We start from the raw sequence: 72,089 nt of genomic DNA, 5'->3' as shown, positions 1-72,089 counted from the left end.
ATCTCACAGGCCAAGCAGAATTCCAAATGGAAGCCTTTCTGGTTGTTTCCATAAATCAGGGGTGTCGAATTGGGCAACTTTAAGACTTGTGGACTTCAACTCCCAGAATTCCCCAGCCAGGGCAAGTCCACAAGTCTCAAAGTTGCCAAAGTTCAACACCTCTGGTCTAAATACTCTCTATGAAAGAAAGGCTCTCATTCTCTCTTCCTCGGTTACTATACATTCAGGAAATGTATTATAACTTTCACCAGGGATCTGCCTTCCTATAACCAACAGAGACTAGGTCTTGACTGTCCTATAGATGATAGTAGTTCATTACTTAAAATTGTTATACAGGTAGTCCTCAACTTACGACCACAACGGAATCCAAAATTTCCATTTCTAAGCAAGACAGTTGTTAAATGAGTTTTGCCCCTTTTTACAACCTTTCTTGCCACAGTTGTTAAGTGACTCACGGCACTTGTTGAGTTAGTAATGCTGTTATTAAGTGAACCTGGCTTCCCCATTGACTTTGCTTGTCAGAAGGTCGCAAAAATGTGATTACAGCACTCTGGGGTGCTATAACCATCATAATTACATTCCAGTTACCAAGCGTCTTGAATTTTGGTCACATGACCACAGGGATGCTGCAACAGTCGTAAGTGTGAAAAATGGCCATAAGTCACTTTTTTCAGTGCCATTGTAACTTTGAACGGTCATTAAATGAACAGTTGCAAGTCGAGGACTACCTGTGGTGCCCTCTCTTCCCTTAGACATCTTTTCTCAAAACTAAAACATGTTCCTTTCTGCTCTCTTCTGCTCAGCTTTATTTCTAATCATTCTGGTTGCAATTTGTTGTGTCTGTTCCAAGGTGCTTCCTTCACAGCTGCTTTAGTGTGCTTTCCTCACATCCTTAAGGTCAGCAGGAAAAGATGTCAACATATACCGACTGCTTCCACTGCTTCAGCAGTGCATTAAGGCAGGGGTGTCAAACTGCCGGCCCGTGGGCCAGATGCATCATAGCAAAACCGTGCCCACCCCATTGCCGGCAATGGCAAAAAAGTCACGATACGTCATGACACGTCACCTGACGTTGCGAGTTTGACACCCATACATTAAGGCAATATTGCTGTCCTTGCAGTTTTGTTGTGGGAAGGTTTCACAGCATCCTAATCCTAACCCTCCCAACCAGAGTATCCAATCGGTGGGGGAAAACACCATCAATCCCTTATTTTTTTATTTTATTTATTTATAAAATGTATTGGCCGCCCACCTTACCATAAGGTAACTCTGGGTAGCTTACATATACAGTTAAGACATAAAAGGACATTAAAGCCAAGGACACATGGGGAGGGTGGGAGCAGAGTGGGGGGGGATATGGGATCTATCATTACTCAATCAACTATTGCACTGTTACCTCAAGATATGCTGGGGAACTGCTCGGGAATTCTAGGGGAAGCCTCCTACTTTAGGTTTTTATTTTTATAGATCTATTTATTTTATTTTATAGGTCTATTGATCTCTTTGGATATAACTGAGATAATAAAAATACCTCTCCAAAAGCTATTTTTTGGAAGCAGCAATTAGGTACAAAGATCAAATTTATAATAATAATAATAATAATAATAATAATAATAATAATAATAATAATAATAACAACAACAACAACAACAACAACAACAATAACAACAGAGTTGGAAGGGACTTTGGAGGTCTTCTAGTCCAACCCTCTGCTCAGGCAGGAAACCCTATACCAGTGGTGGTGAACCTATGGCACGGGTGCCAGAGGTGGCACTTAGAGCCCTCTCTGTGGGCACGTGCGCCATCGCCCCAGTCCTAGGCCTTCAGCTGGGTTTTATAAAACCTTTTTGCTTTAGGCCTCTGCTGCTGTGTGCAAAAAAAAAAAAAAAGGTTCAATCAATGAGTCAATTTCAACTTCTCGCAGGAAAAAAAAAGATCTTGCAAAGTTGGAATTGATTGATTGAACTTTTTAGTCCCACCCAGTCTGCCGTTACCACTGCAGCCACGCCCACCCAATGGGCCACACCCACCCAATGGGCCACACCTACCCAATGGGCCATACCCACCCGGCACCCGACAATGCATAAGTGGGTTTGGGGTTGCAGTTTGGACACTCGGTCTCTAAAAGGTTCACCATCACTGCCCTATACCAGACAAATGGTTGTCCACTCTCTTCTTAAAAACTTCCAGTGTTGGAGCATTCACAACTTCTGGAGGTAGGTTATCCCACTGTTTTCAAGGGAACAGTTTTTAATGTCCAAATCATGCAAATGTCAATCTCTCAAGAGATTGATATTCCCATGGCAAAACTACATCCGAGATTAGTGGTGTTAATGCTGGGCATCTGTCTACAATACTCAGGCAAAACTAGAGGACATATATTGGTTCCTGCACTGTAAGTCTATTCTGGCATTATTCTGGATAAATCTTTGAGATTACCAGGCCATTCAGTTCAGCCAATTTTTTATTACTTGATAGATTCACATAACCTAATTATATTTGTTGGAAAGAACATCAGTACCCAAGCCTTTTGCATCCTTAGATTCTCAAGAGTACTTTCAACTTCTGGAGGTATAGGATCATGACCAAAATGTCAACAGTCGCTGTTTAATCGTGCATTGATTCCAACGAAACACACTTAAAAACCCCACTGCTAAGCAAATACACTCGAGGCTGTTGCTTAGACATCAAGTCCTCCTGAAAGCAGTCAGGTGTGCAGCACAAATACAACGCAAGCTGCCTTCAGATGGAGCCTGCCATGCATGCAGATTTACCCAGAGCAAGTCAGGCTAAATTCAGGGAGGGATTTTTCTGAGAAAATGTTCACGGTCAAGCTGCCCAGTCTGTTTCTACTAGGCAAGGCAAGTGTAAACTAATCTTAATCAGAACTGGGGTCCCACTGAGTTCTCCTTTATTTGTGAGATTTATGACTGGATTTTTCATTATAAATACAACCATCCGGAAGACAGTTCTCAGCATTATCAGTTTTATCTTTTAAATGTTTCTCTTAATGATGAGGAATGATGCGCTCCAAAAGAAGAAAACCGCAATCAGGGCTTCTGTGGTGTAATTATTGTAAGCAGTTCATGTCTAAATTTTGTGAATAGCAGTCTCTTGACCCTCCTGGAAGAGATGAAAGATTAAGACATTCATATTCCTCTCACAGATGACACCCATCCTTGCCCTGCTGCTACTTTTCAACCCTCCTGTCCATGGCTGTTTCCTTCTGGGTTGCCTGGGACTAAGGGACATTATTTTGGGTGGTTCTGCTCCTCCCTAAGTGGATGAATTTAGTCTGTGGCTGCAGAGAAGAAGTGAATCCCTTGGACACATCATGTCAATGTGTTGCTACCCAATTATATATTCCCTCTCTCAACTGTGATTGGGAAGCTCAGCCGAAGTCGCAGGAGTAGGCAAACTTTGGCTCTTTTATGACTCATGGACTTCAACTCCCAGAATTCCTGAGCCAGCATGGCTCAGCTTGGAAACTCTCCCCTCAGCATGGCTGGCTCAGGAATTCTGGGAGTTGAAGTCCACAAGTCATAAAAGAGTTAAGGTTGCCTATCCCTGGCCTAGTGCCTGGAGGCTGTCAGCATCTGGATAAGAGGAATAAGCTCATGATCATTTTGAATGTTGTTTTGTCTCTTATAATATTTAGTTGTTCCAGTTTAATGTCACTAGTCAACAGATAGTCCTCAGCTTATGACCAATCACTTAGTGACCATTTGAAATTCCAACAGATCGACCTGGAGAATACTTGAATACCCAAATTCGAAGATCTGATGGTCAGGCCCTCCTCACTGCCACATGATCGCACTTTGAGCCCTTAGCAACCAGGCCACATTTACAGCTCGTTTGCAGCATCCCATAGTCCAATGATTGCATTTTACGACAGTTTTGCCGAAAACTGGCAAACCATATCCATAGGGTATCATTGGTTTGCTTAATAATTGCCACAAAAATGGTGGCAAAACACGATCAACCTGTTTTACGATTGTCACGAGTTGTGTCCATAATGGCCGATTCCATTATGGTTATAACTGAAAGACTACCTGTATAATAATAAGCATTCTCACTACCTCTTAATTAAAGTAACTTATTGTAATGTTGAAAAGTACTGGTCCTAGTACCATTACTGCTCACCTTGTGTGATATCTCACTTTAGCGCAGTGAAGATTTGTTGCCGTACATTCTCTGAATGTGAACTAAACTCATTTAAAATGCATACAATCTAGCCTATATTTAATTAGTTTGCTAATTAAAATGTCATGGGGCATTTTGTCAAATGCTTTGTTGAAGAGAAAATATATTATATCCGCCAGTTCCCATGCTCTGCTAAAGAAGATACTTGAACCCCCCCAAAAAATATTTCTAAATAATTCCACGCTGACTAGTAATCCTCCCAGATCAATCTTTTTAGGATCAACTTTGGAATCTTCCCAGATATCAGTATCAAACTGACCAGTCTATAATTCCCCAGCTCCTCTGAATTTCCTCTTTTTAAAGTTCAGAAGAGAGCCTTCTAGTACTTCACCTACTATCCTAGTAGTCCAAGATAATGGACTGAGGTCCAGCCAGATGCACACATATGAAAACAAACAAAAAAACCTTTGCTGCTGGAAACATCTGCTTCCTGAAGTCAGGAGAAAAAGACAGCTCCAAAAGTATGCAGATAACAAACATGTCAAAGAGTTTAGAGGACATTGTAAAGAAATTTGGACACCAGTATTAATTGGAGGCTGCCAAATTACATACATGGAATACAGTCTTTCTGTGTTTGCTGGCTTATATGTAGTGAATGTATTTGTTATGTCTTATTTTGTTTCTTGTGATCTTCTTTTGTTGGAATAATTTTATTTTGATCTTTCGATATTTCAATTTACCATCCTAACCACAGTTCGGCAGCTCAGTTCCACCTAGTCCAGGACACCAAAGAAAGAGAATACCCACAGAACGATCAACAACATTTTAAAAGGTATCCAGTTTACTAGAGAAGAAGAAAACAACAACTTGCTACCCTTCCTGGACATCCTGATCAGCAGAGACCACAATGGCAAACTAGAAATGCAAGTCTACAGAAAAATCACCCAGGACTTGGGTTTGGCTTCTAAAGAAAAGAAGAAATAGGGGTGACATGATAGCAGTATTCCAGTATTTGAGGGGCTGCCACAAAGAAGAGGGGGTCAAATTATTCTCCAATGCACCAGAGGGCAGGACAAGAAACAATGGTTTAAAACTGACCAAAGAGAGAAGCAACCTGGAATTAAGAAGAAGCTTCCTAACAGTGAGGACAATTAACCATTGGAACAGCTTGCCTTCAGAAATTGTGGGAGCTCCATCACTGGAAGTTTTTAGGAAGAGGCTAAACAGTCACTTATCTGAAATGGTATAGATTCTCCTGCTTGAGCAGGGGGCTGAACTAGAAGATCTCCATTCTAAAGCCTTTCAAAACATCCTAAGCAAACCAAAAGACCTAGAAGAAAAAATGGGAGTCATCTACAACATACAATGTAAGAAATGCAACAACCACTATGTAAGATAAGCAGGCAGAAGACTGGCAGAACGCATCCATGAATACCAACTGGCAGTCAAAAGGCATGATGAAAATTCTTTAATTTCACAACATATAGACAGATTTAAGCATAGTTTCAATTGGGAAAATGTGACAGTCCTAGACCAGGCCAACTCCAAAAATGCCAGGGAATTTCTAGAAGCCTGGCACTCTGATAAATCAGCTATCAATAGACACGTAGACATTAACAACATCTATACACTATGCAAAAGAGACAATCAGCCAGCCCAAAAGAGAAAAAGACTCCAGCACCTCTCCACCAGTAATCAGCACCCCAAGGTCAACTTCAGACCAACAATCAAGTAAACAATACCCCAATCAAGAAATTGCCACAAAGCAATTAGAAAACAGCCCAACCAAAGAATCCCTAAGTCCGCCCGCATCCACACAGACAGGCAAGACACCAGAATATAAACTGACAGCAAACAGCACTCCTTAACACTGATGATGTTACCTAGTTAGGGTAATGAAACATCTGCAAGAAAAAAAGCAAGCTCAGAGAACACCAAGGGCCTCGCAAAGAAAGGACAACCAGAATTTTCTGATAAATTATGCAGAAACTATCATGTCATAAGACCCTCATCCTTGTTTTGGCAAGAGTTAAGTCTTGAGGGATAAAGGAAGTGAATTAATTATTTCAAACATTTAAGTTAACCCTAGCCTTAGCCCTAGTCCTTAACCCAACATTTCATACAAAACTCTTTCCATTAAAATAGCCAGAGCACAGCAAGGAACATAGAACATAGAATAATAGGGCTGTAAGGGACCTTGGTGGTTTTCTAGTCCAACTCCCTGCTCAAGCAGGAAATCACTCTGGGCAAATGGCTGTCCAGTATTTTCTTGAAAACCTCCAGTGATGGAGCACTTATAACTTCCAGAGGCAAGCCATTCTACTGATTAATTGTTCTCACTGTCAGGAAATTACTCTTTAGTTCTAGGTTGGATCCCTCTTTAATGATCTTCCATCCATTACTTCTTGTCCTGCCCTCAGGTGCTTTAGAGAATAGGTTGACCCCTACTTATCTGTGGGAGCTCCTCAAGGACAGATCACACTTCTCTAAATGTCAGACATGCTTTAGTATTCTGTTGCCAGATCTGTTCTGGAGCTCTGAAATCGTCTATCTAAGAATATTCTCAGGGCCTTTCTATTAGAAATAATGGGAAAGGAAAGGAAGGGGGAGAAATCAAAGATTCTCACATTTTTCCAGCCAAAATGGAGAAGTCATAGCTAACATTCTCAGAGCATCTTAACAGGGAATAAATAAAACAAAATATGTTTGTTTTTCTCATGACATTTTGTATGGAAATGGGTGGGTGGCTCATCATGACTCTACTGTGAGTGTCTATTGTTAGGAATAATGGGAATCTTTTAGAGTGAACTGTCCAGAGATAGCTAATCAGGAATATTCTGGGGGGGGACTATTGCAAGTAATGGGGGAGCCCGGGGTGCAAAGAATGGTGAGCATTTAGCAGAAGCCAAAAAGATAAGAAAAGTTTCCCACTGCTATATATAGCAATTGTTGGTTTTGGCTTGCATTTCATTTTACTGGGTCAAATGCATACAGATATTCTTTTCCAGAATTTATAGCAAGACAAAAAAATATGGTTCCTTTCAAATATTTCTCTTCCCAGAGTGTTCAGATAAACAACAGATTAACCATCTTTTTGGCACATCCAGATACTTCTATGTTTCTCTATGTACCTTGAAGCCAACAAGAAGAGTCCTCCAGATAAGCGGTCATTTAGAGCAGAGGTCCCTAACCTTTTGGCTACCAGGGACCGGTTCCGTGGAGAAAGGTTTTTTCATGACCGGAGAGTGTGTGGTTTTGTGTGCTGCCTGCATCCCATGGATGGGGCTTTGCTTGTTTGTGCGGCCCGGTTGCTGGTATGCCACATCCCGGTACCGGTCCACGGCCCGGGGGTTGGGGACCCCTAATTTAGAGGGCATCAGATGAGAGAATGGTTGAGCTAAAGGGTGCATTCTTTGGAATGGCATCCCAAGGAACAAATGATTACCACAAACCTCAGAACAATGGCACATAGATACAGAGTGTTTTCAGATCAAAAGGAGTGCAGTTACTGCCTTGTAGACATCAATGGCTTACATAGCCTTTTTAAACAGAACATTATGACCACCCGGTGGAATGAATTGCTTCTCTAAATGATACTTGTGTTTGTCTTTGGACTTTTTTCAGATGCTCTTAGCACATAGCAGCATTATCCGTTGCTTACAGATGGATCCTGGTCTATATGGTTTATAGCCCGCAACGGATTTAACCCAATCCTCTGATCTCATCTTAATCTCTTGTACGTTTATCTGTCCAGTTCTGACGTGCTTGAAACTGTGTTTCAGTTCCAGAATTTTTTTTATCCCTTTTAGAAATGCATTCCTGTCTATTAGAGCAATCTCTCCCCCTTCCCCCATATATATGGATACACATCACATACACGCAGACCACACACTAAAAACATACATCAGATGGATCTTCCAACACTAACAAGTGTTGGCTAGCGAAGCAAAAGGCAGAGGAGGATGTAACAGAAGAAAACCAACCAGATTGATTAACTACCCATTGATATTATTATTATCCCTAGTGGTGGTGGCTAAGAGGGAAACCGACAAAGAGAACGCGCCAGTGATAGGAAGATTTAATCACCCCTGAGATGTTACTTAATCATGCATGTGGTTCATTTCTTGTTTGGTTAGTACCAATTTCACTGGGACGGTTTCAGGGACGGAGCTGATCTCATGTGAATTGTGGAGGATGTAAAAATGTTCTGCTTCATAAAATAGGAATTGCCTCTGAACAAGCACATGTATAATACAGTTTGGAATCCTGTGACTTCTAACCATTTTTCATAGATTTGGTTTATTTCCTCACCTGATACAGGGGTATTTGCATACACTGCGTACAAACCATGTGGTCTACCATTAGATTATCATCTTTCCTTGGCCTTAATCCCTCAGGTGATTGCCCTTAGTCTCACATTAACATATCTATTTGATGTCATGGTTCCGACAGATGAAACTCTTCAAAGAACTTTGAGGCATTGTTTACCTTAAAGAATCTTTATTCGAGCAGCATAGCATCAGCACATACACAAGCGAAGCCAAAATCTGGATTCCCCTCCCCTTAGCACATAGTATCAAACACAATTCCCTCCTCCAAGTAACAGTCATAAATCACATTCTCCAATTAGTTTGAAATGCAGGCTTTCCCTCCTGTACTCCAACTCGCCATTTCTTATCATCTCTTATTTCAAAAGCTCTAAATTCACACACTATTACAATATTGTTATGTCTAACTAACTCCCATCACATTCCTCCTCCTCCCCCAGTATCATCTAATTCTAAGAGTAAAGCATAAGAAAGAAAAAGGCAGCATCTCCATATGTTGTCAAAGCAAGAACATCCATGTTAGCAGTGTTGACATCTGATTTATACCGTATCTCACTTTTGGTACATTGTGGTCCCTTTACTTATTTTCTTGACAATAAAAACCCTGTAAGGTAGTTTGAACAAGAGAGAGCATCTAGCCCAAAACTACCCAGGAAGGTTCTGTGGGTTTATTTCTACAGGTAGTCCTCGACTTACAACCACAATTGAGCCCACTTTTTTTGTTGCTAAGTAAAATATTTGTTAAGTGAATTTGCTCTATTTTATGACCTTTCTTGCCACATCTTGTTAAGTGAATCATTGCAGTTGTTAAGTGAATCTGGCTTTCCCATTGACTTGGCTTGTCAGAAGGTTGCAAAAGGGGATCTCATGACCCTGGGACACTGTAACCGTCATAAAAATGAGTCAGTTACCAAGCATCTGAATTTGGATCACAGGACCGTGGAGATGCTACAACAGTCATAAGAGTGAAAACCTGTCATAAGTCTTTTTTCCCCCAGTACCACTGTAACTTTGAACAGCCACTAAACAAGCTATTGTAAGTCAAGGACTACCTGTATAGCTTATGATCCTAGGTATTATGTGGTCAAACCAACATGAACCAATATTAATTACCTCAGGAAATTTTATTTTAGAGTCCAGAAGCAGTGATGTGCCCCCCAAATTTTGGGGGTCAATGAGCATATTTGGAATTTTGAGGGCATGTGAGAATAATCATGTAAAATGTTAGCCAAATTAGCCATGGCAAGTGTGGACCTGTCACAAATACTCTTTTTATATAGGACAAATTTGTGGGGCTCCCAAACTCTTCTTTCCTTGTCATTCTCAGATTATCTTTTCTGTTTTTTGCTCCTTGGCAGGGAGGGCTGAAGAGAGCATGAGGTGATGTGTTGGTGTCACGGAGTGGCCAAGGTTAAAAATGTTTATTCTCTGTTCTCATTGTTTATTCTATATTCTCATTGAGAATTAGGCAGAGTTTAAAGGGTCAAAAAAAGGACACACCAAATGTTGACTTTGTTCCTTAATTTAACCAAAGAGTAACTACAATGTATATTTCTGCTTTTGAATTTCAGCAGTGTGCTCTGAGCTCACAGCCTACAGACTGTGTTTCCCCTAGTTTAGTGTGATGTGAATCCAGCAATAGATTGGATGCATCAATGTATTGCACTATGAACTATTCCTATCTGGAGGTATCCACAAAATCCCTGAGATATCTCATGTTTACTATGCTTTTTTTTCCTTGTGCCTTTGAATCAGTGTTGCCTCCCGGTGACTGCAGGTTTCTTGGCAAAGTTTTTGGGAAGTGGTTTGTTCTTGCCTGCTTCCTAGGGCTGAAAAAAATGACTGGCATAAGGTCACCCAGCTGGCGTTGTGCCAAAGGTGGGACTAGCACTCATGGTCCTCCAATTTCTAGTCTTGTACTTTAATCACTAAACCAAATGCACAGTGAAAGCAAAATAAAATTTCAAGCTCATCAATAAGTAGATGATCACTTGATGACCTTTCTGATAACTTCTATGCCCAGCTTGGCTCCAGGTTTACTAATAGGTGAACCAGTTCTATGAGGACAACATGGAAGTCAGTTCCCAGACAAATAAAATATTTTTTTGCAGTGGACACTGTGACAAAATAGTTCACCTAATAAATTGATCCCATGCTGAGAGGCTTGAATAGACCAAATAGACATATTTTGCTGTCTAAACATGAATCTTCAATAAAATCATTTTTATACAATGGCACAACTGATGAAAACTTGCCAGCTCCTTTAGCGTTCAGTCAGAGGATTGTTAAGAAGACGGGTTCAGCTGCTAATTTGTTTTTGGATGTATTGGCTAAACTCATGGCATTAGGGATGGAGCATTCTATTTGATGGGGCAAAACAACAGTGTTGCCAGAACTGACTTTGACTTATCATTTACCTCTTATATAATTGTCAGGTTATTGCTCCAGTAAGATGAAAGAACAGGAAGTAAGGAAGTCTGGCATATCAACATCCAAATAGAAGACCCAAATGATCTTCCCTCTCACCCCAATCATTTCATAACAACCAGAGACTAATTTAGTTAATTATGACTGTATCTTATTGAATTCAATCTCAATCAGTGCAATAAATGGGGCTTTAGACAGAAAATTTAACTACACTTGACCTTTTCTTTTCGTCCAAGGGTGCTTTCATCATCACTAATGTTTCCACTGTCAGGATTCAGGCAAAAATGTAGTTATATCGTATTTCACTTTGGAAATGGATTTGGAAATGCCACATAATTGAGACTTTAGTTCATTGAATGGGCAAAAAGCTCCACTAACCCATCAAGGCCTACTTCTTTATGCAAGTCATTGCTGTCTGGATATTGAGCTATTCTTACATATAAATGGAGGGAGCTAATTTTTTATTACAGTGGCTGGCAGTGGCTTTCCAAAGTTTCATTCAAGAATCTTTCTGAAGTCTGTTAGAACTTGATAGAGTCTCTGGGATCTTTTGAATGTCATCTGTGAATGAGACCTTCCAGACATTTGATTAGAAAGAGGTATACACCGGTATACATAGTTCTAATCAAAATGGAACTTGCCAATCTGCATTTTTTTTAGATATTATGAGAAAAGGCACATAATTTAGGTGATTCAGCCTGGATCAGACAGGAAATCTGTGGCAGAGCCAGGAAATGAGTGTATATCTCCTCTCAAGCCCCCATCCATGCTTTACCACAAGATTATGCTGCCTTTTTCCCCAACAATCTTTTCAGAAGTAGTGGCTACAGAGTGTTTTTCACATTAGCGATGAGACATGGAGCAAATGTTCTCTCTAATCTATGGAGTTTTAATTCTACCATAATCACGCTGGGTGGTGTCTTGTTGCCTCTTTAATTATCCATGTGTTTTAACTAGAAGTGAACTAACAAGAACCATCTTTCATTCTTGGAACTGAACAGAAGCCAAACTTTTGTGGAGGTTGGCGAGATGACTTTGAAGTTTTCTTTGGTTTGTTTACACAATAAAACTCTATGCTTTTGTTCTGTCTTCTGATTGGGACAAAAACCACACATCAAACACTCAGAGGGTGTAATAGGCTTAAATTGGAAGAGGTACTGTAGGGCTGGAATAGGAGAATCTCTTCCTGAGAATGGGAATCCAAAACTGATTCACGTGATGGCCTATTTACATTTCTGCTTGAAAAAAAGGATTACAAAGTTCACAATGGCTCTTACAACATGATAATACAATAATGATTTCTACAAGTCCAGGGTTCACTGGTAATTACGAAGCAATGCAACTATAAACCAGATCTCTGCCCCAAAACGATTCCAATTTAAATTTCAGTAAATGTGGAATTAACACAAATGGAAGATAAATGGACATGCACAATACTAACACTCCATTGCTATTGTCCAGTGCAACTATTAGATCATTATTTTACACACCTGTTGGGGAAGTGAGAGGGCTGAATATGGCTCAGAAATTAGCATATCAGCATCCAAAAATTATACAAGGAGATGACACTTTCTTAGAATGGATATTCTTGGTAGATTAGAAGATGTTCCAATTTCAGTTCATAATCAGTGACAGCATGAGCTGTGTATGTTTTTCTTCTTCACTGAGATTATTATTCTGTTTAGCATTTCTTAAAAGGGAGAGAGATTGAAGCGGAAGGCAGAGCTCTAGCAGTTTCCCAGCCTCAAGTGCTTACAATTAGCACTGCTGTCAAGTATTGGCAAAAGAATCTAGGTCACAGTTTGTATCAGCCCTAAATATTATCACACAAAATCTGGCACCCTTAACAAAAGCAGCAGAGCTTTCTTCCAATTGTCTAACATTTTATTTAGGAAATGCTTAGAAAATGCTTGAAATTATAAAATAGGTGGAAAGGAGATAAATGCCGAAAAATAAGCATTGCAAATATGAGGACTAGAATCTTGCTAGTGCTATAACATGGGCAACTTGAAGGCCACTCCCTGCTCTTATCTATGCCTCACAAACCTCACAAAAACAAATTCGTTTTTTGACGGAAGCCAAAGAATGTACTCTAGGTGTGTCATAAAAATCCCTTTCAACCCAAGATATTTATTATGTATATTTAAAATTATAGGGTGACCTCACTGGGAGCAGTGAGCAGCATTTAAATAGCAATAATATTGGAGTAGATACAACTTGGCAGCCAAGGTAGAAAGCCATTCCAACGATCAGCACTTACCATCCCATGGGCTCTCTCATATATTCTGGCCCCCATGCCCAGCAGCATAACCGGGTCTTCCAAGCCATCCAAAAGGCCACCAGGGACGAAGTTAATAATGTTTCAGAGAGCAATCACCATGACTGAACAGACTCCCTTCCCTAGTCATGCCAGACGGCACTCGTCAAGACACAGAATCTGTAGCATGCCACTCCTGGTGGATCTGATGGGACAGGTAGATACAATCAGAGAGAGCCAATCCCTCAAATAACCTGGCCCCACATCATGAAGAGTAATTGTCAGCATTTTGAATTGAACCCTGAAGTATATCAGCAACCAACGCAGCTTGTGGCACAGAGGTGGAAATCTACAGTGCCATAAATAGAATCTGTACACAGCTCAGAGGTCCTGCACTCACTATTACATTTTGTTACCTTTGGTGAGATGGGCATCCTTATAAATAGATATATAAAAAAACAAATCTGAAAAATAAATTTTGTACCAGCAGCAATTTCTAGATTGCACTCTTCAAGGGCAGTTCCCTGCAAAGTACATTGCAGTAGTCTATTCAGGAGGTGACTAAGGCATAAGTGACTGTGAGCACTAAAGCTAGGCAAAAGACCTCCTGACCATGGGCTGCAATTTGTTCCGTGAACAAGAGCTGTGAGTCCAGCAGGATTTATAAGCTGTGTACAGCTTCTATTTAAGGCAATGTAAATCCATCTAGAACTAACAATGGAAAATCCTTAAAACCCAAAAAGCCAGAGCCACTCAATCTTGCTAGGGTTGAGTTGAAACCCCACCTACCTACAGGGCATTGCTTGGCCAGCTAGGGGTGGATATATAAATCTGGATATCGTCAACATATTGATCATGCCTCACCCCCTGCCATCAAATGACCTCACCCAAGGGCTTCATATAGATACTGAAAATGAGCAGGAAGAACACCAAACCCTGCAAAACTCCACAAAGCTGGGGCCACAGACTAGACCTCTTTTCCCCATCAACACCAACTGCAATCAGCCCTGAGAGCCACCCACTGAAAGCCACACAGTGCCACCAATTCTCAACCCTGATCCAGGAGGATACCACAATCAATTGTATCAAAGAGGTCAAGAAGAGCGAGAATGGATGCACCGCCTCCATCCTGCTCTTGCTAGAGGTCATCCACACACAGCCAATACAGTCCCAGTCCTGTGCCCAGGCTTGGATCATGACATTTCAGTCTAGATAATCCATGCCAGGGTTTCCTGGAGATGCCTCCTGTGTGTGCTTCTCTAAAAAAGGGAAGGTTGGAGACTAGATGAAAATTGTTCAAGACTGTAGGAGCTAATAATGGTTTCTTTATAGGGAAAGAATGGGACAAAATCCCTTATCTCTGCTTTCTGCAGGAATGTCATTTCATCGCTGTTCTTTGTAGGTAGCCTTTGCCCATAAAATAAATAAAATGAGCAGATGTGATAAATATGGAAGTGTGTTTAAAAAACAACAACAACAGCCTTCGTCTGGTTTTAGAAATATTGTTAGTTCTCAAGATTTGTTTGGTTGTAGAAACCAAATTAGGTGGAATTGACCACAAATGAGGTTACCAGAGATTTATAACATTTCTAAAATCTGCTATTCATTTAAGCACATTACATATTAAAGACTGAAGAGCAAACAGGTGTCCCAAGCACATTCCATCCTCTTCCAGGTCCTGAGAAACAGCCAGTGGTGGGATTCCAATATGTGAACAACCGGTTCTTTCTGTGGATGCCGCTTTCGGAAGTCCATTCTGGGCCTGGGCAACAAAAAATTAGCTACCGGTTCTACCAAACTGGTGCGAACTGGCTGAATCCCACCATTGGAAACAGCCATCGCTCCAATACACCTGACTAAGCCGTGTTGGCTCTCTACAGGTTCTCAGTTTGCCTATCGCCCAGGTTGAATCTCTTTTTGTAGAATATAAGAACACCGAAGGACACTAAAGTTATTTTAACATCCCAGGCAGGAAATCCCCAAAGCACCTCTCTGTCTCCCTCCCTGGGTATAAAACTACAACAATAATAAATTAAATAACTAACAATTTGCTGCCTTTTCATTATATTTCATTATTTGAAAAAGCTGCTTTGCTCAGTCATCACTCAAAGTGTCATTTCTTTATGAACACAATAAGTTGTTGATCTCATCTCCAACCAATGGCCCATTTTCCACCCTTAAAATAGCTCTTCCTTCCTTCCTTCCTTCCTTCCTTCCTTCCTTCCTTCCTTCCTTCCTCCCTCCCTCCCTCCCTCCCTCCCTCCCTCCCTCCCTTTCTTTCTTTCTTTCTTTCTTTCTTTCTTTCTTTCTTACATTTCTTAACCATCCATCTCTCTCAGAGAGGCTCTTATCTTCTTGCCATTTTCTTAGTCTCAATTACAGCAAGATACTGGGAACCACTCAGATTAATATCAGTAACCCCTCCAAAAAATATTACTAAATCACATTGGAAAGGGGATTAAAGCCTCACTATTGGACCAGGTAAGGCAACTTAACCTGCTAGAAACTTCATTGACATGTATATTAATAGCTGAGCATTGTTTATATTGGAGGAAATTCTACATAGTACAGTATACCAATTCAACTAACTAATCCAATGAAAGCAGAGGAAGAAGGAGTACATGATAACAACGTGGGAAATAATTAAGAAATAGTGTTTAGAATGTAAGGGCTGTAGATAGACTCAGTCAATAAACAAAATAAAGAGTGATTATGCGTGGAATACAGGCAGATCTCGACTTACAACCCCAATTGAGCCCAAACTTTCTGTTGCTGAGACACTTGTTAGGTGAATTTTGCCCCAGTTTACAACCTTTCTAGCCACAATTGTTAAGGGAATCACTGCAGTTTTTAAATTAGTAACATGGTTATTAAGTGAATCTGGCTTGTCAGAAGATTGCAAATGCTGATCACGTGACTTCAGGACACTGCAACCATCACAAATATGAGCCAGTTGCCAAGCATCCAAATTTTGGTAACGTGATCAATGCTGGTTGTAACTTTGAATGGTCATTAAATGAATGGTTGTTGAGGACTATCTGTAGTGTCTGCAGGCTAAGCTGCACCCTTTTCAGAATTCCTTGCCACCTCCCTATACAACCCTAGCCCAGTTTGCACTCTTTCTTTTCCACATGTGCATGTATTCATAGACGCACATGAGAAGACTCTTTTTTTATTCTGGGAATGTACAACATGTGTTGTTAATGGAAACGGAGAAGAAACAGCAGGAGGAAAAGCGAACAAGGGGAAGCGAACTGTGTGTTCCTACTACAAAGCAACCCATATAAAAATTTATAGGATGCATTGCAATAATGTATTTTGGGAGGCTTATTCTCAAGGAAGTATATACACGGATTGCAGAATTAGATTCCTTACTGTGTGCAGAATTATAATGATCTGGTTATTTAGTCTTTGGAGGTCCTAATATATGTTACATGAGAAGATAAATTTTAAAAAAGGGTTTCCTCATAATCAACTTTAGAACAGTGAATATGGGCTAGACAAAAGCAGCACAGGGAGGTGTAATTGGTTTTCAGAATCACTGATTAATGTTCATCATCAACAGTGCAATTCAGATTAGGGCTGTCTATATTTAGAGGATTGGAATATGACAGGTCCCTAAGCATCAGCAGTTTAGAAAGAGAGAAGGGAAGGCCTGGCATCCGATAGGCTATTCAGGGTTTAAAGTTAAACTCTTCGTCCCTGTGTGATTGCCAAACCAGTGAGCGTGTGTTTAATAACCACTCGTTTAATTTGGTCCTTCCTCGGTCGCCAGTACAAATTCTGCTGTCAGTATACATTCATTGGAAAGCAGCGAAATCTCATAGACAACCAAATCCTACAGAGACATTACCACACAAGTAGGCTATCTATGGCATTCCAAACACTGTAGAGCTACTAATCACCACCTCCTCCTCTTTGTCGTCCATGCTTCCTAGGAAGGCTGGGGATTGTCAGGTCACAGGTTGCCTACTGACTCTAAACTATTCCCAAGTGGTAGAAACTCAGCACTAAACAGCACAGGGCAGAGCTAAGGAGTGTTTCTGTTCCTTTGAAGTGAACACTTACACCACCGATAGAAAAGGAAATCTTTAAAGAAAGACTGCGTGTTCCTTAAACCAAATAAGAAATCTCCATGAATTATCAAAGCAGAAGAAGAAGCACGGTATAATTAGCAAGCAGATACAAACAAATTTGTCACTGACAAGTATTCTGAGCATCGAGACACACGATCACAAGCCAAACTGGCTTCATGGGTAGGAAGGATGAGACACCCAGTTTTTGGCAGGCTATAAAAAGAAAATACAGGCTCCATGATTTTTTTTTCTTATTATATTTTTACTGCTGGAAAGGGTATCTTCTTCCAGAGAATATTTAGCTGACGGATTTTCTTCTTCTGCTTTGATTATAGTCTGTTTATGGGAGGGTTCTCAAGAGAGAAGTTTATTTCCACTTGTGAGGGTAGATAGGAGAGGTTTTAATGTCTCCAGTGAACTCTCTCTCTCTCTCTCTCTCTCTCTCTCTCTCTCTCTCTCTCTCTCTCTGTGTGTGTGTGTGTGTGTGTGTAATTGTGTGTACACATTGTATTCAGGATTGACCAAAGCACAGTGCTTCTGCTTACAGATGGTTTCTATTGTTACTATGGTTTAAAAAAGAAAAGAAAGCCACCTTTTTTCTTTTTTCTTTAAAAAAAACAAACAAAATTAAGGTCTATAGACTCTCCTGGCAGCTTGTTTTCATGCTACATTCTTCGCGTGCTTGGGAAGTCTTTGAAATTTGAATGCATTCACACCAAACTGCAATTTTTAAAGGGTTTTGAGCCAACCATAATGGACAAGATGATCCTTTTCTGAACAACTACAACATTCAGAATATTTGTGAAGGATAAATATGACCCATCCTCCTCTTTGCTCTTCTCCAAGTCATCTTTTTTTAACCTGACTCTCTCCCAGGTTAAGGCTTGGAGGATTGGGAGGTGTACTACCAACATTTTAGGAAAGCAAAAAAACGGGTTTTGGCTCTCATTGTGCTAGGCAGCCTGTTTTGTTGTAGTGGTTAAAGTACCAGGCTAAAAATCAGGAAATGGTGAGTTCTAGTCCTGTCTCAGGCATGAAGCCAGCTGGGCGACTTTGGGCCAGTTGTTCTCTCAGCCCTAGGAAGGAGGCAATGGCAAACCACTTCTGAAAAACATTGCTAAGGAAACTGGAAGGATTTGTTTAGACAGTCACCAGGAGACATGAGTGACTTTTAAACATGTCTCCCCTCAAAAACTATTTTGACACATTTAGTCTGGTCTGAACAGAATTGTGCTTTTGAATTCTGGTGTCTAGAGCTAACGCTTGAAGTCCAGAGAGCTTTGTTGAACATAGTGGTGTGACATTTCTATTATCTTGGGAAGTGTCAGAGTCTAGGCATAGTTTGTGCCATACTATACTCTGTTTTAATCATGATCTGTGGAATAAAGCCCCAGAGAAGGGTCCAGAAGCCAATACACATATATACAAAGCATAATGACACCCAAGCTAAAACCAGACAAATCATACCATCTACCCACAGTTCAAAATCAGAAAGAGACCTGTTTATGACACTGTGCCTCGGATAGCATAACATGTAGTTTTTGTTCCTCCTTCTGAAATATGTTTTGTCTTTCAATATTCAATCTAGTTTAAAAAAAAGACTTCTAAATAATGATCTTTATGTTTATTTGTTTACCTTGATTTTGCCCATTTCTAGAAAGTTTCCAAGGTCTATTTTCCAGTTTGATGGCTCCAACATTCAACTATATAAATTGAAAAAAATCAACTATAGAAATGGATAGATAGATGGATAGATGGATAGATGGATGGATGGATGGATGGATGGATAGATAGATGGATAGATGGATAGATAGATAGATAGATAGATAGATAGATAGATAGATAGATAGATAGATAGATAGATAGATAGATAGATAGATAGATAGATAGATAGATAGATAGATAGATAGATAGATAGATAGATAGATAGCTGAAGATAACTTCCTCCTCCATGTTCTCTCAGAAGCACTGAAGGGCATCAATTAAAAAGCTGCTCCTTTGCATGCCTGCTCAGGAATTAGCCTCATTAGATTTGGAGGGTTGTATTCCCAGGTCAGCATATTCAAGATTACAGCTCATCTTGCAAATAAAACAACAGCGGTTTCCTCTACCTCCTCCCCCCACCTTTTTGTTCCTAGCCAATACAAAGTCAGCTACAGAAGCAGTTGTTCCCTCTAGAAATGTTGGGATAAATTACTATTTGCACAGTGTGAGAGTTCCGTTGAGTTCAATTAGGCTTATTCCCAGTTGAGAGGCTAGAAGAGGAGCAGCCATCTTGAAGAGCAATTAGCACATTTGCAGGCACTGCAAAGAAAAAACAAATATCTCCTCAACTTTTCTCTGCTGCCTCCTGACCATTGATGATGAGATAGACAGACAGACAGATAGATAGATGATAGATAGAGATAGATATAATAGATACAGATATATGTATGTACGTATATATATATATGTATATGTTTGTGTGTATATATACACACACACACACACACACACACACACACACACACACACACAGATACAGATATACAGTATGTATATATAAATACAAATGGTTTTTTTAATAAGAAATGTTATTTAAAAGGCCTTTATAGTTAGTGTCAGGTATTGTCTTCCTCAGGACTTTTCTAAAACTAGCTAGACTCACTCACTAATCACTAATCTCACTGTTCTGCTCCTAGCCATTGCTCAAGCAAGTAAACCATCTCCTGAAGGGGCAGCAGGAGTAGCTAGGTTTCAACCGTGGGTGGGTAGCAAATGTCTGAGGCCCTTACTATATCCTTTTTTAAAAAAAAACCATTACCAGATTGTCATTAACTGCCTACAAAATGATCATGAACAAGGGAAAGATAAATCCTCCATTGATAAAATGGGTAGAAAAAGGCCCACGTGGAGAAAATAAAAATAAAACAAAACAAATGGCATGTAGGAGGAACAGAATGAAGCTGTTCAAAGTAAGAGTATTGATTTCAGCTGTTGGGGGCTGAGATGTTTTGCACAAAAGTGCTTTACTGTGGCACTATGCTTTGAAAAACACAGTAGCCTTAAGGAGTTTGTGTCGGTTTCTAAATTGATATTATTGTTTAGCCCTATGTTTTTGTACAGTTAATGAATATGTTTCCGCATATTCATGGGTGCTAAGCACAGGTAATGTCACACAAAAACTCTTGCCAGTCTCAGTTTGCCTTCGTGCCAGCTGGTATCCCAGTCACTTTTTCCATGGCTGGCTAGCTAACACTTCTCTTAGGGAACTGTTTTAGGTAAAAGCACAATGCCTGATCTGGATTAAACATCAGATGACAACAGGCTATGTCCCCCCCCCCATCCCTATGGTACCTATAAGATGTAAGAAAAAGAGGTGGAGACAGTGGTGGGATTCAAACATGTGAACAACCGGTTCTCTGTGTGGATGCCACTTCCTGAAGTCCATTCTGGGCCTGGGCAACAAAAAATTAGCTATCGGTTCTGATGAAGTGGTGCAAACTGGCTGAATCCCACCACTGGGTAGAGATTATAGTTGACACAACTGGCACAAATCCATTTTGTGGTATTTGTGTTTCTGTGTTTACTGCCCAGAGGAAAAAGCCACATCCCCCCATCTGGACTGGGGTAAGATGCCAATCATGAATAACTTAAGTAAATCAATTGCAATTTATGCATGCAAATATAAATTCAGTCACTATTTAAATTGTATTTTAAATTTGAACTTGGTACTGTAGATCTAACTATGTGTGAGTTTAGGACATTTTGTGAACCAAATCAATGGGTTGACTAATTCAATTTAAAGTGAAACTAAACATTTCAATAACAATGATTGTCTTTTTTGATGGACATTCTGCTTTTATCCTATTCCCCATCAAATAATTATTTTTATCCCATCAATTGAAATAATTGAGTTGTTAATCTGGGTACATGTAGTTCTCAACACTAAACAGTTCATTTAGTGACTGTTCAAAGTTACAATGGCACTGAAAAAAGTGACTTATGACTATTTTTCACACTTATGACCATTGCAGCATACCTGTGGTCATGTAATCAAAATTCAGATGCTTGGCAACTGGTTCATATTTATGACGGTGGCAGTGTCCTGAGGTAATGGGATAACCTTTTGTGGCCTCTGAGAAGCAAAGACCATGGGGAAGCCAATTCACTTAACAACCGTGTTACTAACTTAACGACTGCAGTGATTCACTTAAGAACTGTGGCAAGTCATTTAACAAATGTCTCATTTAGCAACGGGGCGAAAGTCATTTAACAAATGTCTCATTTAGCAACAGAAATTATGGGTTCAATTGTCATTGTAAAATGAGGATTACCTGTATGCTTGGATTGTATACATGAGACCTTATAATTGAAAAATAGTGGAGGAGAGGAGAGGAGAGGAGAGGAGAGGGGAAGAGAAGAGAAGAGAAGAGACGAGAAGAGAAGAGAAGAGAAGAGGAGAGAAGAGAAGAGAAGAGAAGAGAAGAGAAGAGAAGAGAAGAGAAGAGAAGAGAAGAGAAGAGAAGAGAAGAGAAGAGATTTAGAGAGGGGCTGGAAAAAGGAAACTCATTCACTATTTCTTAGTTATAAAGTTTTATAGCTACCTTCTCCTCTTTGATGCTTACTCCACTTCTGTAGAAGCAACCCCTGTAAAATCCAGGTCAATGAAAACAGCATGCGAAAGGTTATATTAATAGCAATTAAACTAGATAAAGAAAAGGAGGCCCACATTTCTCATTTCTCACTAGTGGGGTGGTTGTATTTCCTTCTTTTTTCACAGCCCCCCCCAATGGTTCTGATGCATCATGCTCTTATCATATTATACCATGAACAATCTGTAGTCAGCTCAGAAAAAGGCTGGTTTAGAGAGGAAGTATAGCAATGAAAAAATGATTATTATTATTTTTAAAAATGGTTTCTTCTATTGTTTTATATGAAGTTTAAACATATTCTATTAATCATTAAGTCATTTTTTGCTATTCCCCTTTTTAATTTTTTTTTTTACTATCTCCCTTTTCTCCCTTAGGTCTCATCTCCACATTTTTTCCCATTGGAGCTCATCTATCTGAAAATGTATCTGTTAAAATACTTGCTAGCCTCTTCTTTTGTCTTGTGCTAAGATATTATTAAATGCTCTAATTTCTCCCTTGCATATGCCTGGATGCTTTTGTTTATTTTAGGATCAGATCTGAGCTGAAAAGATTCAGAAAACCATTAGGTGGCAGCAAAGTCTTAGCATTTCTGTACCTCGCTGGGGCCCTCTTGTGGTCTTTTGCAGTTTAATATTTATTAGCTGTATATGTCCTCTGTATTAACTTTAAAACCCCATTTTCTTTTTTCACTGTCTCTAGCTTGTTTTCACTTTGTATTCAAGAATCCCTGCTCCTTTTGTTACACAGTGTGTTTAGATTGGGATCCTTTAGGATTTTTAAAAATTTTTAAACAATGCTAAGCATTAATTAGAAATTATATAAATAATGGAAAATGATATTATTTTGCACTTGTTTATTGGAGAAGGGGTGATAACTGGGTATCACAAAATCAGTAAGTTTGGGGTTTACTTTGGAAATGGCTTTTCCTTGGACCAAACACAGGATTCACCTGCCTCATATTCTCAAAGGGCTGATAGCTCTTGTCATCTGAATAAATATCATTGGGCTGGATGTTCCATTGGCTTGGACTGTTGCAAGTACAGATTGCTGCAGTACTACAATTGAGCCCAAAATTTCTGCTGCTAAAGCGAGACAGTTGTTAACTGAATTTTGCCCCATTTTACAACCTTTCTTGCCACATTTATTAAGTGAATCACTACAGTGAAGTTGGTAACACAGTTGTTAAATGAATCTGACTTCCCCATTGACTTTGCTTGTCAGAAGGTTGCAAAAGTTGATCACCTGAGCCCAGGACACTGCAACCGTCCTAAATATGAGTCAGTTGCCACGTGTCTGAATTTTGATCATGTGACTATGGGGATGCTACAACAGTTGTAAGTGTGAAAAACGGTCATAAGTCACTTTTCCCATTGCCGTTGTAACTTTGAACGGTCACTAAATGAGCTGTTGTAAGTCGAGGATTACCCGTACATAGCTCGGGAGGACCTGGGTCCTTTTGACTATATTGCTGTTCTAAGTCTGAAAGCATCCATAGACTGCAGTAACCATAGATCTTTCAGCCTTAGCTGCACATGTTTTGCGAAGACAGCTGCTTTGAGCATCTCAGTTGGAAAAAATGTTCTCACCCTCTTTTTTTTGACGAACAAGTATACTTTCTTGATTGTCTCCGTTGATACCCATCTGTTGAGATGGAACGGTGCCCAAGCAGACACTAGCCAAAGCTTTTGTTCTGGGCATTAGTCCTGAGCAACAATAGGCTTTAGATGAGCAGCCAGCATGACACTATGTGAAATGTGTTCTGCGTCCTGCCCATTGCCAGTACAGGAATACCAGCAGCTGGGAAACAAACAGACCAGTCTCTGCTTAATCACAGTTTGGTATGGATGGTGTTAGAAAAAGAGAGCTCTTTTGTTACTGAGATACCTGAAATAGCAAAAACTAAAACCCCAGGCTAGGATCATCGAGGTCTGTCAGGATGACAACCTGAATGGCGAAGAATGAATGGATAAGAAATTCAGGAAAACTACCAGGTTACTGGATATTGCGTAACAAGTAAGCTGTTGGCCATGGGCATCATTTGCCCGTGAAGCATGAGCTCAATGAATGCACAATGTAAATGAAGATTACAGGGACAGGAGTCTGAGCACATGTTTTTCATTTTCCAAAACAGTGGGCAAAGGCCCAAAGGAGTGCAGCCTTACATTTCGACAGCTGAGTTTCTCAATGGAACACATGGTGGAATAAACCCCAGGGGGGGGGGAAATGAAAGTCGCCTTTCTTTATTCTTAGGCTAAACATAAATGATGGTGCCAGCTGATCGTGTTCTGCAGGGAAATAATTAAGGGAGAGGAGTAGTTTGTACATGCAAAGTGTGCGGGGGATTTTAACCGACCACTTGGTTATATACTGGGTACAATTAAAATGTTGGTAATATAATAATAATAACAACAACAACAATAGTGATAAAGAAAGAATTGAAGAAAAATAAAAAAAAATCAAAGACCTGCAAATAGAAATAAAATGTCTATGGTAAAAAAAATGTCAATAGTGATAGGCATCTTGGGGACAATCTCAAAACAAACTGGAACCAGCTGAATCCTATTAGCATTGACAAAATCAGTCAATTGCAAAAGGCAGCTTTACTTGGAACAGCTTCCATCCTGTGACTATGCCTCTAACAGCATCAAACATCCGACCTGAGGGGCTCATCTTCCAGCGTCATATCTTTTTGCCTTTTAGTACTGTCCATGGGGTTTTCATGGCAAAGATACTGGAGTGGTTTGCCATTTCCTTCTCCAGTGGATCACATTTTGTCAGAACTCTCTGCTATGACCTGTCCATCTTGGGTAGCCCTTCACAGCATAGCTCATAGCTTCATTGAGTTACGCAAGCCCCTTCGCCACGACAAGGCAGTAATCTATAAAGGGGACAATTCACTTAGTCACTGTTTGAAGTTACAACAGCAATGAAAAAGTGACTTATGACCATTTTTCACACTTACAATGATTACAGCATCCCCATGGTCATTTGATCATAATTCAGACACTTGGCAACTGGTTCATATTTATGACAGTCAAAATGTCCCGGGGTCACATTTTGCAAACTTCTAACAAGCAAAGTCAAGGAGGAAGCCAGACTAATGTAACAACTGCAGTGATTCACTTAACAACCGTGGCAAGAAATGTCATTAAGTGAGGCAAATCTCACTTAGCAGCAGAAATTTTGAGCTCAGTTGTGGTCGTAAGTCGAGAACTGCCTGTACTCATTTGCAATTCATTTTTGGAAACATTCATGAAAACATACTAGTAAGTCGCAGTAAATTCTCTTGCAGATCTTAAAATATACACCCTGTGCTACTCACACAAATATATAAAAAATATTTCTGAACAAAATATCATGGATTATCATCCTCAGTTGAAGCACTGAGGTTGGGAAATCTACAAAAAGGATCAAAAAACTTATGTTAGTCTCTGTGGGTTAGAAGCATGTGTTAACACATCAGCCTCTGTAGTTTTTGTGAATGGATTAGGGCAGGGGTAGGCAACCATGGCTCTTTTATGACTCGTGGACTTCAACTCCCAGAATTCCTGAGCCAGCCATACTGGCTCAGGAATTCTGGGAGTTGAAGTCCACGAGTCATAAAAGAGCCAAGATTGCCTATCCTTGGATTAGGGAAATGAGGAAAGCAGGGGTGTCAAACTGCCGGCCTGCAGGCCGGATGCATCATACCAAAATGACACCCACCCCATTGCCGGCAATGGAAAAAAAGTTGTGATACATCACGACACGTCACGCGACGTTGCGAATTTGACACCCCTGCCTTACTGGATCCAACCCCCAGCCACTTAAAACCTATCTAGCTTTCCCCCATATCATCTGGGAATGCAAACAGTAGAATGACTCCCTGGTCAGCACTTTCTGCCTGTAGATCAGGTAATTTTTTGCAGTGAAAGCCATCGTAGTGGTAATCTCTACTCCCAACACTTCCATTGCTTCCAGTCACCTGATCCAGTAAGCACACAGCTGCTCTTTGAATCATTCATTTACCTCTTAATCTAGAAATAATTTAAGACCAGCATCTTATTTAAGGCAAGTTTCGATGTATCACATTCAATGGGACAGAATAAACTGAAATGAAAGTATGCCCCCGGCAGCTTTTTTTAAATTGCAACAATTTAATTCTGAGCTATAGATTTATTTATTGGAAAAAAATGGACAAGGATTAATTAACGCTGAATTTGAGAGGTGATTGTGGGACATCTCCATTTTCCTTGCTGATTTAGGCAGCCTTGCTTACGTAATTCCAGTTCTGATAAAAGCCTGCAAATACAAATAACGATTCCCAAGGTAAATGTATGAGACAATTATCATTATTATTATTAGCGAACAATGTGCTGTTACACTGATAGCAGTGCACCATTCATAGCACATAGTGTCAAAGTAACATAATTGTAGATTTAAAACCTAGGGATAGTGTTCTCATTCAAGAACCAATGCTCTTTTACTTTGTGTTTGCGTGTGCACTGATGATATTCTACCTCACCCAGGAGTGTCATTGTATAGTCCCCGTCATTAGGGTAATTATTTTAAATTGTTCTCACTACTGACCCCTAAGCAGATGGTTAGCATGAAGTCCATGTTTATCTGGACACTAGATCTGGTCAGGCAGTTCCCTGTTGAGTGTGATCAGGAAAATTGGCAACAGTTCTACCATATAGTCAGTCAGTGTTTTTGTTTTGCTATCACCAAGGCCTATAGATTGGATGCTTTGAATATGAATCTATGCAAAATAGGGGTCACTTTCCCAGCACATATTATTATTACAAACTGATACTGCAATTAAAAAACAAAAAAAAAAGGAAGTGCTTTGACTATTCTTTATTTTCTCTTTAAAAAAAAATTTCTCCTCCCACTTTCTTACTTCTCTCTCTCATCTCTTTTCTCTTTCCATTTATGGATATAGATGTATATAATGTAACTAGATGCATAACACACATACGCAGACATATGGAAAGTGCTAACACTAACTCCGCTGCAACTCGTCTCAGTTGATGGTGTAATAAACATAGGGCACAGGAACGGAGTAAAACACTGTAGTATACAATTACACACCCAAAGTGTTATGCAGAATGCCCAGATATCATCATGATCACAGCTAAGTTGTATACAGCTGATAAATACTTAATATGTCTGTAAAGCTTTCCATACACAGGAACTTGGTGGGGGTTGAAAAGGAATGCCTGCATGGGTTTGCTGAATGCTCTTAACAGTCTTCTCTTCCTTCTCCTTCTCCCTCCTCCTTCCTCCTTCCTCTTCTTCCTCTACTACTACTGCTGCTAACTAAACATCTGCAGCTTCAATCTTCTTAGCACATTTTAACACTTGGGAATCAGAGAGGTTAATATTTTTTATCCAGCATCAAATTAGCCCAGCATTAAAACACAAGCTAAAATATAACTATGAGCCTTTTCCTTTCCGGAAAAAAAAAAGCACACTTGTACAGCTGCTACACATATAGACAGTTGTGTATTCATCCTGACCCAATTATAGTGATAAGCATGCAGAAGATATTGCTGTACAATGTATAATGCATCCCAATTTGTCTCTCTAAATCAGTCCCACCTGAAGGAATCCAAATTCATCCTATTTTATAGCAGGGCTGTCTCTACTCTTTAAGCTAAAGATAATGATAAGATTAAATTGACAAAACAAGCTGGCAAACCAGCTCATATGAATCCCAGTCAATGAGCAGTTGAAGTCCCAGCTGTGGTCCTTTATTACAACTAACCTCCCGATCGTCTACTTAGTATCTGACAGTTGGACAAACTTAAAGGTGGGTAAGAGAGCCAGTTTGGTGTAGTGGTTGTTAGCAACTCGGTCTAGTCAGTGGTGGGATTCAAATATGTGAACAACTGGTTCTCTGTGTGGATGCCGCTCCCGGAAGTCCATTCTGGGCCTGGACAGCAAAAAATTAGCTACCGGTTCTGCTGAAGTGGTGCAAACCGGTTGAATCCCACCACTGGGTCTAGTCCTGCTTTGGGCCTGAAGCCTGACTTAGGTGACTTAGATTTGGACCAAGTCACTCTCTCTCAACCCTGGGAAGGAGACAATAGTAAAACTCTTCCAAATCTTGATAATAAGGTGACCAACTTTTTTACAATGAAAAGGAGGACACAAATAAATTGAAGAAAAAAATATCATAAAAGAAACATTTTATTCATTGCAACAATAATACAGAATACACTATAATATGATAAATGCATAATAAAAACATTTGTAACAATAATATTTTATATTGTAATTATGCTTACATGCCGCGCCCCCGCCCGCAGCGACCCTGCCAGCACTGCTTCCCCGCCGTGTAGAGCGGGCCCCGCAGCTCCCAAAGCACCAGCTGTGCCGGCTCCAGCCCCGGGGGGCAGCCTGCCGTCAACACACCCTGCCTGCAGCTGCCCCCGCCAGCACCACCGCCCACCCTGCACAGCCCCATGTAGAGCAGGCCCCGCGGCTCCCACAGCATGGGGGCAGCCGGCCACCGCTGCCCCTCACACCCCCGCCCACAGCAGCCCCGCTGCCCCTGCCTCTTGCGCCTGCAGCCATTATTGCTCTAGCAGGGCCGAAGATCAAAAGAAAGTTACTGTGGCATCGCCACTCCAGTCTCCTCCAGGTATCTTCGGGACTAACTAGGAGATAGTGTAGTTGGGTAGCAGGGAGGGGTGCAAAGTTCCTGCCAATTCGCCTTCGCTGCAGACAACTTACATGTGCAAAGTTTGCTGGCCGGGTGTTTTGGCACGCTCAGCAGCAATTCCTATTGGCTTTTGAAAGCCAATAAGGGGAGTAGCACAGCTCATGCAAAAGTTAAAAAAAAAACACATTAAAAAAAGGTGCCGGAACGCCGCTCTGAGTGTTCTATGAGAACAAAAAAAGCCCTGCAGATTAGTCTTCAAATATCGAAAAGGAGGACATATAGGAGGACACTTTTCGAGGGAGGACAGAACTCACAAAAGGAGGACTGTCCTCCCTAAAGGAGGACGATTGGTCACCTTATAAGAAAATTGCAGGGACCTGTCCAGGTCATCACCAAAAGTCACCCCTGACTGAAAGGCACTTGCACAAAAAGTGGGCAAACAAGGCAGCTCAAATAACAAGATATGAGTTGTCACAACATACCACAAATTGAATTCAAGAAGATAGAAAGATGCTAATGTATTTCTCTCTTAAGACAGGCAAAGGCATTGTTACATTGAGTTAGCAGGCAGGAGAAATTGAAGACAATAACAACAATTATTTATATCAACACTTATAAATATTCTTTCATGTGAACAATCTTTCCTTATTGCCCCGGAAATCTAACTATCTTCAAGAATATATTCTTTTATAATCTGTTTTTTTTAGCAACCTTTTAAGGTCCCTAACGTATACTTGCTTATTGATCGGTTGCTTAAGTGCTCTGCCTTTGCTTGCTTTGCACTTTGGGAAGCTGGGAGTAAGCAGGGGGCAAAAAGGATCCAGAATGGCTCTTATGCTGCAAATAGCATTAATTAACTTGGCTCAGCCCGTACCAGGAGATGTGAAAATATTCATGGAACCTTTTCCTTGGAGATTGATTCCCAGCAGTGTCATGGGGATAGTGCTATTTGTATCATACACTTTAGTGAGCTGACAAGCAGTTATTTCTAAGTCAAGTTGTATACAAGAGACCTCATTTCCTGATCTGGTTGCTCAGAGAACTCACATGCCAGAAAAATCAGTCATCACTTTTCCTCACTTGAAAAGCTTCTCCCTGAATTCTTCTGCTTCAACAGCTGCTGATGTTCATCTTTCTGTCTGAGGAATTTCCCCCCACCCACCCACCCATCCTGAATTTAATGTTTCTCTGTGGTTCTTCCTAAAGCAGGGGTCTCCAAACCTAGCAACTTTAAGACTTGTGGATTTCAACTCCCAGAATTCTTTAGACTCCCTTTAGGGCAGGAGTCTCCAAACTTGGCGATTTTTAAAACTTTTAAAACATGCTGCCTGGGGAATTCTGGGAATTGAGTCCACAAGTTTTAAAAGTTGCCGAGTTTGGAGACTCCTGTCCTCCTAAAGGATGCATCTTATGGAACTCTTACAGTGAGGAAGCTGCTACTATGTGGTTGGATGAAAGAGAATCTACTGTATATTGCCTGCAAAAGGTCCCAGAATCCATCTGGGACATCTCCAGCTGGCAAGTAGCAAGGGACAGAATTGTGAAATGTATTTCAGTTTTATGCAAACTCAGCCAATCTCCTGTTCTGATTTCCACTCAGATGCTGGTGAATCTAGCAGTATTAGAAAACCACCACTTCTCACACCAGCAGTGTGAGAGCAACCATCCCATTTGGGAGGAGGGCTCAAGCAGACAATTAGCCTGGATTTTCTACATAAACACAAAGAGGGCAAGGTCTGCCAACGCCCCTCATCTCTTTGAGCCTTATCTAGACTTTTGCCTGTGAAAGCTATCAGTCTGGGAGATTCCTGTGAAATAGGCATGGAACAATAAAGTAGCTAATTTGAAGTCTACACGTATGGGTCTGGTTGTTTGTGCCTGACATAACTAAAATGATCAATTTAATATTGGCTTTGCCTCCTGGTGTCACTGCGTGTGATTTGGGCCGCTTTATAAATATGTTAATAAATAAATATTGGAGTGCATTAACAGAAGTATTGTATCGAGATCTCAGGAGGCAGTGGTTTAACAGCATAATGTACTAGTTTAACCATGTTGGAAATACTACATCCAGTTCTGGACACCATATTTTAAAAGGAATGAAGAAGGAGAATTAAGCACGTTTAACTTGCAAATCAGAGAACAGAGGGGAAATAGGATAGCCTAGAGAGTCACTGCTAATCAGGGCAAACAGCACTGAACTAAATAGACAAATGGGACTGATGCAGTATAGATTATAAACATATAATCTGTTGAAGTCAAGAGTAATGCAAAAACTAGTCAAAGACCAATAGGCTGCAAACAGATTCACACTGGGTGTAAGAAGTGCCTTGATTGTAAGAGCTGTTAAACAGTAGTATGGTCTGCCTAAACCATGGTAGATTCCATTTTATTTTATTTCATTATTTATTATAGATTTATTTATAGTATTTACTTGGGGATCTATCTCAACCGTACTTATTTAAAAAGATTTGTCTGGCTGCCCATCTTACAACATCTCTCAGATAAACCGTAATAATATATATTAACAAATCTAATGGCTCTGACTAGCTAACAATATATAAAACATACAACACAATATAAACAAGGAATAGTACAATAAAACCAGGAATCCTATTAAATTCTTTTGTACTGGGAGTTTTCAAACGGGGGGGGTAGTATGGCTACTTGTGAGGGATGTTTTACATACATTCCTGCACCAAGCAAAAGGGGGATGCACTAGATCAGGGGTAGGCAACCTTGGCTCTTTTATGACTCGTGGACTTCAACTCCCAGAATTCCTGAGCCAGCCATGCTGAGGAGAAAGGGAGAGGTTTCCAAACTGAGCCATGTTGGCTCAGGAATTCTGGGAATCAGGAAGTCCATGAGTCATAAAAGAGCCACGGTTGCCTACCCCTGCACTAGATGATCTATAAAGCCGCTATCAGCTTATACATTCTGTTTAATGAGAATCATACACATCAAATCGGGGGCCTTAACAACAATTCATTTTGAGACTGTTTGAAGTTATAACGGCATTGAAAAAAGTAATTTATGACTGTTTTTCACACTTAAAACCATTGCAGTGTCCCCTCGATCATGCGATCAAAATTCAGACGCTTGGCAACTGACTCATATTTATGACGGCGGCAGTGTCCCGGGGGTCATGTGATCACCTTTTACGCTCTTCTGACAAGCAAAGTCAATGGGGAAGCCAGATTCACTTAACAACCGTGTTACTAACTTAACAACTGCAGGGATTCATTTAATGACTGTGGCAAGAAAGGTCGTACAGGGGGCAAAACTCACTTAACAACTGTATTACTTAGTAACAGAAATTATGGGCTCAATTGTGGTCATAGGTTGAGGACTGCCTGCAGAGTATGTTCTGAAAAAAAAGCTCTACCCTTCTAATCCGCTCACAATAAAGACACTTGACTCTTCTGTCACAGATAAATGGTATGAAATGGCACGCACAGAGGTCTTCTCCTCAGTTGGCCAAGATCATCACTGCTCTTGCTGATCCCTTTTTAAAAAAAACTACTTTTGTTTATATAAAATTCTCTGGGCATGGCAATGAGATGGGCTGCATGTAAAGAATTTAAACTACAGATTCGGAAGGAATGAAGGAAACTGTTTTCGCATTACCTTTTAAGACAATTTCAAAATAGTAAGGCCCTCGCTCTTTTATATGAGTCTGAAATAAACAGAGCAAGGCAGAGAGGGTCCCCCTACTGATGGGGAAATAAGAACAACTAATACCTCATGCAAACAAAACAGACTTTTTTTTTTGTATGCTTGTTTCCTGAGGGAATTCACTGCCATATTCAAGAAAAAGACTGCCATCGAGGCCTTTAGTGTTCGGTGACCATCTGTACCAGCCCATTATCAGGGGAGTGAGATTGATTTTCCTCCTCTTTGTTCACTTATCCTAATACTCAGGAGTCTGCAATAGGTTCTGCATTGGGGTGGGGGAGGGGTGGGGGGCAGGAAGGAAAGGCTAAAGAGCCTGCAATTCATGCAAAGCAGGCACAGCAGAAAGCGTCTTGCACAGAAGAAGGCAGGGCTGCTTCTTGTGGCTATCTTGACTTACATGGTGGGACTTCTGTACATGGATTGTTTTTATGCAGTTATACTGATAGCTGACCTGCCCTGCACAGCACAGGATGATAAATTGTGCTGCCTATAAGGAATGAGGCATTTTGTCTTCCCTCAAGACCTTATAGTTTAAGAGTACCAACAGGGACAAGGGAGTGCTGTGTTCTGGAAATACACTGACATCACATTATTGTTACAAAAATTTGTTTGGCTTGGGTGTGGCACTGAAAGCTAAGCCACTCTTCAATGCATTTTAAGCATTTCCTATTTTCTTCAGAACAGATTTGAGCAAACTCCCTGGGAAGGCTGGGAGACTGGACTGCTGAAATTTAACTGCCCAGTTTTCTTGGAAATTTGATAGCAATGACAAGGAAAGGAAGATGGATGAATGGTTGGGTGGTTGGATGGGTGGACAGGTTATACCTATTCTTAATTCATCGGCACAGTGATTTCTCTACATTACAGTGTCATGTTCATTGTGATCCATGGCCAAATAGCAATAGCAATAACACAAAATAACAATAATAATACTCAATGATTAGATTAAATTTAAATTAGGTGGCTGTCGAGGCTGGAAAACACATTGTGTAACCTTGACTTAGAGCATTTAAGTAGATTTTAGCTCTGCACACAATTCTTCCATACACATTGGTGTCTAAACTTGTCAGCCTCGGACTTTCACATTCAATCTGCCTTTGGATTATGAACTTCCTGTCTGGCCGTTCTCAAAGGGTTAGATTAGGCACCTATATTTCTTCAGCCCTTATTCTTAATACTGGCTCCCCACAGGGCTGTGTGTTGAGCTCCCTACTTTGCACCCTTTACACTTATGACTGCACCCCCACTCATCCCAGCAATATTTTTATTAAATTTGTGGATGATACAACTGGGTGGGGCTTATCTCCGAGAGGGATGAGTCTGCCTACCGGGATGAGGTGGAGCGGTTGCTCTTATGGTGCAGACACAATAATTTAATTCTCAACACCACTAAGACTAAAGAGCTTATAGTAGATTATAGAAGGAATAGATCAGACATCCAGCCCCTGATCATCAACGGAGACCATGTGGAGTGGTTGGCCAGCTTTAGGTTTCTGGGTGTTACCATAAAGGAGGACCTGACCTGGAGTGCTCATATTATAGCATTGGTTAAGAAGGCCCAGCAGAGATTATATTTCTTGAGACTTCTCAGGAAACAACAACTGAATGAAAAACTGCTGGTGACCTTTTATCGTTGTTCCATAGAGAGCATTCTAACCTATTGCATTTGTGTATGGTTTGCCAACTGCACAGTAGCAGATAGAAAGCACTCCAGAGAGTCATTACCATCGCCCAGAGGATTATTGGCTGCCTTCTCCTCCCCCCCCCCGACGAACTGTACAGTTCCCACTGTCTTAGGAAAGCTCAAAACATCCATAAACACTCATCTCATCCCGGACATTCTTTTTTTGAACTATTACCATCTGGCAGATGGTACAGGATAATAAAAACAAAGACAAATAGGTGAAAAATAGTTTTTCTCCCAGAGCCGTAACCATATTAAATACTACTGCATAGTGCAATGTTGAAGTACAATATTAGGGGCAGCGCAATGGTGAATAGAATGTGAAGGATGTGTCTATGTAATGTATGTTTTTATTTGTGGTTTTTATTGGTAGTGTGCACTGTGGACAGCACTTAATTTTGTTGTGAGTTACACAATGACAATAAAGATATTCTATTCTATTCTATTCTATTAACCACATTGCAAGTTTTAAATTAAATATAGAAATAGTTATATCTGATGATGGCATTTGATTATTTCCTTCCATCATCCCTGATTTAATGCAGACATCCAGACTTTTCTCATATACTTTCAAGTCATACACTGATCATTCACAGATCAGGTCCTGGATCTAAATTCTTAAGTACAAATTCTAAGGGGCACTGAAGTTACAGCATGAAAAAAAAATCCTTTCAGGAGTAGAAATGTTTTCAGATAGTACAAAGCCACTATTAGATACAACTCAAAGTAAATAGAGATGGACCTGAAGTGCTGACCATACATTGTTCAGTTTTGACACTGTGATTTTCCTTACAAACCTAATATTCTCATCCTAAGATTAAAATATGGAGCAAGTATTTGGTCTTTGTTATTATAAATGTAGGAGGTATGGTCCTGTTGGGTCTGTAGACAGCAATTTTGCTAATTGTTTTGCATTATTATATAACTAATAATGCAACAACTAATTTCATACATAAGAGATTCACTGGACATTATTATTGCCATTAATGCTTTATCTTTCTCCCCTAGGACCACTGAAATATCTTTGTTGACCAATGCTGGCCCAAGACCTAAGATTAGTTATGGATAAGATGTGCAGCACATGCCAGCTAAGGCTTCTTGTTCTCTGTCTCCTTGTGAAGGAAAACAATAATATTTCTAAAAGGAGCAAAAGAATTGGGAATTGTCATTTACTGAATATGAATCCTACATGATTAGTAAAGGTATGTTTATTGAAGAGGAAAAGAACACTTTATCTCAAAGAAAAGTCAACACAGATCAGAATATTTTAAAACCCCACTTCAAAGCTAATACAAACTATAGTTACATAGTTTGCCCATAGCTGTCTAACCTAAGATTCATCAAGAATTTCCATAGTGACTGGAAGAAAGGCTAAAGCTATGCTTATCAATCAGTAACCAAGGAATAGCAGTCTCTTTCTCTCCCCCTCTCTATCTCTCTTTCTGTAGATCTTTTAGAGAAGGAATGCTGAGATTTCCTGCTGATTATAAAAGGTGAGTGATGGAGATGAGAGGACCTTAGACATCGTTACAGGAATCTGATATCATTATCTTTCTGTACTTCATCACAACACCAAAGATGACTACCTGAGGCAAAGCAGACATCCTACATCAGATAATTAGCAAAGACTGTCAGTACAAATTTTAATACTCTTGTCTCTGAATTATTCTACAGGGTATTTGTCAATCCAACTCATCTTGTCTCTTCCACTCCCGGCCCTTCTGTTCAGTTCAAATGTATAGCACTTCAAAGTTGCAGATAATACAGCGAGCACTCCTCAGAAAATGGAATGTAATACTTTTGGTTTAAATTATTTGTACTTCAGAACTCCTTAATTCCCCTAGGATGTGGAATTGAACAGGTACAGTAGAGTGCTCTCTTCCCTATAAATAGCCCCCCCCCAAACTTCCCTGTAATTTAGGCATGTATTCAAAACACATGGCTCATGGGATGGGAGGTGAGGAGATTTAGGCTGAGAGGAGTTTCCTTAAATATGTCAAATGTACAAAGTCCTCGACTTACAACTGTTCATTTAGTAATCATTCCAAGTTACAATAGCATTGAAAAAAAGTGACTTATGGCAATTTTTCAACTTACGCCCATTGTAGCATCCCCACAGTCATGTGATCAAAATTAAGACACTTGGCAACTGGTTCATATTTATGACCGTTGCACTGTCACGTGATCACCTTTTGCGACTCTCTGACAAGCAAAGTCACTGGAGATGCCAGATTCACTTAACAACCGTGTTACTAAGTTAACAACTGCAGTGATTCACTTAACCAGTGTGGCAAGAAAGGTGGCAAAATGGGGCAAAACTCACTTAACAAATGTCTCACTTAGCAACAGAAATGTTGGGTTCAATTGTGGCCTTAAGTTGAGGACTACCTGTAATTCATATTTGGGGTTTTGGATCTTTTTTTGTGCAAATGAATAGGTGTAAATGGCTGATGTTCAATTGAGATAAAACAGGAATTCTCTTTTATTTGTACAGTACAACATGCAGTGAAAACAGTTTTAGGACACCTTTTGGATTAGACTGCAGAAACATTCTGCAATCAGGCTTATCTGGCACTTTAGTTGCTTTGGATTGATTTAGCACTGATGATCAGAACTGCTTTAACCTTAACCTTGGTTGATATCATAAAGCTAAGCCGGATTGGACTTGATTTGTTTTTGGAAAGAAATACCAGGACTATAGGTTAGAACAAGAAATTGAAAATAAATCTTTAAAAAGAGGGTGGTGTATTTTTTTTAATGATGGGATAAAGTTGATGCTGAAAAAAAATCTGTTAGGAGTGCCATATTATGAATATAGAATAGATGTAAACCCAGGCAGTGCCTCAAAAAACCCCAACAACTTTAATTTGCCTCAGCACAAGAAGCATTTTATACAAATAGTAGGCAAAACAAATGGTGAATATATTAAGATTTGTTAATACAGGAAAATGAGAACTTAAGATGAAATCAAGACAACTGACTTCAGAGAGATTTACTTTTCAGTGGTTTTCATATGTATAGCTGAAATTCACGTTGCCTTATAATTTAAGATTTTATTAAAAAAATAAAATGGTATATTGTTGGTATATGTCTCCAGAAAGATTGTCTAAGATGTATAAAGGTACCTCTAATTGTACTTGGAAATGTGAAGAGCATAAGGGACTTTTACTATGCAGAGTGGAGAAAAAGAAAAAAAAAACTGGATAAAAATATATATGATGATGCGGGGAATTTTAAAAATTAATATTCAGGTTAAACCTGTGCTTTTCTTATGAGACTAATAGATAGCCAACTAGATAAGACTCATCAGTAATTTTGGAGGACAAAAACAGTCTTAACTATGCCTGTAATTGCTGCAAAGAAGATTGGAAGGTGCTTTGTTAATTTTTTTCCCAGTTAAGCTTTAATTCTTAGCTGAACCAGTGGCATTTCCAAACTGAGTTGACTTTCTAGCTAAGTCAAGGAATCAATTTAAACTGATTCAACAACTCAGAACTGCCTATTATACAGACAAAATTGTTTCCCCCCCAAAAAATAATAATTTTAGAAACTAATTCACCTGATTTGATATTTCATGAATTGGAGCAGATCAGACACACTGTGAATATTCAGGTTAAACAAAAGAATTTGAAGTACTGGAATAGATCTGGTAGGATTCCAGTTAATTCTTTTGGCATGTGACTAGCATTGAAACCTGGGATCTACCTGGGCTTCTAACTTCTGAGCCTGTAGTACAATGCTGAGAAGCTGCTATCAAGTAGAGCTTTATTGGATGTCTATGGAGGTTCTCAGTCATCCAGGTATGGTTGTCCCAAATATACTTTTTTCAGGAGGTAACTGGAGTTTCTTGTGTTTCTTTTGAAGACATTTCGCCTCTCATCCAAGAAGCTTCTTCAGCTTTGACTACTCCCCACCATCTAGAAACACAAGAAAGTCCAGTTGCCTCCTTTGGGAGCTTTATTGGATATTTCCATTGGCATGCTGAGTATAAATCAAGCTCTTCATTGTGACTTTTGATTCCAGCAAATTTTGCTATTAGCACAGAATGCCCAGAAAAGACATAGAATGCTTCCAGGAGATTTCATTTTTTAAAAAATTAAAAATCAACCCCAAAATGTTGTGAGGAGCCCAAACTATATTGTATCAAGTCTGCAACATTTCCCCATTATTTCATTTTATTTTCTTGCCAGAAAAAATAAAATCTGCAAAGGAGGAAATCACGAAATGATTTCATGATATCTTTTTATTGGTAGCACTGAGGACCCCTCATAGCTTGATATTAAAATTTTAACAAGACATATAATTTGAATAATTTGCCCCTTCCTTCCTTCCTTCCTTCCTTCCTTCCTTCCTTCCTTCCTTCCTTCCTTCCTTCCTTCCTTCCTTCCTTCCTTCCTTCCTTCCTTCCTTCCTGATAAAACACTCTTTTAAGTCAGTTTGAACCATGTCTGTGAGCGTGCTCACTTGAAGAGAATCTATGTCAGAGATAATATAAAAAAAGAAATCGCAAAGATTACACCCTACTGCTTGTGGCAGGGGGAAAAAAAGATGTTTCAACACAACCCTAATTACAGTCTTATGAAGCAGTGTTGAGGCCTGCTGTGAAATCTCATCAGGGCACAACTTTTTTTTAATTGTTCTTTTGCATTCTATTGCCATGGCAACTTCTGCTAGCTCATGGTCTCCTTTTGAGAACACCTGCAGAAGGAATTAGGTAACTGAAAGGAAAAAGTTAAGTGTATTGGCAGGATTGGAACCTAAGCAAATGGAAGAACCCTCCCTCCCCAATTTGCTTCCCCTGCGCTGATCCTGGTGCTTCTGCTGAGCCCTGAAGAAGCACCAATCAGCTGGAATGTTGCAGCATCTCCAGGGTCTTGTGATTTACATTCAGATGCTTGGCAACTGATTCATATTAATGAGGGTCACAGTGTCCCAGGGTCATGATAAGTGACCAAAACCTGCTGCAACCATCCAGCAGACGGGGGGAATAAAAACCAAACACCCCCCACCCCACCCCCGCTGCCAATCCTCAACAGAAATGCTCACAACAATGAAAACCTTGGACAGAAGGAAGAATGCTGGCGGGTGGGCAGGCAGGTGTCTTGCTCGGCTGTGGCTTGGGGGGCACTTTTTTCAGTGCCATTGTAACTTCGAACAGTCACTAAGCAAACTGTTGTAAGTCGAGGACTACCTGTACTTCATCACTTTTTTCCTTTCCTTTTTTTTTGGTCAAGTTTTTGACACCTTGCTAGGTGACTGGTGGTACTCGGATACTGCCATATCCTAAAAGTGGTACAATGGGTGAAAAGGTTAAAAAGCCCTGCTATAGACCATTCCACTATTGTGCAAATGTTACCATCAACACATTTTTTTTCTTTTTACCTAAGAAATAAACTCCAGATAACTGTAATTTACCAGATTGCTAGCTAAAGTATTCAGACAAAGTATAATTTTTCTGATGATGAACTCACAATGAATTCCTGCTCATTTCCCAAAATACACCAGGAGTATGCAAATTATCCCAAACAATATGGACAGATATTGTTGTATGTATGACAAGAAATGCAAAAAAGTTGATACGTTGATATTGTTGTTAGCTACTACCCAATTAGATTGTAGGAATTGCCCAGCTACTCTCATATTTTATGTCCCTCACATATTTCTAATTGTCCATCATCACTGACACTGGTACTGAGCTTCACAAACATATATTGAAACTAAAATGGAGACTGTGAGTAAAATACTAGTAGATACTGGATCAGCCACATATAGAAGTAGCCCATGACATTGATAAGCACTGCAATTGGCAATGAAGTGACATCACCTCTCAAGCCATTAACTAACACAGGGATGTCCAATCTTGGCAACTTTAAGACTTGTAGAGTTCGACTTCTAGAAATCCCAGCCAGCATGAAATTCTGGGAGTTGAAGTCCACAAGTCTTAAAGTTGCCAAGATTGGACACCCCTGCTCTAACATTAAGGAATGTGAAGTGGGATTCAAATTTTCTATCCCTAAAAATGGTGGCAGATTTTAAGACCCAGGGGAGTAACTTATTGGAAGTTTACTACTTGAAAGTGGTCCTTTTGATATCTGCTGTCTCTGATGATCATTACTGGTGATTAATGGCTGTCAGATGAGGTGACATACCACAGGATTTTCTATCTCTGTGCATAATCCAATGATTCAGTACCATTGCCGGTCTGCTGAACTGAAACCTGAGTCCTGATTACTGCTCAGTTATCGGGTCTTTAATCGTTTGAAACAGAACACCAGCTGGACATGTGAGATAGCAGCCGAGTTCCGTTACTATGAATATTGTCATGCCTTTGAGGAGGCAAAGGAAGAAAAGGGGGCAAAAAAACCTGCAACAGAGCACCCAGGAGACGAACAGGCACAGCAGGGGATAGACGAACAGGCACAGCAGGGGACAGGCTGAAGTGTCTTTTTCCATTAGATACCTCTACAGCGTTCATGCACAGCAATAAGTACCTCCAACATCATTTAAGAAATCGGAAGTTGCATTGTTATTATACCACGGCATCCCTACTTCTGAAAGAACAGCCCCCTCCAGTTACAACATCAGAATTATTGTCTGGAAGGAAGTGGCAAATTAAGTGGTTCTGATCTGGGGAGAGGCATAACAAGATTAGCTAACAAATGTTGAAAATAGTTCTCTGAATGATCTTTTCATTCAGATGCAGCCACTATAAACAATCAAGGCAATAATAACTAGTTCAAAGACATGTTTTACTGTAAGTTCAAGACACATATCAAACTTTTTTTCCTTCCCCAATTTCTATGTAAGTTTCATTGGCTTAATGGGGTTGCTGGAAAAGTGATTTACTGACAACTCTTTTTAAACACATTATTTTTTTTTAAAAAATGTATTTAATAAGTGATTTAAAGCACTTCCAGGACATTAATTATATAAAAAGAGTGCCCATCCTGATTAGGACAAACAAATGGATGAAAAATGTAATAAGGTGGTAGGAAATATCTATATTCTTCTACATTATTATTGTTGTTGTTGTTGTTGTTACATGCTGTTGCACAGTCAGCCAGATGTTCAGTCTGGGTTTGGCATTTTTGTCTACCAATAGAGTCCTTTCCAAGGATCTGGGATAGACAGATCTAGATGTTTGATGGTGTTACAGATATCGTCACAAGATAGAAGCTTTTCTGAGTAAAGCTGTCTTTTGCAATTGACCGATGGCAAATTTGTCAATGCCAATGGTGTTCAAGTGGTGCTCCAGTTGTTTTGGGAGTGCACCCAAGGTGCCTATTGGTTGCCTTTGCCACAGTCGTTCTATTTCTTTTTGTAAGTCTTTGTATTTTGTTATCTTCTCCAGTTCTTTCTCTTCTATACTGTTACCTCCAGGTACTGCCATGTCCACTATCCAGACTTAATGTTAGTTAAATGTTGAATGTTAATTCCAGAAGACTAACATTTAAGAATAGAAACTTCCCTTTAAATGTTCTTTTTAAAACAAAATCTAAATTTTGGGAAGTTTGAAAATAAACTTTTAGAATTTTTAAAATTTTGGGAAAAAAATCTGTTTAAAGAGGTGAGAAGTGGTCCATCTGAGAGATGGAGAGGGAGCTCAGTGAACCAGCCCAGCAGCTGAGTGGAGGCAGGGCGGTGCAAATGGAGGCCACTAAGCAGTGGTGAAATAGAGGTAGGTGGCAACAGACCAGCAGCTGTGAGCAGCACAGCAGATCTTGAGCAGTAGCAGGACAGAGCTAAGTGGCAGAGGAGCAGAGCACTTAGAGCAGCGACTAAGAACAGCATAGTAGACCAGCAGTAGCTGAGAGCAATGTGGTGGACCAGCTAAGCAATCAAGTTCCACCTTATTCCTTCTTTAGCAGAGAAGAAAGAAAGAAAGAAAGAAAGAAAGAAAGAAAGAAAGAAAGAAAGAAAGAAAGAAAGAAAGAGAGAGAGAGCGAGCAGAAATGTGTGTGTTTGTATGTGTTTTTCACTACCCAGACAGTGAAAAAAAATGCTGTGATTCTGCCCCTATCCTGCATGTATTTATTTATTTATTTGATTTTTATCCCACCTTTTATTACTCAAGGTGGCAAACATACATAATACTGTTCCCTCTTCCTATTTTTCACACAACAACAACCTTGTGAGATAGGTTGGGCTGAGACAGACTGATTGACTCCAAGTCCCCTAGCAGTCCTCAGAAAAACCATCAGAGCAGGACTTTGAGGCAGATATCTAGGGCAGGGGTCAGCAACCCCCGGTCCGTGGAGTGGCACCGGTCCACAGCATGTAGCAAGCCGCACAAACAAGCAAAGCTCCATCCTCGGGATGCAGACCATATTCAAAACCACACCCCCTCTGGTCCATGGAAAGGCCTTTTTCCATGGCACCAGTCCCTGGTGCCCAAAAGGTTGGGGACCTCCGATCTAGGGGCTTTTACTCAGCTGATGTAGCAGAAAGATTTCTAATGGCTTCATGAAATGAGTGAGGCAATTTCTGTTTATTAAAGCTAAAGAAGGGGCTGCCATAAGTGAAATCTAGAGCTTAGAACTACTAACTACTACCATCCTGACCAAAAGGTTTGTTTCTTCTTGAATGACTATAAAAATAAAGTGCATCTAGTTCCCAACTTTCTACCAGGGTTCCCTAATGTGATATTTGTGGCCCCAGTTTGTGATTCTGGATTTCCGATTCTGGATATCCCCAATGGTTCCCACTTAACTATTTACATTTTAAAAATGCCCTTGTTTAATTAAATAGAAAAGAGTGAAATAATCGAAAAAAGGAAAAGAGCAAAAGAACACCAAAATTATATAGGTTTTTTTCTATATTTGTGTATTTAAATAAAACCAAATTTCAATATACAATTTTTGTGATATATAGCACACTATAATAGAATATTATATATTCTATTCTGTAGAACAGGGTTGTCAAACTACCGGCCCGAGGGTCGGAATCATGGCAAAACCGCGCCCACCCCATTGCCAGCAAAAATGGGAATGGGAAAAAAAGTCGTGATACGTCGTGACACATCACGTGACAAAGCGAGTTTGACACCCCTGCTATAGAATATTCTATAAAATAGAATATTATATATGCGTATAATGTAGGATCACAAGTCCCAGAAGACATTGCAGTAGGCAAGAGGAAAGGCTAAGGAGAGGAAAGGGGGGGGACAAAATGGGGAATTGTGTCATATATCTAAAAATGTTAGGTAATAAAAGGTTGACAACTTGCTCTAATATGTTTACTAAGAACCCTATAAGAAAGAACACAACTCTCTGAGAGGTAAACTTGTTGGCCCAGCACTTAGAAATTTCTTGGGACACAGCTTGGAATAATAAACCTGCAAATTCTCTTAATTGGTCACAATTAGGAGAAACCCACTCAAATCACATTCAGAAGTGGTATTAATTCGAGGGAAATTAAACCACATCCACATAAAGCTATCAGCAATTCTGTATCTGATTATAGGCCTTTTCAGGCATTTTCTCCTTGTGCAATTTTAACAAGTGTGTGGGGGAGAGCAGGAATCTGCCTCTTCCTGTCTTTTGCATCCATTCAAACCTGAGGCTGGTCTTACTCAGAAACCCCCCTTCAAACTCAGCTTTTTTCAGTCTTGGCAAATTTAAGATGTATGGACTTCAACTTCCAAAATTCCCCAGCCAGCAACCCCATGCTAACTGAGGAATTCTGGGAACTGAAGTCCATATATCTTAAAGTTGTCAAGATTGAGAAACACTACTCAGGCTTGTGAGGAAAAAGCAACTGAAGCAGGTTTTGGGGTCACGTCATCTGATAATATTTGTCAAGCCATAACTATTATTATACAAAAAAGTTACTTTGGCTCAAAATTAATCAGGAACCCTTCCATACTCAGACATTTTGAGACGGGAATAATAACATTCTGAAACTGAAAACCAGAAGGTTAATTAGTACAGCAATTCAGTTATATAAATTCATAGGGATTATTTTATCCCTGACACTACCGATGCCCACTTTTACATGAGACAAAATAATGGAAGTTAAACCGCAAATAGTTCACATTGGGGACATACTGTTAAGAATACCAAATAAGCAGGAAAAAGTGAATTTAGCCTACTGAGGTGTATGAATTCATGCTGTGTGGGAAATTGCTAAAACAATAGCAAAGTCTTTAGATTATCATTTTACAAAAATCACCCTATCGGTACATTTCTTATTGAAATTGGTACTAAATGTACATAGAGCATTTCCTAAGAACACAGACCACCAAGCTATCAAATTAAAGTGATAGTGGTTTGGCCATTAAAACAAACAAACGGAGATAACTGCTGTAGCAAATTTTGAAATACCAGATGCAAGGTGAGAAAGCAATTTCTCTGTATACATTACAAAGCTGCACCTATAGCTCCCACATAACAATCCATCTTTTAATAAAACTTCCAATAATGCTCCTCAGTTTACTATTAACTTTTTCTTCTTTCGAAATGCATACGTGTTCGCAGCTTGGATTTAACAAACTGCATTTCTCTTGGTTACCTTTTATGAAGAAGGCAAAAGAAAAAGAAAAAAAATACAAAGGAGCAAATGTTTTCATGATTTTCCCATCTCATTCCTCTGAGATCTGGAATTATGTTGCCTGCCTTGATGGAACCAGTGCGTATATTACCACTGAACCAATCTTGCCCATTTGCATAGCTGCTCTCTATTTTTCCCCAAATGATGGCGCAATATTTCATTCCAATACACTGCAATAGCAACAGGTAAGATTCATTGTGTACTAAAAGCACTTCTACTCTTGGCTTTTAGCAGCAAACAGAACATTACAGGCGGAAGTGAGCTGTATGCCATTCCATAACAGAATTTGCAGCTTTGCCGGATTCCATTACCTCCACCACACATCTTGAAACACTCTGGCAGTTTCCTAATGCTCGCAGTGAGGGACCTAAACCTTTTGACCTCAAACATCTTATTAAAGATGATGCTGAACTACGTTTCCACAAGGGAGGGGGCAGTGGTGGAAAGGAACAAGAAACTACCGGACTTATTCTCTCCTCTAATTCATTCAAGTAAGCCCTTGTTGAGCGGGAGGACCTTCGCTTTGATGTTAAAGTCTCTAATTGGAAGGAAGTGAAGTGTTAGCCTGTCACGCTATTAGTCTCTCATCAAATGCTTTAAGATATTGGGACATTGAAGTTCTCACACTGAGGCAAAGAAAACATAGAATAGCCTGGTCTTTGTTAACTTGTTTAGAATTTGCATCTGTTCTGTTTTGTTTTTGTTTTTGTTATATATTTTTTTTAAAAAAAACAAGCTGTCTCTTGCATCTTCTTTCAGCATTTTAAAAACCCTTCTTAGAACTCCTATAGTAGCCACAAGGGAAGGATGGGTAAAAAAGACTATCACTATAGAGTGTAGGCCTGCAATGATGAGAAAAGCCAGCTATCATTTCCACTGGTTAACATTATCTAGGTATTAGAGATTTAGTAGGGGGGGTTTTTTGTGACCAAGGGAAATACAAGTTCTTTGGGACATCATCAGCAAAGGAGCTGAGAAGGCGGGCAGTCATCATTCTAACGTGGGACATTAACAGACCATCCTCAAACTCCTATCTGCTGAATCCTAACCTCCTGTATTTTAAAAGCAAAAAAAAAAAGATTACATCCTCAGTGCAACGTAAGGTGAGCAGGAACACTTTTCCTGAAGACTTCAGCCAGTCACTTAAGCATGAAATTAAGTGGGGCAAAACTATTCCTTTCTTTGGCTCAGGAGAATAAAGCATGTCGAAGCACTGATGAACTTTAGATGGAGGCGCTTGTCCAATTTTACCGACCTCTAAATTGCGTGCTTCTGCCGAGAAGGCTGCATTAGGCTAGTCTTCTTAGCAATAACTAACTGACGCAGATGATTCCATCTTCTTCTTTCTAAACCTGTTGGGCTCTCCAGATGCCAAGGTAACTGAAAGTGCCGTCAAAATACAGTACATGACTGAAAAAGAAAGGTTCAGTGATTCACCTGCGTCAAAGAAAAAGGATGGAAGAAAACGAGATGGAATGGAAATTGAAGCTTAAAAAAAATAGCAAGGGGGGGGAAAGGCACCACTAAAACTGACTGATTCGGTTATTTCAGTGATTGCATGTTATACATCACTGAGAAACATTTGCATTAACTTTACATGGCGTTATATTGCAAAAAAAAAAAAAACCTTTTGTAATGAGCTTTGCTGAATGAGGGAATATGGTATTGAGAACCTCTTGGCAATGGGATAACTCTGCAAGGTCTATATTTCATCATTTGGTGTAGTGACTTTTCTTTATACCAGTTAGTATCCTCCGATTTGGAGATTTCCACAATCAAAGTCATAAATACGGTAATCCACATTGGGCTAGACCAGGGGTAGGCAACCTTGGCTCTTTTATGACTCGTGGACTTCAACTACCAAAATTCCTGAGTCAGCCATGCTGAGGGGAAAGGGAGAGGTTTCCAAGCTGAGCCATGCTGGCCCAGGAATTCTGGGAGTTGAAGTCCACAAGTCATAAAAGAGCCAAGGTTGCCTACCCCTGGGCTAGACATAGTCTCATGGAGAAATGATGTCCTGTCACAGTTAGACTGAGCAGTCAATATTATTTCCAAACTACTACTGTATAGCCAGGCAAAGAGTTAAGCAGAGACATGAACCAGAGACTGTTCAGTATTTTAATGAGGCAAAGCGGTTTTAAGTGTCAAAGCCAAAAAGAAAAAGTAAAACATAACAGTGAATGGGTACAAACCAGGCAGAACTTATACAATTAGTCTAAAGTCTCAGGGCAGGATTTCAAGCAGTTATCACAGAAACACAATGCAGACTGATACTGTTTCCAATACTAAAATACTTCCAAATGGAAGTATTTATAGCCCAGGCTTCCAACTTGTGTGTTAATCTCGACCTGGACTTTATTAGCTTAGTTCAGAAAATGCTTGGAGGCAACAGTGATTCATTAGTAAGCTATTACACCCAAAGATTCTTTACCCCCGATTTCACATCCCTTTGCATCTCAATCCTCCTGAGTTTTTTGACCCAACATTGTATCATATCGTATAATGCAGTTCTAGAAGGTGCTTTAAACCAACCCCCGGGCCGTGGACCAGTACCGGGCCGTGGCATGCCAGCAACCAGTCTGCACAAACAAGCAAAGCCTCATCTGCGAGATGCAGGCAACACACAAAACCACACACCCTTCTGTCTATGGAAAAACTTCTCTCCACAGAACCGGTTCTTGGTGCCCAAAGGTTGGGGACCCCTGCTTTAAACTATCTGTAGCAAAGACTAGGACCAAAGGTATCTAATTAGCTGGGGCTAATTTTTCCGGGATGCCCTATTTGGGCCTTCATTTATAGCCATTAGCAATCTGCAATAATCCTCATAAGCCTTCCTGTTTCTCTGAAAAATGAATCTTCTGTGGAGGTTATAGCACGTGAGGTGTTCCAGACAATCACTGTTTCCATTTCACGATCTAATTTACAATGTACCCAAGATGGGTTCAGGCTGTTTGGCCTCATGCAGTTCTATTCAGACATGAAGGTGCTGTCTGTAGACCATCATGCTGAGCAAAAGTATATTAAACGTCTTGTACAGTTAGTTTGATCGGTTATTCCTCCTCGAGTCAGACGAGGGAGGTCGAATTTCCTTAGAGGAAAGGAGTGAAGTAGGTTCCGTCACCACCGCTTGGATACCGTGCGCACGGTCTCCGTCGTGAGTCTCGGGAGAGACACCCGTACACACGGTACGGGGTCTCTACCGTTGATAGGGAGAAGTTGGTGCTGCCCGCTAACTCACCGAGTTCCCTTGTGGCCAGATGCATCCCTGCATGGCTGGTTTCTCTCCCCCCTGTCCCATCCCTCCTGGCCTCACATGCTCTCCTTTTCCCGGGCACAACCCACTGCATTGCCTCCTCAGTTGTCGGCCGTCCATCCAGCTCAGTAGGTAGCTTCTCTGAACTGCTGGCAGTGGGTTGCGGAGCCCCAGAGTGCACCGGTTGAGGGGCTGGCAGGCTGTGGCTACTGATGGACACCATCAGTCCCCATGCACTCACTGACCTCTGTGTGAGGGGGCCGATGGTGTCAGATAGCAGCCACCCTGGCCCCTGGCTCGCCTTGCCCCGCGGCAATGGCACCCCTGCCCTGCCTCACCTCGCCTCACCCTTCAAGACGAGCCCACTTTGGCCAACCTCCCAGTCTGCCATGACCACCACAGCCACGCCCACCCAGTGGGCATGCCCACTGGCACCTGGCAATAAATAAATGGGTTTGGGTTGCAGTTTGGGCACTTGGTCTCTAAAAGGTTCGCCATCACTGATCCAAAGTATAGAACATAAATGGCTAGTACTCACCCTTTCTTTATACCAATGCATGTTTACATATTTATGAAGATTTTGCAGTTCGCCTCAGTTTGTTTCTGGATACCCTTGACTAATTTGCAGTGGAAGGATCACCCTTTCAACTGAGCCAATGATTCCCATTAGTTCTACCACCTTCTAAACACGACCCCCCCACCCACCCACACACACTTTGACTGTTGCATAGGCAAACTAATGATTCTGTATATCTAATGAACAGTATTACTGTCCCCTTTAGTACAAGTAAGATTCTCTCTTTTCTTGTCTTAATCAAGTCATTTATTGATATGTTAAGTAGCACAGGGCCTAGAGTGGAGTTCTGCAGGATATTACTCCACACTTTCCTCCCATTTAATGCGGAGCCATTGAAGTATACTTATTGGGTGCAATTGTTCAGTGGCCACACTTTAAAATGCAAGGTAGTCCTTATTTAAGGATCACAATTGAAGCTGATAACTTGGTCATTAAATGAAGCAGTCGGACTCACTTTGACTTTGGGACGAATACCAGAATGAAATCGAAAGAAAACGAAATGTCGGCACGTTTCCAACATTTAAACTCCTAACCAGTATTTCTATGAAAAAGTAGTGGTAGTATTGATGTTTCAGTGAGATGACCCGTCAGTGATTTACTCCTAATGGATATTAGTGACACTATAATTGAAAAAGGCATCATAAACTTGTAATTATATTTTTGAACACTGCAGGTTTAAATATTAAATTTAAATTGCTTGAATTGTTCATTCTAAAAGAACAATGGCACTGTCTTGTTACATTCCTGCCTATATAATAGCCCTGGTGGGTTAGAATGCAGTATTGCAGGCTAATTCACTGCTCATTCCAGCAGTTGGATCCTGACTCAGGCTTCCATCCTTCCAAGCTCAGTAAAATGAGGACCCAGATTGTTGGGGGCAATAGGCTGACTCTGTAAACTGCTTAGAGAGGGCTGTGAAGCCCTGTGGAGCAGTATATAAATCTAAATGCTATTGCTGTTGTTATATCTTTGACTTTGGATGGGGTGACACTGCCCCAGAAAGACCCGGGCCACAACTCAGGGGATCTCCTGGACTCAAAGCTCCTCTTCGGAGAAAAGATGGCAGGAGAGCCTTTGCACAACTTTGTGTTGTGCACCAGTTGCAGCCTTTCCTGGACCAGGATGCCCTGCGCTCAGTTGTTCAGTCCCTTGTCATCTCACAACTGGACTACTGGTAATGCAATCTACATGGGGCTACCCTTGAAGAGCATTCAGAAGCTACAGCTGGTGCAGTGTGTGGCAGCGTAGGTTGTTTTGGGGCCCCCAATAATGGCCGCTGTAATGCCAGTGCTCTGCATTTGGTTATCAGTATGCTTCTAGATGCAATTCTAGGTGTTGGTGATTACTTTTAAAGCCCTTCAGGGCATGGGTCCAGGTTACTTGAGGGACTGTCTCACCCCATTGTGATTGACCCGTACCACTCGTGCCGCAGAGGAGGCCTGCTGCGGGTCCCATCAGCCTGATTATTCCAGTTGGTGGGATCCAGGAGGAAGGCCTTGTCTGCTGTTGCTCCTGCCCTCTGAAACATCTTGCCCTCCAATGTGAGGTTGGCCCCAACCCTCCTATGTTTTCGTGAGGACCTAAAGTTGTGACGTTGCCAGTCGGCTTGGCGCCCTAGTGGGGGAACAGCGCAATGGAGGTGGCTGATTGAGTAATAACAGATCCCACCTCCCCCACACACACTCCTCCCCCCACCCTCCCCATGTATCTTTGTAATATTTGATTTTAACTTTTTATGTTTTAACTTAGATGTAATTGTAAGCTGCCGAGAGTTAACCTATGGTAAGAGGGGCAGCCAATAAATTGTATAAATAAATAAATGCTGGATCGCTTTATAGTAAACATTTGCCAGTTGTATACTACTACACCAGCGGCTCCCAACTTTTTCTATACCCCGCACCCCTAAAACGCTTCTGATATATTCTCACACCCCTTACAAAAGTTCAAAATAACAGCAACGAGTTATGCATATACACTATAATTTTGAAAACCCAAGTTTTCACACCCCCTGGAATATTGTCTCACATCCCCAGAGAGAGCAAGCAGCCCTGGCTGGGAACCCCTGTACTACACAATACATACATAGACTTTTGGGAAGCTTTTCTTCTAAAACAGGGGTGTCAAACTGCCAACCTGTGGGCCGGACACGTCACCAGGAAACCGCACCACCCCATTGCCAGCAATGGAGAAAAAGCTCCGATACATCGCGCAACGTCACGTGACGTTGTGAGTTTGACATGTCTGTTCTAAAAGAAGTAGAAGAAGAAAAGAAGTGCATTCTAATTCACAGCTCTACAGATAAGTTTAAGTGTCTTTTGGTAGAAATTCGTTAAATGTATCATCCACTTCACATAACTGTTTTTAACAGTAAGCACAGTACTTACCCTTTAAAAGACCTTTTTACATCAATTTATTTCAATTTCTTAGATTGCCCTTGCTGACATAAGCATATTGCTAGAGAGGTGATTTTATTTATTATCATTTAATTATATCATCTCATAATGAGAAGTAAGGTCAGTCTCATTGATATAGGCTATCTCACAGGGGTTGTTGTTTTTTTTGCAAAGCTAGGACTATCCTATATGGAGTGCAAAAAATCTAGTTGACCACTAGATTCCGTCAAAGTGATACAAACGCTTTTAGTTCTCTGCTGACCTCTAACAGTTTTCTGGAGGATTGCAGCTCAGCTAACAGTAGCTGTATTCATAGAAGAATAATGGAATATGATACAGTTCTAATCAACCCCTCTGGTAGTCAGCAGATTCATCATTATATGCCAGCAATGGAAAGTCAAATCATGATGGCCTGCATTTTTGTAATATTTTAAAAGTCTTCCAAGCTTCTGCAAACCAGCTTGAGTTAACCAAGTTAAACCACACTTCCTGCCCTTTTCCCCCCAAACTGGAATGAAAATAATTTTTAAACAGGGGGTATACCTGAGGTCAAGGTGACTGGGAGCAAATTGGAGGAATCTTATACATTTCTCAGCCATTTCTGCTCAATTTTGCATCTTTCTGGTATGTGCACATGGGTTGCAAACTGAAACAACAATGAGTCTTATTTTTATTGGTCATGTAAAAATGTACATCAATCCCAGGATGGCTGACTCATTAATATAATGAGTTGTGTCTAGGATTAAATCGAATCCTTGAGTTTGCCCACATTAAAAGTAGTGCTCCTATGCTTTGTTACTGAGAAAAAATTAAACCAAAGACAGCAACATAATTTATGCTCAGTTTATAAAGTGGAGGAAAATGCTTTAATTCAGCCATCTGGATATGTCCTGAATCAGCCAAAAGAAATTGTTCAGTCACTGAGGACAGAAGTAGTGCGGTCATTTCAAGGTAACAGTTGGCTTAGGACAATATCAGATTTATTATACAACCTCCAAATAAATTGCCTTTAAAATTTGAGATTAAAATATTATTAGAGAACCTTGGTAGCTGTGAAATAAAGCTCAATAAAATATGCTTTTTTCCCATTACTTTTATTTAAAAATCTCTCCAGGAGAGTACACAGTGATATAAGTATTTGTATCTTGTCATGGTCATCTTTCATTTAAAATCAGCCTAGCCGTAAGGTGGGTTTTATAATTAATGTTTAGTTGCGAAAGATTGGCCTTATGAGAAATGATAAGATCTTGGTACTTAAAAGTTGGTTCCTGTAGAGCTACCTCAGAACCATTCTTGTGTTTTGGAGTTCATGTTTCAAAAATAACATGGAGGTGTTCTGGATGGTTGCATGTTTTGGAGTAATTAAGTGAACTCATTAAAACACTCAAAGGAAGTTCAAGTTAGAATTTTGAATCAAAGGATTTGGTATGTCCTTCAATAATAGAAACCACCGTATTTGCTCCCTAAAACAAAACAAAAAAACAAAAGAACATTGAAGAGGCATCTTATTCTAGTTTAGAAGTACTTAAAATGAAATGATTCAGAATAGCTTCCGAAACATATCACTGTAATCTTGCTACCATAATGCAGTTAACCAGCCACTTCCCACTGATTATTATTAAAGCATTTAGGATATTATGTAGCTAATTATGACAATTTTCTAAAAACTCAATTGCCAATTGCCCTCTTCGAGCTTTATAGGACAAAAAAAGAGAAAAAGATGAAGGCTTTGCTCTGAATGTGGAAAACAATAATTCTGAGTGCAATGGCTATAATGTGTAGAGGATAATGAACCATTAGAAAGTGATGAGGTACCACAGAGCAAGAATTAAGATAACAAGATTACATGGCTGGTCATGTTTGTAGGCAACTCCGGTCCCAGTTCAGGAAATATTTAATAAAGCCTTCATGGTAACTGCATCCATTATAACTGCACCCATCTTTCATAGCCACCCTTAAATTCATTTTTCTAGAAGCGTTTCCTTCAACTATGGATCAATCATCAACATCAACTTTATTTTTCAGTCTTTACTGTCCCTGTCTCATATTTCTGAATCAGCCATTCTCACATGCAAGGAAGCATAATAAATAAGAACTGGCCGTTCACATAGTTCTGAAGATTTATCAGTCTAAGGCTATATTTAGTAAACCACTGCTGATCAGCTTGTTCCTAATAAAGATCTCCATTTTTCTCAGTGCAGAAATAGCACATTGAGAGAATGTGCTGGAGGCTATTTAGCTAATTTATTGCATTGCATAATCAGCAATGAGAGAATGACGGTGACCCTTGCTGAGAAAAGTTGTGCAAAAGTGGGAACGTCTCATTACATATCACTTCATCATGTGGGTAAAATCTCATTTCATGATTAGGCACGTATTATAATATAATATTGCCATGAAGACTGAAGTGGTAGCTCGCTCTCAGCCAAGATATTTTACAAGGAGGGTAGTTAACTGGAAGTTTGCAACCTGGAGAAATGAACAGGAGGAGGAAAATTTTGTGAAGGGGATGAGTGGAAGGAAGAAACCAAGAATCTGTCTCAAAAGAAAGAGCAGAAGTTGTGACTTGGGCCTTCTTTGCTGTGTTTGTCTTCTTCTAACCAGAAGAATGGTTAGAGCCATACTTTCCAACTCAGAGTATGCTAATTATACTCTTTTTTTCTAGATGCAAGGTTGTATCCTTGTTGGAGGAGAAGATGAAAGAAGGGAAGGCCAGAATTTCTCCTTTAAAATGTTAAAGGAAAAGGTCAAGCACTCAAGGATTAAACCATTCTGTGAGGACCAGCAGAATAAAACTCCAGAGCACAGGATATTTTCTAGGAGTAGAGGAGAGATCCAAGGTGGAAGAAAGCAGCCCAAATGGAAGTAGTGAGTACTTAGAATCATGTAGCAAGAAAGAATGGATGAACCAAGTAGTGGTCCATTCCATTGGTACCATCCAATTGATATGAAGCTCTGAGCACTGAAGCTGAGTTGCAACAATCTGTAATCAAGAAAAAATGAGAAACTGCTCAAATTCACAGAAATTAACTAAACCAAGTATTTTGGTCCCATTACAAAGGAGGAGGAGACTGGGGAGCTGGAACTAGTTATGGCTTAATTTAGAGAACACCCAAGACATCCTAAATCAGGGGTCTTCAAACTTGGCTCTTTTATGACTTGTGGACTTCAACTCCCAGAATTCCTCAGCCAGGCATGCCTGGCTGAGGAATTCTGTGAGTTGAAGTCCACAAGTCATAAAAGGGCCAAGTTTGAAGACCCCTGTCCTAAATAAATCAACAGTCGAGGAGGCTATGGATCTGCTGTACTTTAAAGGCAGGGAACTCTGTCTTCTTTCAGAACAGAGAGAAAGCAGCTTTCCTAACAAAATTAAAGGAGAGAAATATCCCATTTGGAAAAGTGGTGTGTGTTGGAACACTGAGGAAAAACAAATACAATCCTAGTATTAAAAAAAAGAAGAGGAAGGACTTGAGAAACTACAAGTTTCATTTCTCTGCTAAGCAAAGTACTAGATCAAATCATCAAGAGGCATATCTACAAACACTTAGGGAAAATAGCCACTATTACCACAGGTTTGTCAAGAACAACCATGTCAGATTAATGTTAATATTTTAATAATCAAATGACTAGTTGTCTAGCTGAAGATAATGTTGTGCATTGCATTTATTCAATACATTTTAAAGGCCACCCAACTCCAGACAACTTGATAAAAAAAGGAAACGGTAAATAAAAAGATAATAAGATAATAAGATTTCCTGAGCATTCAAAAGGAAACAAACACACCAAAGAACATCCCATTTTGATTTCAGTAAAGCTTGTGCCAAGAGACAAATCCACACAACTTCCTTGCCTAAGGACACCCACCTACATGTCTCTTCCTTTATCTCAGAGTTTTCCTGCAGCTGAGAGAGCCTAAATACAGCTTACACTTTGGAAGTTGCATTTTCCCTAATATCCTCCCTCAAAGTGCTGCAGGCAGACACAATAGGATGTATATGTGTATCATGGAGGCAGCTTCAAATGACATGCTGGATAGGGAAAATCAAATACACACTTTAAAAAAGAGAATAGCATTATTTTTTTTACTGAATTTCTTTGTTCCCTCTGTCTCTTACATCATTGTCTACTAACTGTGTCGCAGATTCTTGTCCTCAAAGTTTAAAGTGCTATTAGCTATTAGGAGTGCTTCTGTTTGTAGATTTCATTGAAGCATTCTATGGTGGTTAATCATATGTTACTTCCATTTATTTTAGGGTTTTCTTTGTGGTTCTGCAAAGGAGTCTCATGTCTCCTTCCCAAAACTAACATGTAACAATACAGTTTGAGGTTACTCCCAGATGTTTCCCTGCTTTCTACATCTGGCAATGGAGACTTTATAGCTATCTATGCAACTGGCAGTTCAGCCATATTTGTAGGGTAAGAAAAAAAGAGAAAGAAATGCGTCTGGGGTTGCTCAAAGTTGTTGCAGGATCCTTCTTTTCTTTGTCATTCTTCATGGTAAGATAACTCTAAGAAGAACTGAATATTTTTTGTGAACAGTGCTATTAGACCAGACATGTCAAACTTGCGATGTCACGTGACGTCGCGCAACGTATCGGAGCTTTTTTGCCATTGTCGGCAATGGGGTGGGCGCGGCTCCGGTATGATGAAACTGGCCTGCGGGTTGGCAGTTTGACACCCCTGTATTAGACTGAGTGCCCTGTTAAGGGCTGCCGAAGATTTGACAAGAACATAATTGATCATTTAAACTCTGTGTTCAGATGGTCTTCTCTGCGCAGGAAGATAAGCTAATCATGGAAATGACTTCCTTTTCCTCCCCCACGCTACAAAGGAAGAAAACTGAAACGTGCACATGTAGAAAACAGTCTGTATAGGAAGTGGAAAGAAAAGAGAGTTGAGTTTGTGGAAATCCTGTGGTGTGTAAATACCTCTTTCCTAATACTGTGAACTGTGACCTTTCCCCATGTGCACTTAACCACAGCATAAACAAACCTTAGCAACCTCCTTTTTCTTCCATATCATCATGGTCTTGCCTTCCTCTCATCCTCAGCTGTAACTGACATGGTGAAAAGTCATCCATAACCAGTGATGGGATTCAGCAGGTTCCTACCACTTTGGCAGAACCGGTAGCTAATTTTTTGTTGCCCAGAAGTCCAGAATGGACTTCCAGAAGCGGCATCCACACAGAGAACTAGTTTTTTACATATTTGAACCCCACCACTGTCCATAACGGTTCCACGGGTTAAAGTAATTTTTCCCTTACTGTATGAGTTGTAACAGAAGCAAGAGAGGCACCAGGATCAGTAATGGCAAAGCAAATATCATGCTGGTATGATTTTCCATTACCTCAAGGATGGGTGGACTCAGCAATGTGAAAGGCCCTTCAAGAGACCTAATTTAAAAACAGAAAAAACTACAAAAGCAAGATTTTCCCTACTTAAGCTTGGATGTATTTAAATGATATTTAATCATTGCAAGTAAAGAACACCAAAAATACATGCTCAGAAATTACATGATCTAGTCAACTTGCATTATGGCTTGTCTATTACAAGTTTTATGTTCTGTATGAGGAATGACTGTTCAAAGTACCGTTCCTCACAGGGGCACATTTAAGCTAACAAAGACAGATGGAGGTCTTAGAAAGTGCACTGCAGTAAAGTTCTCTTTTTATGTTGTGGGTGTTCTCATAACCAATGAATGGAAAGAGAAGCCCCAAAAGCACAACTCATCCTAGAAACTCATTAATCACATCGTAAATAAGTTTTCAAGTAAAGAAAATGTATGCCACTCCATTCCAAGGATTAAAATTCCACAGATTTTTCTCCTCTTCTGTAGAAGTCTTGAGGAGGTTAGGATTTAACTTTGATAGGATGGTCTTAACACACAGCAAGGAAAGAATGTATTCAGTGTTAGTTTTCTCTTTCGTTTTTCATCCGTTTGTAAAGAATATTATGTTTTAAGTTTTAGATCAAGCAACAATGTCTTTTTCCTTGTCAGAGCGATTTTATCGATAAAGCCTCTTTATCATGATCAGCAAACACCCTTGCCAAGAAAATTGATAAAAGCAGAGAAGAAAGCAGTTTATATATATATACTGTATATATATATTATTTTTACACAAGTATTCAGGAGTATGGGGCCAGTCAACTTGGTCATACGTAAGGCAGCCTACTCATGGGAAAACAATTTGTGATCATAGCATCATCACATGGAAAACTGAACAAGTTTGTTTCAGTCCAAGCAATCACAGGAGTTAGAGAAACAAAACTATGTATTACTTTCTTGAAGGTTGTTAGAATCATTAACTGAGATAAAAATATGTTTATATCATAATTTTAGGCATGGTTCCACTCTAAAGAATAAAAAATGTGGTTACATTAAGTATTGGATTAGAGCCTTAACTTGTATTAGCTTATGTCAAGCATACAATATAAAGCAGAGCTCAGTAAAATTTGAATTGCTTCCTTTCTTTTTTGTCTTGAGTCAGAGAGATAATTTGGTGCTTGAAAAGCTAAATAATTAGGAAGAAAGACAAAAACAGCATCCCATGATATTACAGAAAACTGGACTTGCGCTACTTCAATGTCTCCACTGCCAACTTTAAGGCCGGTTGCTGTACCCATTGTCATTAGTTTGCGGTCACATGATCACCATTTGCAATCTTTCCAGGCAACTTCCAACAAGCAGAATCAATGGGGGAAGCCAGAATCACTTAACAACCATGTGATTGCAGTGATTCACTTAACAACCATGGCAAAAAGGTTGTAAAATTGGATGACACTCAGTTAACAACTGCCTTCCTTAGCCACAAAAATTCTGGTCCTAATTGTGGGCATAACTTGAGATTGACGTCTTCCAATCTGCTGGCTACTATGTTGTTCTCCATATTTATTTGCAGAGGTTATTTAGAACTTTCACTTCTAAATCTTCTTGCCCATCATATTCCTGTAGATGCCTTGTTAAATGCTTTAATCTTCTGACTTGGTAAGACCACAGTGCCAATCTAACTTCCGCATCTTGCATTAGAGGTTCTTATAAGTGGGGAATATTTTCTGAAGTCTCTTGGATGCTACGATCTCTACTATAAAGAATTTCAGTATACTGTACTTTCCCATCTTTGTTAATCCTTTCCCTTTAAATCATTACTGTGTAGAATTTGGCAAGGAGGAAAAACAAATAATTGTTACAATGTGGATTATGGAAGGTATCAAGGAAGCAGGAAACAAAGGTAGCTTGCATTTGTACATTATTTGTTTATTTTGCTCTAAAGGACACCATTGCTGAGAGTAACCTTGGGATAAGAGAATATCTGAGTGGGTTTTTTATTTTGTCTGACTGCATGGGATGTGAGATTGCTTAGCGTCTAATACTAATCAGGCATAACATCTATAAAATTTGGGAAAAGCAATTGGTGTACCTCACAGGATGGAGTGCAGCCAGGTCTGAATGAAATAACTAGTTGCAATGATTCAAATTGGGCTGCTGCTTTGTAGGAAAATGGCTGAGAAGTTGGGGGCACAGCTAAGCATCATCCAGCAAGGACAACCAAATAAAGTGTGTACAGAGCTGTCTTTTGTTCTCACTGCCAGACCAAGCGATTTCTTACTATAACAACTGTCTCTGCCACTACAGTGACAATGGGAACAAACCACTAGGTGTGAAACTGAAACAGGAGAGGGACATTCCTAAAATATTTCACAAGGCTTTCAGCCAATAAACAGAAAAACCTTTAGCTTCATTTCTCTTTCTTGGCTAGAATTTCCACAGTTCTAGCAATAAAACATTTTTCCCTATAAAAAGATCTCTTTCTAAGAATTTGGTGACTTGTATATATATAGGACTTCACATTATATTTGTGTTAAAAGGATTGAGGAGGTATCAGCTGTTGGTGGCAAGATGAATTTGTTATGGAACATTCTTGGTGAAGAGCTTCAAATACTGATGATAGCATTTTTAGATAACTAAGGACTTAAAATTATGACTTAGCTAAATTCATTGCAAAAACATGGATGAAATGAACATTTCCAAAAACAGTTAGCATTATTCACCTGCCTCAAAGAATAATCATTTATGTTTTTTTATTTATTTGTTAAAGTTGAAACTCAACTTTCCACCAGGTGTGTTTATTATCAGCTTGTTACTCCAGAGATGTGAATGCTTATAATTACAGTCTTTGGGGAAAGGTAATTACATTATCAGTTTACTAAAGTTGTTATCAAACTGACATTTTAATGCACCTGAAGGGAAATATTATGAAATATATGGAGATGAAGAAAGATAGCATTTTAAATATAATTTAACTTAAGGCCGATGTTGTGTTGGTCCCAATCCATTGTTGGGACCGGATATTGTCCCTAGGTGTCATAAGCCATTCAAAAGTGAGTATGACCCTTGATCCAAAGAAGTTTATCTAATGAAGAACAGAGTTGTGGAAAAAGTGAAGCTAGACATTGTTACTTCAGCAGTTCCTATATGCATAAAAGCTACAGTTCAGTTTTGATGGCTGGTACCACTGCCAATGAAAGAATGTTCTTAAGGGAGTCTAAGGGCATTAACCATCCTTGATTCTAAAGTTGGGGAGTTTGCAGGCCTCAGGATCAGAGGAAGGACATGTTACATCCACAGTAGGGAGAGCAATTGTAGAAGGAAGTCTTTTTGCGTTAGGACTTTGAGGGTAACAGAAATATCCAGGTTGACTCTGAGGTCAATTTTCTCTCAGCACAATCTCTCATCAGAATTTATTGCTTCATCAGCTGCAAACTGAAAGGTAACAATCGTAATATATAACAGGAATATGCTCCTTGTCATATTCAAATCATAGTCTTTGTATGCAAGTGAATGAACCAGAGACCGAGAGAGAATGCATTAGCAGCCAAGTCCAGATTTCAGAATAACAGAATTGGAAGGGACCTTGGAGCTCTTCTAGTCCAACCCCCTACTCAAGCAGGAGACCCTATACCATTCCAGACAAGTAGCTGTCTGGTCTCTTCTTACCAGCTTTGTTAAAAGCCAATGATGGAGCACTCACAACTTCTGAAGGCAAGCAGTTTCACTGATTAATTGTTCTCACTGTTAGGAAATGTCTCCTTAGTTCTAAGTTGGTTCTCTCCTTGTTTAGTTTCCATCCATTTCTACTTGTCCTGTCTTCAGGTGCTTTGGAGAATCGGTTGACCCTCTCATCTTTGTGGCAGCCCCTCAAATATTGAAACATTGCAGTCATGTCACTCCTAATCCTTCTTTTCACTATGCAGCTATTTATTGTCACACAAGAAATACTTCTTCATTTTATAAAAATATCAGCAAACTTTAAACTTGGCTAGTTGGACAACTCCGAATCCAGTATATAAAACCCAGGATTCCAGTTGCCAAATGGGAAAAATATCAACCTCTGAGGAATGATACCAGGTTGAAGATTTTAAAAAATGGGTCAATATTCCTACGTGTTGCTAATAAGGAGTTTTTTTGTGGGAAATAGTTGGGATAGAATTGACACAGACCAATGTTTTCCTCCACAGATGTAATGAAGTACTTCTACTCCTTCTGAATTCCTCTATTCTGCTGTTCGCTGGTAAAGAAATAGCATTGCTTGAGATACATTTAACACCATTGGCTAGGTATAAATTATTAATATAATCAAGCTGAGGTAATTGGATATTTCTCTCTCAAAGCAAACTGGATCCAACCCTCACTGTAGCTTTAACCCAAGAAGGATGCAAATATGGATTGGTCTGCCTTCACGAGCGGTTTTTGCTTCTGTGCTTTTAGAGGCCCAAACTGACAGAAACGGCTAAGAGTAGCAACTCCTAATTTAAAAAATGACATATCCTTGTACTCCTACTGATTTAAGTAACAATATCGTGATGTGGAAATCCCTTAATTCTAATCTAAGTACATGGCTATATTAAGTATGTGCACAGAAATTTAAAAAGCATGCTCTCCATTTTGTTTAGTGATGCTCTTTGGCTACTGCACAGCCAAAACCCTCCTAGTGAGATTTCTTTCCCCAAGACAATGTCCTTTGGGCCAGAGACACAATTTTAACAACATAAATACCCGCTTGACATGCTCTTTTGAAAAATACAGTAGTGCAGAGAGACACTAACAAGGAACTAACTATGTAAGGCAGCCAAGAAGGAAAAACTCAATAATAAAAAGGGCATCTAAAAACGAACCAGTTTTTAAGAAGTGATGCTGAAATGAAAAAGCTTCTCATCAGCCTGAACTATGGCTAAATGTCTGCCAATTATATTTAAGTATAATGAAAAATAAATACAGCTGAGCTATTAGAATAGCTGTAAGAGTCAAAGGTCTGTCAGCACCTTCATTGTAAATCTACTTTTTCAGTGGTTTAAAAGTAAAAATAGGTTCCAGCTTTAAACTTGGCAGGCAGTCATTGCGGTTTCAGATTTTTTAAAGGCGGCAAAATGGGATTGAAACATTTTTTAAAAGTTGTTCAAATCATCAGAGTTGCCATTTTCCAATTTTTTAAAAAAAAAATAAAAATTGCAAAATTCAAATTCCTAAGTCAAATTCAAAATTCACTGCCACTAATTAAAAAATATCTTTGATTTGAAAAGAAAATAATATAAGTTATTAATCCATAATAGGAACTAGGCCTATGCTTTTCTTGGTGTCAATCTATGATTTTAAAAGACCCACAGAGTTTGGATATAAGTCAACAGAGTAAAGTAATTATAATTTCTTAGGGTGAACTTTGATAGTGTGATCGATGCAAGGAAATTGAATTTGGGCAAACTCTGGGAGACAGTGGAGGACCGGGGAGCGGGGAGCTGGCATGCTATGATCCATGGGTTGCAAAGAGGCAGACATGACTTAGCAACTGAACAACAGCAACAAGGGTGGGCTTTTTAAAAAAAAAGCTCCAAATTCACGTAATGTTAGCCCTGAAAAAAAGTTTAATTTTTACTATAATAATTTTTCGCACTAGATGAACTTTAACTTCAGAAGCTAAGGGCAGCCCTGGACCAGGGGTAGGCAACTTTGGCTCTTTTATGATTCGTGGACTTCAACTCCCAGAATTCCTGAGCCAGCTATGCTATGCTGGCTCAGGAATTCTGGGAGTTGAAGTCCACAAGTCATAAAAGAGCCACGGTTGCCTACCCCTGGTCTAGACCTTCAGCATCCTAACTTTTCTCATTATGGTACCATTAAAATAAGGTTGGAGGCATCCGACACGTGTGTGGGGAGGGAGATTTTTTAAAAAAAACCCGAGATGGTGGCAGCATTACACATAAAAAAAGGCTTCAATTGCAGTTCTAGATGCCATCTTGACTTTTTTTTTAATCTCTTCCTCAGAAATACCCTACAAGTATTGTTTAAGTAGGGAGCCATCTTTGCCCATTATATGGGCCTGTCCGATGTAGTGAGGCAGGAAAAACATGCTTCAAATCCCATCAGTCTTGATTGGTAGGATCCAGGGAGAGCTCTTTCTCTGCCGATACCCTTTCCCTATGGATCATTCGCACACATCCCCAGAGTTGTGTGGATCATTCCCCTGGCCTTCCAGAAATGCTTGAAGACCTGGCTCTGCCCACTCACTTGGGACCCACAGAAGAGGACACAGCCATGGGACTGGTTACCACCCGGAAGCTCCACATCTTTTAAAATTTTAATTATTTTATTCTTGTTTTTAATTGTTTTTATTGTAATATTGACCTATGGCTTTTACGGCTATTTGTAACTGCCCAGTCACTCTATGAGGCAGTGGATTCTAAATATGACGAATAACTAAAATATTGAATTGCCACTTGTAAATATACAATATACACTAAGATACAGTGATAGTTCATATCTGTACTACTGCAGGCTATTTCAGCCAGTTAAGAATTAATAACAAGATGCCTGTAATAATTTGGAGAGGAGGAGAGGGGGAGAAGAATCTGAATTCTGAAATAAAGTTTGGCAATTGTATGAGCTCAGAAGTTTGCATTACTGTGAAAAGAGTAAGCCATTCACAGATGGAAAATTAAACTTTTGGCTTCTGTGTCACCTCCCACAGATCCCCCAAAGTTGGAATGCTATCTGCTCTTTCTGCTTTCACTTTTTAATGGCATTCCTTCTATGCATGTTGGTGAAGAGTTTCAGGAGGCCCTCAGCTGACAGACATGTTTGTTCACAGACATCTCCAAGACTGGCGTAGAAGATGTATTGGTTGTTTCTGCAGCTTGCTCTTCCCTATGTGATTGTGACTGACAGCTGCTATCCGCAGATTCCACAGCATCCCTCTGGGTTGCAAAGTGTACATGTTCAGACTGCTTTGGGATATGTGCATTCACACAAGGAATTGGGTCTTTCCTTATGTTGCTGTGAGCTGCTGCGAAGTGGCTTTGGACTCATTATCGCATCCCTTTAACTGTATATGCTGTTGATGGGAGTTATCTGGCTGTGGAATTCAAGGGTTCCCCCCTCTCTTCTGAAGTCACATACTTCATTCACATTGATAAGGGGGGGAATCACAGAGCCACTAGCCTACACTTGGTTTGACACATACTAGGCTAGTCCTTACCATTGCCAAATGGAAAGGCCATGGGAAAGTGTTTCCACAGCAACAGCTGTAGCATGTGAAAACCACTTGTCATATGGACTGCCTTAGGAAGCTTGAGGGTCAGGGGTTAGAGGAGTGCCCACATGTTCCTTTTGCTGTGTCCTTTTTTCTTTTGGTCAAATTGTACAGCCCAAACTAGTTCAGACAAAGAACCAGCCTGCAGCTTGCTCTTCCCTATGTGATTGTGACTGACAGCTGCTGTCCGCAGATTCCACAGCATCCCTCTGGGTTGCAAAGTGTACATGTTCAGACTGCTTTGGGATATGTGCATTCACACAAGGAATTGGGTCTTTCCTTATAATGCTGTGAGCTGCTGCGAAGTGGCTTTGGACTCATTATCGCATCCCTTTAACTCTAAGCCATAAACCTCTAACTGTGGCGTCAACATGTTCTGCTAACCATTTTTTAATGCCATGATTTTATAATGTTGCTTTGTCTATTCCTAGCCCTTCATTGTTTCTGCTTCATCAGCAATGATGTGATGACACAATCAGAGATGGGATACTGGCCAGCATCTTTTGGCCATTTTAGGCTGGCACCTCAAACACTCTTTTCTCCATCATTCTGTTTTATTTTTTGTTTGTTTGTTTGCATGTTTTATTTCAGGAGAGCCTGGAAACTCATCAGTGGCTTATACAGGCAAAGCCAGAAGCTAGATTAGCTGTTTATTTTTTTTTATTTTTTTTATTATTTTTCACCATACACCATACACCAAAAACTACATAAACATATATCTGTTTAAGTGTTATTGTTTTTGGTTAGCTTCGTACTGTACATTAAGTGCCTAATAGCCATGTTCACATGAGAAAAATGGAAATAAAAGAGGTGTAACCTTCAGAGGTAGAGCATTCTGGGTTTCCCCAGTCTGGTTTAAATCAAAGATAATTTCTCTTTTCCAAATAATTTCTTCAACTACACCATCTCTGAATTATAATAGGTTCTAATTTACTAAACAACCATTTTGCGTTTATTTTTTCAAACCACTCTTGGTTGGAGTTCTCTTCTGGGCCCTGTTGCTAGGGGAGTTACAACTCAGCCCAAAACAGACTGTAGAGATGGGGTCCATGGTACTTCTAATGTCCAAGAGGTCATTGTTTTCCTCCTCCTGTTTCTGCAAGCTGCCTTGAACACCTAGCCAGACTGTTCCCTGTGGGTGATAGAAGGCAATGAAAAGCATCAGTTGCTTTCTTGGAAAAGCATCCCAATACTCCTTGCTCCAGGCCAGAAAATGCAGCAATCTCTCTCTCTTTTATCTGAATGTCATCCTATCTTCCCCTGTCAAAGGGATTCTCCTCACTGCCTTTACTACCACCAAACCAGTAGTGGGATTCATCCGGTTCGCACCACTTTGGCAGAACCAGTAGTTAATTTTTTGTTGCCCAGGCCCAGAATGGACTTCCGTAAGCGGCATCCACACAGAGAACTGGTTGTTCACATATTTGAATCCCACTACTGCACCAAACCAACCCACCATTTTCGTCCTGCAGAAAAACCCCATGGAATTTCAAGGCCCTGGAAGACTGTCAGGTCATAGAATATGGAAGAGAAACATGTGAGGTAGCAAGATGAGACACTCTCATGTCCCAAGGCAGTCCCGTCCCACTTTTGCACTCTTTCAAAACAGCATTAGATGCATGTTCATACGGAGCTCAACCAACAGCTAGCAAGCATAAGACACCTCTGTCATTCTGGGAATTTGAATGGTGGTTAATCTGTCTGTCTCAGGCATTGCCTACCCTTGCTCGGCTCTGATTCTCCATGTGTTGAGAGCGATTGTGGTTGATTCTCCCACTGGCAGGGGATGCTACAAATGATACCATGGGGATCCACCAATTACTTTCACTGAGTTATTCCACACAAAAACTGTATGGACAGAATCAATTGCTGGCCATGTTTCCGAAGAAGAATGAAGTTAAGCGGTGGGAGTAGCTGAGTTTATGGCAATGTGTGTTCCCACAGACTGAAGGGCTGGAGGACTGCATGCTCAGCCAATTGTGAGGAGGCGGCAGGGAAGAAGGAGAACCAGGCACTAGAGACAGCATTTCAATATCAATAAATCAGTTGTGGATTTTTTTATTTTTTTTATTTTTTGCAAGAGGGAATTGTGGTTTCCCTTGTGGGGGATCATAGGTGGAAAAAATGTCATGAGTTAAGGTAGCAGATCAAGATTTAAAAAATAAAGAAATGAAAATAAATCAGTTGCATATTTTGATGGTAGGGAGATGAGTTGGATTTTACTTTATTATATTTTATTTTAAGTCAGGATTTTTATTTTTTTTTTAATGAGGAAAAGGAGCCCTTCAATATTTTTTTGCTGGTGCTGTTATGTGTTATGGACATCATACAAACTACTCCATCAGTCCTCCATCCAGTTTTTAAACTTATGGAGTAGATTGATATCTACCCCAACATCAGTCCTCCATCCAGAGATTGCTGGTACTACATAAATAAAAAATTGACTTTTTGTTCTTTTAAGACACGGGACTATGGGTACTCTACCTAGAGTCACTTGCTTATAAGATGGGTGGCTCTAAAATTTAGATAAATAAACAGGCATCATGCAGACAGACAGCTACTTTTGCATACCTGCTTTCCACCCTTGGATCAAGAAGAAGCAATGTCAATATAAGCTGATTGATTGATTGAGTGAGTGAGTGAGTGAGTGAGTGAATGAGTGAGTGATACCATCTCTTGTATCACTAATCTAATCTCTTAGCATCCTAAAGGAATGGTAGTATTTGATCAACATATTAGGGGAAAAATACTTCATATTATCCATTTCTCTTTAGTGTTTAACTAGACAGCCCATGAAGAGCCCTGGTGGCATAGTGGTTAGAATGCAGTATTGCAGGCTGACTCTGCTCACTGCGAAGAGTTTGATTCTGACCGGCTCAAAGTTGACTCAACTTTCCATCCTTCTGAAGTTGGGAAAATGAGGACCAAATTGTTGGGGGCAATATGCTGACACTGTAAACCTCTTAGAAAGGGCTGTAAAGCACTATGAAGCAGTATATAAGTCTAAGTGCTATTGCTAGTGCTGTTGTTTAGTAAATATGTAGTAAATTTCAGAGATATTTTCTTATCCAAACAGAGAATAGCATGACCCGCCCCTATTAGGGAGGCAAAAAAAAGCAGTGGGAGCAACTTCCGACTTCCTGCTGGCTTCTTCATTGTGTTTCCTTATGGGAAGCTGGCAAGGAGTATTGGAAATCTTCCTCCCTCCCTCTTCTTTCCTCACACTCCCCTAGTCCCTCAGCATGCTGTCTTTCTCTCTGCAAGCTTCCTACAAGCAAAGACTTTGCCAGTGAAAAACAGACAGGGAGCACCAGCAATCACAATTGAGTTTAGAGTTCTTGGGAAGCTGTGAGGAAGTGCTGGAAATGAGGATTACATGACCACAGCACTGAAAGGGAATCAGCTTCCCAAATTTCATTCCCCTCAGAATGATGTGTCCCATCATTCTGTAAGTTAGCCTATTTAAGCTACCTTGGTTGAAAAAATGTTGCCCTATGATGCATCATTACACCTAATTGAAGATTATAAACAAACAAACTTTCAAGACACTTTTACTAGTATATAGATGATCCAGTATATAGATGTGTTATGGGCAAATCAAATGTTTTTGGTCTACTGCAGTCCTCAAGTAAGAGAATAATGTTACTTCTCAAAGAAAGTTTCCATCTGAAATTAATTCATTTTTAACAGCAACAAAATCTTCTCTTGTACCAGCAGATTAAAAAAATTTCTGAAGGTGTTGACAATATATATATATATATATTGGCTAATGGCAAATTGAGACAGTTTTGAAAAGTGTTAATTATTTCCCACATAAAAAAGAAAGAAAAGAAACTGTTCCACCACCTGCATGTGAAATATTTGAATGTACTAGTAAGTGTTACTTACACCCAGTTGGAGAGGAGGGCTTCTGGCATTAATCTATTGTGTAAATTCGCGTGCATGGTGGGGATTTTCCTCACTTGGTTCTCATTTGCATAATAAGGTAGCTTAAGGATAAGGAATCAGACAGCATTTATTTTCTTTGCTTATTTGGAATTTTCTTGCCTTAATTGACCTTCAATGTTCTTGCTAATGCATTGCAAACTTTATTCAGCAGTCAGGAAATTCATAGATCTCTGAACAAGAGATTTATGTATTTGAATGTCATTTGGGGTGACAGCTTAGCAGTTTGAGTATGTGTTCTTGCATGTTGTCGAGATTTCTAGATAGCAAACTCTAGAGCAGACGTATCAAACTCACGGCCTGCGGGCCAGATCCGGCCGGTGATATGTTTAGATCTGACCTGCAAGCAGACCAAAAGGAGGAGGTGATTGAGTAGTTATCTCCTCACTTCTTTGACTGTCTTATCAGTGGCAGCACCACTTGCAGAAGATGGGCAGCAGGATCCTCTCCTACGCATGGAGCTCTGTGGCAGTGGTAACCACAGGGGTGGGCAGGCATGGGTCTATGATGATTCAAAGTGGCCAGGTGGGCATGGCTGGATAGGCATGGCTGGGTAGGTGCAGCCGGCTCAGCCCCACTTACTCAGGACAGCTGGGGTGGCATAGAACAAGTCACAGCAGCTAACTCGATGTGGGGACAAATCAGTGCCCCACAAGCTCCTCGTGTCCCCAAACTGCTGCCAGGCAAATGCGTGCATGTGCACGCATGCACTCACAAACACACACCACATTTCAAGTTTGGGGACTTTTATCCACAGAGGAAGGAGAGGTCCTTCTTCCCAAGCCTAGGCATGATTGATAGCTGCACCTATCCGGCCACGCCTACCCAGCCACATCACCCGGCCACGCCTACCCAGCCACGTCCCCTGAGAGCAACCATAATGCTGATGTGGCCTGAATGAAATTGAATTTGACACCCCTGCTCTAGAGGAACATTGCTATGGTTAAGGCTTTGCATCCAAAGTCATGTTTAGAATTAAAAACAGTGTTTGAACAATAGATGCTATCTTACATCAGTGGTCAGCTAGTTGTATCTTTGAATCCTGATGGTATGAATCATAGGGCGTCTTTCATTGTTCAGTCTTCTTGATGCTATTGTGGAATGAGGCAGGATGCTTGAACGTATTACTGTACTAAGCCTGTATTATTCCTGCAATAAAGGGGAAATTTCATATTAGCTTGCCCTAGCACCCTTCCTGTCCATTCCTATATCCAGGTCAGAGCAAGCAAGCACACCACTCAGCTCCAGTAGCTGAAGAAATATGCTGCATATCGTAAAATTGGAGACTCCAAAAGGGAAGCAAACGGTGCTGAAGACAGAGATGGATATCCTAGTCTTGGAAGATCAGGGACTATACCTACCCACTGGTTCTTAAAGAAGAGGAAGCTATTTGATATTTGATAATCACTAACTATCATCAAAAGGCCAGGAAGCTAAAACATATGAAGAACGGTTACAGGATTTGGGTTTGGCTAGTCTAGAGGAAAAAAAGGGCTAGGGGTGACATGATAGCAGTGTTCCAGTATTTGAGGGGCTGCCACAAAAAAGAGGTGGTCAACTTATTTTCCAAAGCACCAGAAGGCAAGACAAGAAACAATGGATGGAAACTAATCATGGAGAGAAGCAACTTGGAATTAAGGAGAAACTTCCTAACAGTGAGAACATCACTGGAGGTTTTTAAGAAGAGACTGGACAGCCACTTGTCTGAAATGGTATAGGGTCTCCTGCTTGAGCAGGGGGCTGGACTAGATCTCCAAGGTCCCTTCCAGCTCTATTCTATTCTAATTTCAACCATAACAATGGAGATGTGCATCCTATTTTTAGGATTAACCATATCGTCTTGGTTGCAGTGACATGGCAGCAGAGTTCTCCGGTTGGTGGATGATCAGAGGTGTGGAAAGAGATGGGAAAAGAGAGCAGATGGAAGACAAGTTGAGTCCAGGAGTCACATTTGGCGCAAGATGTTCTTCAGATTATAGTTTGAGGCTAGGAATAGAACAGCTACTCTTTAGTTTAACATGCAGCATAATATGCAAGCATGCTGCCATTCTAACATAGCTCGGAATTCTTGCCCTGCTAACTTTTGAATTTAATATTTGGTTACCCTGAACTCTTCCCTACCAGAGTCCTTTACCAAAATATTATATATAATAATAATAACAATAACAACAATAACAACAACAACAACAATAATGTTGGAAGGGACCTTGGAGGTCATCTAGTCCAACCCCCTACTCAGGCAGGAATCCCTATACAATTTCAGACAAATGGCTATCCAGTCTCTTCTTAAAAACTTCCAGTGTTGGAGCATTCACAGCTTATCATTTTCAGATTTTGAAGTAGCACTGCAACATTTAGTTGATTAAATTAATTTGAGTAAGGACTCCTCCCTTGCTCAGCATTAATTGAACAGCAGAAATTATTATTCATATATTTGTATTAGGGACAAGTGTAATTAGTTCAATCAATCCTTATGGGTCATATCACTATACAATGTCTCCATTGTACTGTTTTTCTTAGTTTTGAGGACAAAATTTGTGCAATTTGTAATATGCAACTTCTGTGAGTAAACTGCTTGTCTTTTTAAAAATAAAATTAATTTGTTTCAGATGGGTAAATGAGAGGGTACTAGATGGGGCAATATTTTTTTCTAATGAAATATGCCCCTCCAATGAGGATTCACAATCTGTTGGAAATCCACGATGTTAAAATAATATCTTTTAGGAGGAAATGTACAAGAGAAAAGGCTTAAACATCTTCTTCAAAAGCAAATGGAAGCTATTTCTGACATTATATATCATCTTTGTTTAGTTGCCCCTTCCAGTGCTTTCCAGGGTAGGCTGCTTGGTTGTCTATCTATCTATCTATCAGTCTAAGTAGTCTCTCTGACTGTATTAGACTGCTAATTTTGTACAGGCTCCAGGCAGCTTACGCACATAAGACCCAAGACATGAGACCATTGTTCTCAAAGGAAACAATAACACAAACCCTAGCACCAGAGAGATTCCTGCATTCCTATATTCTTCAACCATGAAGCATTCTTCAAAGATCTCAGCCTCTGCCACCGGAGGACAGAGAGGAGCAAACCTGATTGAACATGAGCTAAAGATACTATTGCAGAGCATAAATGGACAGCCTTGAAGAACTGAGGGAAAAATCCCTTATCAGGACAACAATGTGGTTGGACCAAGAAAGTGGTTTATGAACATACCTTAGTTAGCTTTTTCCCCTCCCCCCCATCCCAATTCACATGATGATAAAAGAGGGAGGATAAAATTGCACACAGAACTGGTGGGCCTACAATTTGTAGGTCCTCCTCAACTCATGACTCTCATTCAAGGAACAGATAATGGCCACAACCATGAGGAACTTTGTATAGTTTTGCACGGAGTGCCCTATCCTGAAATGGGAGGCTCTGCTCACTCTCATTCATGTTTTAATCACCTCCCAGGTAGACTACTGCAAAGCGCTCCACAGTGGGGCTGTCCTTGAACAGCATCCAGAAGATATAGTTAATCAACAACACAGCAGCACAGCAGCACAGTTATGGATCTGAGGATGTTATATCTCTGCATAGGTTGCCAATAAGCTTCTAAGCTCAATTGAAGGTGATGGTGGTTATCTATAAAATGCTCCATGGCCAGGTTATCTCCCCAACCTTGTCTATTTATTGATTTGCAGCTGGGAAGACAAGAAGAATAAGAATTTCTGGTACTTGCAGAGGGCTGTTTCCCCCCTTTACATGATGGTGTCCTTTTATCCTGGGGGAAAGGAGAAGTAAATGAATCCACGTGGAACTGGGGTTTTCAACAGACCAAGCCAAACATACACATTTTGAGGGAAGCCGGTAATTTAATTTCTCAACAACTTGTGCTCCCCAATTATACACTATCTAATCATTCAGAATGGAGACTCTTTGTAGTGTTGGAGAACCTGCTTTCCAGAGCATCTCAGCTGGGACAATAGATGTCAAACCTTGTCTGGTTTGAGGAAGTATTTGAATAGGAGATGATTATGTGAGGCTGACATCTGGGAAGCAGCAAAACATCTCTGAAGTCAGTGGCAAACCACTTCCGTTCTGCTGCCCCAAAAACTGTATAATGGTGTCTAAATAGGCATCACAAACTGGACTCACACTTCCTCCACAAAGAGTAATTGAAAAGATAAAGGGCCAGGAAGGAAAAATTATGAGCAAAGATTATTGGTATTGGGCCTGTTTAGCAGGAAGAAGATTGTGAGGAAATATGATCGTTGATTTCAAATATCTGAAGGGCTGTCATATGGAAGACAGGGAAAAACTATTTTTCTCGAAAACAGAAAAAGAAACAATGGGTTTAAATCGCAAGAGGGATTTCCATTGAACACCAGGAAAATGTTTCTAAGGGTTAGAGCTGTTCAAAAATGGCACATGTTGTCTCAGGAGATGGTGGGCTCTTCTTCACTGGAAGTATTTAACTAGGCTAGATGGCCATCTGTCAGAAGTGCTCTAGAATTGGTTTGCAGCATCTGGTGAAGAATGGACTAGACTAAATGACTTTCAAGATTATTTTCAGCCCTTCCATTTAATGCTTCAAATCCAATAACATCTCACTTTTTGAGTTGCCTTTTCTGGCATATATCTAGACTGTATTCAGAGACTTGAGGATGGTGGTGTTTGGGTTATGAGGTGTTACTGGAAGTCTCAGCTCTTTTTAGTAAGTGGTGCAGCAAATTCCATGCTCACATCTGTTTTAAAAGGTGCGGTTGCCATGGAGGGTAGCTTAGGTTGCCAAATGCTCACAGCTGAGCACTTTCTTTGGCATTGGTATGCATGATTTGAGTAAGATTAGGGAACAAAAATAATGATAATAAGAGCCTGTGTTTGAAACACTCTGTAAGAATTGTGCACAGCAAATGAACCCTGCCAATAAAAGGAGTGGG

The sequence above is a fragment of the Protobothrops mucrosquamatus genome, unplaced genomic scaffold, assembly GCF_001527695.2.
Source record: "Protobothrops mucrosquamatus isolate PMUCROS unplaced genomic scaffold, P.Mucros_1.0 scaffold436, whole genome shotgun sequence".
In the NCBI taxonomy this organism is placed as follows: Eukaryota; Metazoa; Chordata; class Lepidosauria; order Squamata; family Viperidae; genus Protobothrops; species Protobothrops mucrosquamatus.
The sequence above is the reverse complement of the archived record's forward strand: the minus strand, read 5'-3'. Positions refer to the sequence as shown.